We start from the raw sequence: 71465 nt of genomic DNA on the forward strand, positions 1-71465 counted from the left end.
GGAATCCACGCCTACATGTTTTACTTTTGAACAGTTTTGTATTTCTGAAACTAATTTTTAAAACTCCATTCATTGTTTTTATCTACAGTTTATGAAGAAAGAACCCCCTCCCCATCCCCCTCCCTTTTTTTTTGCAAGGCCTAATTAAAGAACTGCTATTCAGTATGTGGGAGCGGCAGAAATTGGACTCCAGGGCACCTTTGTGGGTCAGCTACTTCGTGGTGGGGGCGCCCAGTCAGGGATGGAGTGTGAATGAGGGGCTGCCTCTCCTTCCACCTACCGGGGGATGTACCAGGGGTGTACCTGACCAGGCCCCTCCAAGTCAGTTCCCTGAGAAGCTGAATGTTTTACTTGAGCTTATTTCCGGAGACTCAGAGCAATGACCTTGGTTGGACTCCTTTCTTCCCTTTGTAATGAGGAAAGGGACTCTCTAGAGCTCTGGCTGGAAGCTGCTTAGAAATGCAAAGGTTCAGCTACTTGAAGGGAAAGCATTTGAGGGAAGTCTCCCCTGTGCCTTCAAAGAGGAACAGAGCTTTTTCAGAAACCTGGTGTAAAGACGGAGAGTTCAGAGGCTCTGGTCCCTGGGCCCAGAGGAGGTTTCTTCCCAGGCAGTGTTATGCAAATCTCACTTAATACAAGAGTAGACCAACTCTTTATTCCCAGCAAAGAACAACAGGGAAGGAGAAATAATACCCTTCACATTTGGACTATAAATACCACAGTAAATAGGGCTTGAAGGGAAGGATTGAGGCCTTGGGGGAGCTTGTATCCACTGTGAGGCCTACAGCTGGTGCTTCAGCACTGGTTCTCACGGGAAGGACTGGAGGAGCTGGATTGAGGGGCTGGAACGGACACCGATTGGAACGACTGCCCCCAGGACACAGCCACCGCTGCCTGGTAGCCCCTCGGTCATCTAAGAACAGCAGATGGCTGAGAAGAAAACGCTCCCTGTTTGCTGACCATCGGGGATCAAAGGGGCCAGGACTGCTGTCAAAGATTAAAGCATTGAAATGAGAACTACCTTTGGGGGAGCAAAACGATGAAATGGTCACCAAACCAAGATGTGTGCTCAGCCAAAATGGGGTATTGTTTTCCCTCAGAAGGAAAGAGTGCAGACCCAAGGGTCACCTGACGCAAGGTAGAATCTCCCTGCCTGTAGCCCTAGACCTGCCTCCGTCACCTTCCCAAAGGACGGAGACCTCCTAAAGGCAGGGGTTCCATCAGGTCTCTATTTGTTTTCCAGCCTGGCTCAATAAAATGTTGCTGGGATTGAATCTGGTGGTGCTAACTGCCTCAGTTTCCTCATCATTAAAATGCAAGTTAAAATTATAACAAGAAGCTAGCACATGGTAAATACTCCATAAACATTAATATATGTCCTTTGTTCGTTGTGAAGTCATACTCTGCTGTAATTGTGTAGTAATCTCTTTTTTTTGTGGCCACTCTCTGTTGCAGACAGGATCTTAGTTCCCTGACCAGGGATCAAACCCATGCCCTCTTGCATTGGGAGCCTGGAGTTCTGACCACTGGATCACCAGGCAAGTCTTTGATAATTTCTTTTTCACAGCTACATAATCATAAGTCTGTTAAACTTTATAATCATAGTGGTAAAGAACCCGCCTGCCAATTCAGGAGAAATAAGAGACATGGGTTTGATCCCGGGGTCAGGAAGATCCCTTGGAGGAAGGCATAGCAACCCACTCCAGCATTCTTGCCTGGAGAATCCTCATGGACAAAGGAGCCTGGCGGGCTACAGTCCATGAGGTCACAAAGAGTCAGACATAACTGGAGCGACTTAGCATGCATGCACCCATTAACTCAGAAAACGGTGTATCAAGATACTAAAACTCAAGTTTTGACTGAGACACCAAAGCATAATACTTGGTGATATCTGCACATCACCAAGTGCAGACTTTATACGTTTTAAAGAACTGATTTCAAGGTAGCTGGACCTTTATCCAATTTGTGAATATAAAAGGGGCTTTTAGGCTTGGAGAAATGGGGAAAGCATTTGTAGAGCCAGTTCTTGGAGAAAAGAAACCTTGGTGTGGTGCTGAGTCCCCATCTCCACCAGGCTGCACGGAGGAATGCTGCCTCCTTTTCCTCAAGCCAACTGAAGAGAGGGCTGCCCTGGAGCCCCTTGAGGAAATAGTTGTGCTGGGCCAGGTCTGTGTGCCCCAGTGTCTCTGGGCAAGGGATGACTGAGATCTTCCTAAGGCTGGTGTGGGCTGGCCTGCCTCTGTCTAATAAGGCCGCCTAGAAAATCCTGGATGTACCAGCAAGAAATTGGAGGTGAGAGACAGTCTCCTGGGCCCCAGGAAAATTGCTTCCTGCAAATATATTTGCCCAGGTAGAGGGACATACAGATGGAGAGTTCCCTGGAGACATAACCTAGGAAAAAAGAATTCGCTTTAAATATTTGCCAGACCCTGCGCATCTGGGTCCTAACAGTTCTAGGTCAAGAGCCCATTCCTAACCCCTCATCAGTGCTTCAACCCTGAGCTCCATCCCTGGGAGGAGCCAGAAACTGGCCAGCCAACCTGGGGTGAAGGAAGGGAGAAGACAGCGAGGAGCAGTGTAGAAGAGATCCCCAGCTGTGCCTCCCAGCTGCCCGCTCTCAGCCTGACGCAGGCCTGTGCTGGTGTGCAGGGAGAAGACCTGAGCCAATGAAGCTTGGGGTTTCTAAGGAACAGGTTGACACTTAGAATGGCACAGGACTGTCTCTTACCTGAGAATCAGCGGAAAAGCCCCAGGCCTGCTGGAATTTTCACCCTGGGGCAAGGAAAGATGATCCTTGTTGGATATATTTCAAAGAGATCATGGGAGGTAACACGGTAAGCTGTATTTTAATTTAGCTTGAGTTGTGCGTTCACAATAGCCGCACCTTTCGGTCCATGGTACCTCTTAGCCTCACTGGATCTGCCAGCTGCTACGGTGGCAGCATATATGGCGATATGGTATCTGCGGCAGAGCAGCTGGTGCTGCAGCCTGGCCCTGCTGTAAGCACTTTCTTGTTCCAGGCACCATTCAAAACTAGCAGCTTTCTAAGCCACTGATAAATAGGTTAGAGCAGTCGGACACAACTGAAGTGACTTAGCAGTAGCAGTTAGCAGTAGTCCTAAGTGAGATGTACATATGTATTGCCTCCAAAATTCTGAAGCAGTCTACCAGGCCCTATGCTTCTTAGTGATGGAGTGCCAGGGGCAATTGTCTATCCTTAATTTTCAAGGTGAAAGTCCCTCAGTCGGGTCCGACTCTTTGTGACCCCATGGACTATACAGTCCATGGAATTCTCCAAGCCAGAATACTGGAGTGGGTAGCCGTTCCCTTTTCCAGGGGATCTTCCCAACCCAGGGATCGAACCCAGGTCTCCCACACTCAGTTCAGTTCAGTTCAGTCGCTCAGTCATGTCCGACTCTTTGCGACCCCATAAATCACAACACGCCAGGCCTCCCTGTCCATCACCAACTCCCAGAGTTCACTCAGAGTAGCATCCATCGAGTCAGTGATGCCATCCAGCCATCTCATCCTCTGTCATCCCCTTCTCCTCCTGCCCCCAATCCCTCCCATCAAAGTCTTCTCCAATGAGTCAATTCTTCGCATGAGGTGGCCAAAGTATTGGAGTTTCAGTTTTAGCATCATTCCTTCCAAAGAACACCCAGGGTTGATCTCCTTTAGAATGGACTGGTTGGATCTCCCTGCAGTCCAAGGGACTCTCAAGAGTCTTCTCCAACACCACAGTTCAAAAGCATCAATTCTTCAGCACTCTGCCTTCTTCACGGTCCAACTCTCACATCCATACATGACTACTGGAAAAACCATAGCCTTGACTAGATGGACCTTAGCCGGCAAAGTAATGTCTCTGCTTTTGAATATGTTATCTAGGTTGGTCATAACTTTTCTTCCAAGGAGTAAGCATCTTTTAATTTCATGGCTGCAATCACCATCTGCAGTGATTTTGGAGCCCCCCAAAATAAAGTCTGACACTGTTTCCACTGTTTCCCCATCTATTTGTCATGAAGTGATGGGACCGGATGCCATGATCTTAGTTTTCTGAATGTTTATCTTTAAGTCAACATTTTCACTCTCCTCTTTCACTTTCATCAAGAGGCTCTTTAGTTCTTCTTCACTTTCTGCCATAAGGGTGGTGTCATCTGCATATCTGAGGTTATTGATATTTCTCCTGGCAATCTTGATTCCAGCTTGTGTTTCTTCCAGTCCAGCATTTCTCATGATGTACTCTGCATAGAAGTTAAATAAGCTGGGTGACAATATACAGCCTTAACGTACTCCTTTTCCTATTTGGAACCAGTCTGTTGTTCCATGTCCAGTTCTAACTATTGCTTCCTGGCCTGCATACAGATTTCTCAAGAGGCAGGTTAGGTGGTCTGGTATTCCCATCTCTTGAAGAATTTTCCACAGTTTCTTGTGATCCACACACTCAAAGGCTTTGGCAGAGTCAATAAAGCAGAAATAGATGTTTTTCTGGAACTCTTGCTTTTTCCATGATCCAGCAGATGTTGGCAATTTGATCTCTGGTTCCTCTGCCTTTTCTAAAACCAGCTTGAACATCTGGAAGTTCACGGGTCACATATTGCTGAAGCCTGGCTTGGAGAATTTTGAGCGTTACTTTACTAGCATGTGAGATGAGTGCAATTGTGTGGTAGTTTGAGCATTCTTTGGCATTGCCTTTCTTTGGGATTGGAATGAAAAAGGACCTATTCCAGTCCTGTGGCCACTGCTGAGTTTTCCAAATTTGCTGGCATATTGAGTGCAGCACTTTCACAGCATCATCTTTCAGGATTTGAAATAGCTCCACTGGAATTCCATCACCTCCACTAGCTTTGTTCGTAGTGATGGTTTCTAAGGCCCACTTGACTTCACATTCCAGGATGTCTGGCTCTAGATTAGTGATCACACCATCGTGATTATCCAGGTCGTGAAGATCCTTTTTGTACAGTTCTGCTGTGTATTCTTGCCATCTCTTCTTAATATCTTCTGCTTCTGTTAGGTCTAGACCATTTCTGTCCTTTATCGAGCCCATCTTTGCATGAAATGTCCCCTTGGTATCTCTAATTTTCTTGAAGAGATCTCTAGTCTTTCCCATTCTGTTCTTTTGCTCTATTTCTTTGCACTGATCGCTGAAGAAGGCTTTCTTATCTCTTCTTGCTATTCTTTGAAACTCTGCATTCAGATGTTTATATCTTTCTTTTTCTCCTTGGCTTTTTGCCTCTCTTCTTTTCACAGCTATTTGTAAGGCTTCCCCAGACAGCCATTTTGCTTTTCTGACGTTCTTTTCCATGGGGATGGCCTTGATCCCTGTCTCCTGTACAATGTCACGAACCTCATTCCGTAGTTCATCAGGCACTCTATCTATCAGATCTAGGCCCTTAAATCTATTTCTCACTTCCGCTGTATAATCATAAGGGATTTGATTTAGGTCATACCTGAATGGTCTGGCGGTTTTCCCTGTTTCCTTCAATTTCAGTCTGAATTTGGTAATAAGGGGTTCATGATCTGAGCACTCAGGGGGATTCTTTACCAGCTGAGCCACCAAGGAATCTTGAAGGGGAACTTCCAAACACCTCTGACCACAGGACCACTAAAAACACCATCCCAAGGGACTCCCGTGGTGGTCCAGTGGTTAAGACTTCACCTTCCAATGCGGGGAGTGTGGGTTCGATCCCTGGTCAGGGAGCTAAGATCCTGCATGCCTTGTGGCCAAAAAAACAAAACATAAAAAGCAGAAACATTGTTGTAACAAGTTCAATAAAGACTTAAAAATGGTCCACATTAAAAAAAAGTCTTACAAACAAACAAACAAACACCACCAACATTCAGTACAGTTCAGTCACTCAGTCGTGTCTGACTCTTTGCGACCCCATGAATTGAAGCACGCCAGTCCTCCCTGTTCATCACCAACTCCCAGAGTCTACTCAAGCTCATGTCTATCAGGTCGGTGATGCCATCCAGCCATCTCATCCTCGGTTGTCCCCTTCTCCTCCTGCCCCCAATCCCTCCCAACATCAGAGTCTTTCCAATGAGTCAACTCTTCACATGAGGTGGCCAAAGTACTGGAGTTTCAGCTTTAGCATCATTCCTTCCAAAGAACACCCAGGGTTATCTCCTTCAGAATGGACTGGTTGGATCTCCCTGCAGTCCAAGGGACTCTCAAGAGTCTTCTCCAACACCACAGTTCAAAAACATCAATTCTTCTGCGCTCAGCCTTCTTCACGGTCCAACTCTCACATCCATACATGACTATTGGAAAAACCATAGCCTTGACTAGACAGACCTTTGTTGGCAAAGAAATGTCTCTGCTTTTGAATATGCTATCTAGGTTGGTCATAACTTTTCTTCCAATGAGTAAGTGTCTTTTAATTTCATGGCTTCAGTCACCATCTGCAGTGATTTTGGAGCCCCCCAAAACAAAGTCTGACACTGTTTCCACTGTTTCCCCATCTATTTCCCATGAAGTGATGGGACTGGATGCCATGATCTTCATTTTCTGAATGTTGAGCTTTAAGCCAGCTTTTTCGCTTTCCTCTTTCACTTTCATCAAGAGGCTTTTTAGTTCCTCTTCACTTTCTGCCATAAGGGTGATGTCATTTGCATATCTGAGGTTATTGATATTTCTCCCGGCAATCTTGATTCCAGCTTGTGCTCCTTCCAGCCCAGCGTTTGTCATGATGTACTCTGCATATAAGCTAAATAAGCAGCCACATGCAGATCCCTAAATCCTCGTGAATGGGACTCTCTCCCACCCTCCGGTGCTCATGCACGTTACAATGGCATCTAGGGGATTGTCTGCTCTGCAGGTCGCATGAGCACTGTGCCAACCATATAACGGGAGCAACTGGACTCTCTGGCAAGCCAAGGGGATCAAAGCGCCTGTGGATTAGACTCTGATGGGGGGCAAGAGAGTTAATACTGCCGTTGGGCTAGACAGTACATGGGCACTTCTGCCTTTCTCATGTATAAGTGAGCTGGTTTAATTGATTTTGCTTATTGATGGGAATTGAGTAGAATGCATTTATCAATTATTAGCTGCTTGGGGCTTCCCTGATAGTTCAGTTGGTAAAGAATCTGCCTGCAATGCAGAAGACCCAGTTCAACTCCTGGGTCGGGAAGATCCGCTGGAAAAGAGATAGGCTACCCACTCCAGTATTCTTGGGCTTCCCCTGGTGGCTCAGCTGGTAAAGAATCTGCCCACAGTGTTGGAGACCTGGGTTCGACCCCTGGGTTGGTAAGATCCCCTGGAGAAGGAGACAGCTACCCACTCCAGTATTCTGGCCTGAAGAATTCCATGGACCGTATAGTCCATGGGGTCACAAAGAGTGAGCGACTTTGCAATTGAGTGACTTTCACTTTCACTTACCAAAGACCAGGAGCAGTGTAACCTGTTCTAATCATGATAACACCCCAAGCATGCAGCTGTAGGAGGGAATTCCACTTGGTAAGGTTTACGCTGTTCCATCATCACCCACCACCATCCATCTGATTTCGCAGAGATCAAACAAGTGAGTCCTACAAGAATACGATATAAATCTCCACCACCCTTTGCATCCTTTAAGGCTTTGCTGGCGGTGCTGTTCCCTACAGTTGCACCTAGGATGTAGTGTCATTTCTGATTTTCTGTCTTGGCTGGGGATGCTATAGTTTCAAGCACTCCCATTCAGTTTTTCCTACCAAAACACTGTTTATCAGTCAGGAGCTGGGGAAAGAGCCATAAGAAGGCTCTGTGGGACCAAAAACCCACTGGAGGCAGACATGGGCCAGGACATTTCTTATCTCCTGTCCTCCATAAACCCATCTCCAGCCAGAAGAGCATGATAGCAGGAGGGCTGGCATCAGTGTCATCTCACAACCTTAGTTTTAATGCAGGTGCTGGGATTGATTCAATGGTCCTCAAGAGATGTGAGAATTCCCTTCCCTCCTGTATAGTTACTCTTTAAGGAAGGATTGGGAAAATGTTTATTGAATACATGTGATGGTAACATAGGGGTTTTCCTCAAGGGGACCCTGCCTATCCTTCAGTCAGTGGGCTCTGGGTCTGGGAACTGACTTAGATCTAGAAAGTATATGAGGCTCTTGCTGTCCATGGTACCAGTTAATTGCCTTCATCTGGCCTCTCAGTTCAGTTCAGTTCATTTCAGTTCAGTCGCTCAGTCATGTCTGACTCTGCGACCCCATGAATAGCAGCACGCCAGGCTTCCCTGTTCATCAGCAACTCCCACAGTTCACTCAAACTCATGTGCATTGAGTCAGTGATGCCATCCAGCCATCTCATCCTCTGTCGTCCCCTTCTACTCCTGCCCCCAATCCCTCCCAGCATCAGGGTCTTTTCCAATGAGTCAAATCTTTGCATGAGGTGGCCAAAGTATTGGAGTTTCAGCCTCAGCACCAGTCCTTCCAATGAACACCCAGACTAGTCTCCTTTAGGCCTCTACCACTCTGGAATTCCATAATCCCCACTGATACTAGGGAACTCCAGTTCTATGGCAACATCCCCTGTTGTCCTGCCTGGACTATAGAGGTGGCCAGTTCAGGGCTTCTCCAAGATGCCAGTGGCCCCCTCTCCAGTATGTCATCACCATCTTAGTGGCGTTCCAGCCCTCCTGAGAAGCATGGTCAGGTGATATCTCACATAACAAATCCATCTGACCACGGCTGAGCAGCTCATCTGACCATGGCCCCCTCCAGGACCTTAGGACCTTCCGACACTTCCTTAATTCTCTGCCAAGGCGAGCTGAGCACCTCCACCTCATTTACTGTAGGTTCATACCATCTATGGCCTCCCCAGGTGGCACTAGTGGTAAAGAACCTGCCAAAGAGGAGACATAAGAGACGCACATTCAACCCCTGGGTCAGGAAGATCCCCTGGAGGAGGACATGGCAACTCACTCCAGTATTCTTGCCTGGAGAATCCCATGGACAGAGGAGCCTGGCGGGCTACAGTCTATAGGGTTGCACAGAGTTGGACACGACTGAAGTGACTTAGCACGCATGCACCTATCTTGTAAAAGCCTTGAGGAGCCACACCAGTCATGTATTAACGTACATTCCAACATCAATGCCAGGGCATTGAACCTTGGTCACAGGTGAGTGTTTCCATATAAAAAAAATCATCCCCTTCCCAGATATATTCTGGGTCCCTCAAGACCTAATCATTCTTCTCTCTCTCTCTTTTTTAGTGAAATAAGTCCTTATTAGGAGGAAAAAAGAGTACAGTATGTACAGATAGACACAGGCAGTCTCAGAGAGAGAGAGGATGGCTGAGTCATGCCCTTGTGGCTGTATAAATCCCTTATAAAGACCCGATCATTCTTGTTTGTCTTTCCCTGATGCCTGATAATACAGATCAGCCATGTCCTGAAGTTCTTTCAACAGATAAGTGATGTCCTTCTGGAGCAGGGACTGTTTTCCCCTGCTCGCACTGAACTGAGAGGTGACCTTGTTTATCTGCCTGGCAGTAATGAGGGTAGCAGAGGTGGATCTTGAGGGTAAACATCACGCTGCTCTGACAGCGATCCTTCCATGGTCTCCAAGCAAGGGGAGGCTGATTTTAAGGGGCAGGGGACTGCTTCTGCCAGTCCAGAGGGCTCAAGGGATTCTAGAGTTTCAGAGTCTCATTTATCCAAAGGCCCTATTTCAGGTCTCAAGCTTCTATATTTTTCCCTATTAGCATCCTGACTTTGAGACTGAAAATTTCTCGAAGATGGACATTGCTGCTGCTGCTGCTGCTAAGTTGCTTCAGTCGTGTCCAACTCTGTGCAACCCCATAAACGGCAGCCCACCAAGCTCCTCCGTCCCTGGAATTCTCCAGGCAAGAATACTGGAGTGGGTTGCCATTTCCTTCTCCAATGCATGAAAGTGAAAAGTGAAAGTGAAGTCGCTCAGTTGTGTCTGACTCTGCGCAACTCCATTGATTGTAGCCTACCAGGCTCCTCCATCCATGGGATTTTCCAGGCAAGAGTACCAGAGGGGGTTGCCAGTTCCCGGATGGACATTGGTTCTACTTAATGGGTCTGCCATCCTTATAGTTAGATTCTGGGCCTGACTCTCAGCGCGGTGTCCCTGAGACAAGTGTCTCCTTAAATACTACCAAAAAATGCACTCTGATTTTCACAGCGCATCTTGAGTTTATAGTTGCCTAACTCAAGCTTGCTCCTTGGAAGGAAAGTTATGACCAATACAGACAGCATATTGAAAAGCAGATACAGTACTTTGTCAACAAAGGTCTATCTAGTCAAGGCTATGGTGTTTTCAGGAGTCATGTATGGATGTGAGAGTTGGACTATAAAGAAAGCTGAGTACCGAAGAATTGATGCTTTTGAACTGTGGTGTTGGAGAAGACTCTTGAGAGTCCCTTGGACTGCAAGGAGATCCAACCAGTCCACCCTAAAGGAGATCAGTCCTGAATATTCATTGGAAGGACTGATGTTGAAGCTGAAACTGCAATACTTTGGCCACCTGATGCAAAGAGCTGACTCATTTGAAAAGACCCCGATGCTGGGAAAGATAGAAGGCAGGAGGAGAAGGGGACGACAGAGGATGAGATGGTTAGATGGCAGTGGACATGAATTTGGGTAAACTCCAGGAGTTGGTGATGGACAGAGAGGCCTGGCGTGCTGCAATCCATGGGGTCGCAAAGAGTCGGACATGACTGAGCAACCGAACTGAACTGAACTGAACTGAACTCAAGCTTTATATTTTCTTTTTCATTTTGAGGCTTTCAAAATGGTTAACAAAAGGCAACAGACTCAAACTTTCTAAGTTATCCCCATGCCATCCAGCTGCCCCAGAGATCACTTGCCTTTCTACCCATATCACATATGACATCTCGATCCACACAGAAGAGTCTGAGGAACTGCAATAGGTCAGGGATTCTCGCCACCCCACTGACTGTCACTGCAAATAGACTCAGGTCTGAATATCCCATCCTAAATGTCCCCAAGGGTCTGATTTCTAGGACTGCTTCTAGGTGCCAGGCGCTGGGGTTGCCTGTGTAGAGACGCCATCCTCATGGCACTTACACAGAAAGCAGACTCTCTCTGCCAGGGTAGGAGGAGGGCTGGCTTTTAGAATCTCCACCTCTTAGATTCCTATTGTAATACGCAGAATAATGCCTTCCAAATGCGGAACCTTTGAATATGTTATGTCACATGGCAAGGGGAATGTAAGGTTGCAGATGAAATTTAAAGTTGACCTTAAAATAAGAGTATCCTGCATTACCCAGGTGGGCCCAATATAATCACAAGCATCTTTAAAAGATGGAAGGGAGAAGGAGGAAATGTCAGTGTCAGAGTGATTGACAGGAGAAAGACTCAACCAGCCAGTGATGGCTTTTAAGATGAAGGGGTCACGAGCTCATGGAAGGTGGGCAGCCTCTATCAACTGGAAAAAGCTAGAAAATGGATTACCCCAGAGCCTGCAAAAAGGACGCAGCCTGCTGGCACCTTGCTTTTAACCAGGCGAGACCCATTTTGGACTTCTGCCATTCAGAGCTCTAAGATACTAAGATTTGTGTTAAATCTGTGGCACTTTGTTACAGCAGCAACAGGAATCCAATACCCTGTGACCACTGGGTCTTTAAAAGGCTCCCCCTTTGCTTTAAAGCTGCCCTTGAAGGTGGAGGTGCATTTTACACAGGGATTGGGTTGAAAATCCAGGATGTAACAAGAAAAGTTAGAGTCTGAATTAACCTTGAACATGCCTTCCATGGCTCATTATGTAGAGAATAGGTGCCAGGGCCCACTGAAGTGGTGCAGATCAACTGTCCCCAAGGTGCCCTCACCACGGGGCACCCTCATCACCAGGCACACCGCTTGTTAACTAGAAGGGCCAGCTAAACAAATCACACGCTTTGTATCAACTTTCTCTTCCTCAAGGCATGCAATTAAAATTTGCATAAATTCAAAGAGCATATGCTGCGACGACTTTGTAATTTCAGATATTTTTATTTCCTGAGCTTGCCAAGGAAAGGATGGGAAAACAAAACCTTCTATTGGTGTTGTTTGTGGCTTGTTTTTTTTTTTTTTTCCACTAGGAAATACACCAAGCATACAGAGAAGTGTGGAAAAGATAACCCACATGTGTGTGCCCAGCACCCATCTCTGACAAATGCAAACATTATTCTACATTTGATTCAGATTTTTAAAAGTTAATGAAATGTTACACGTACAATTGAAACCCAGTGTCCTCTATAGCCTTGCAGATACCATCCCAAAATGCTTCCTCCCCTTCTCCAGGAGTAATTCCCTGTTACTGATTTTGATATTAATAACATTCCTATGCACGCTTTTACGCCTCTGTCACCCAGATCTACGTGTACCCATAAACAATAAAGGATCAATTTCCATGTTTGGGAACTTTGCATAAATGGCACACCACATATATTCTTCTGCAACTTGCTTCCCATCCTCCAGTTCAATAGTGTGTTTCTGAGGTTTATCCACACTGATGCTTGTAGTTCTGATACATCCTTTTTAGCTACCTGCAGAATAATACTCAACTTTATGAAAACACAGTTTATCTGCTCTTCTGTTCATCAGTGTTTAGGTTGTTTCCAACTTCTCTTAAATAAAGATGAAGCTTCAGTGAACGTGCTTGTACTTTTCCTTGGGCCCCTATGCTGGAGTTCTTCCAAAAATGTGTACTTAGAAGGGAAATTGCTAGGTCAAAGGATGGGTTTAGCTTTAGTGCCACCGGTTATTGCCAAATTGCTTTGCACAGTCGCATCAATTTCCCACTGGCAGCACAGGTTAGTTCCCTTTAATCTGAATCCTGACCAGCACTACTGCTTACTGCCCATCTGCTAATGGGTCTTATCCTTCTCAGGCTGCCCAGTTGATTCTCATAGCAACCCTGGGCAGAGGTGGTACACATCTCATTTATGGCCACTTGGCAGGAAGGCACAAAAAAGCCCAGGGAGAGGATAATGAATCCAGTATAGCTGGCTGTGACTGTTCAGGAGCCGAGCAAACTCTCGTATCCCAGTGTCCATTGCTATGGGAACTGGATACATGGCCAGAACACTAATGCTGCAGCCACCTTTAGGAAATAAAAGATATTCAAGTGATTTGTACTGTGTGGTAATTAACAACTGTTCATGCTAACAGAGGGCAAGAGACTTACCACTTTGTGGAGCTTTGTGTTTCTGAAAACACTTTTACATGCATTCTGTATTTGACCACGACAACAACCCTATTAAAGAAAAAAAGACTTAGATTGTTCCTGCTCCCACTTTACAGATAAGAAAATTGAGGCTAGTGGCTAGTCAGTAGAAGACTGGATCGTGAACCTAGTAGCCTTTAAAGTGGGTCTTCTGTACTTGCACTTGGAGATGGGTGTCTGAGAGCTGGGAATCCTCAACCCATGCCATTTCCCCTGGCCTCTGCACACAAAACTGAGGTCACAGCACAAACACAGAGCGTCTCCCACAGAGGGAAGTCCCATCCAGCTTTTTACACCTGGAGTCAGATTATAAGAACATTCTGGCTCTGCCACTCAAACCACTGTGAACTCTGGCAAGTTCCTTCTTCTCTGTGCCTTAGTTTTCTCATCTGCAACATGGAGACGATGGTACCTACCTCCTGACAAGGTCATACAAACTGGCCACAGTAGCCCATCTAACACGCCAGGTGCACAGGAAACCCAAGCACATTAGCTTTTATGAGACAGACGACTGCAACTTCTGGCTTCCCGCAGCAGGGAGCAGGGGTCCTGCTGAGGAAGGGTGCATCTCGGCACAGCGTGTGCCACTGATTCTGGGAGACAGCCGGTCCTCAGAGGCGAAGGATGATACAGGCTGGTAGGTACAGGCTGGCAGCTCCCAGGACAAGACCAGAGGAACCACAGCCAGGGGTGGGCGGTGGTCCTGCCGGAAGGGCACCAGCTCTTGAGAGGGGCCTGCAAGTCCACATCTTTGCTTCTCTCAAGGCTTGGCGACTATCAGAGGATTACAGCCTGGGGGGTTGCTGTGTGCCACCACATCTGCCAGGGAGCTGACAGGCCCTGCTTCTAAGGTGAAGCCTGGAGTGGGTCGCCAGGTGGGTAGGGGTGGCACACCAAGTGGGTTGGGTAGAGGGACCTGAGACAAGGAAGTAAGGGACCAAAGGTATTTTAACGACCTTTTCTTGGCTCCTGTCCATCCTGGAAGTCCTCATTCAAGACGTGAGAAGCAACCCAAGCTCACTACTGTCCTTGACATGAAGCCTGACCAGCAGCAACTAGTTATCTAGCCCCGGTGATGGAGGAGAGAGAACACACCAGTAGACAGTAGAAGAGGAGGCTTCAGCTCCTGGTTCTACCTGTTTCCAGCTGTGTAAACATTATTTTGGGTTTTTTTTTGGCTACACCATGCAGGATATGGGACCTCAGTTCCCTGGCCAGGGATCTAACCCACATCCCCTACGTTGGAAGCACAGAGTCTTAACCACTGGACCTCCAGGGAAGTCAAACATTAATTTTTGTAAGCCTCAGCTTGCACAGCTAGTACAATGGAACTGAAACCCTATCCCATCTACCTCCTGGAGCTGGAATATCAGATGAGCAACACACATAAAAGTGCCTTTTGAGCCATCATGTGCCATGTGAATGGCAGCTCTTGCCTATGGCATTGAGTCCTTCTTGCTCTCAGGGTGGGTGTTCAACTGTGAAGGTGAGGGCGTGACTGAAACAGCCACACCACTTGCTCACATCACTGGTCCACTCCACGATCGTGGCACAGCCTGGAACTCCATCCAGCCCTCCCAGAAACTGGCCCTGTAACCATGGCCTCCTTGGCCTCCTGTTCTAATCAGGTGGGATGTTCCCTCACGGGGGCAATCACACAATTAGCTGGCCGCAGCAGGAGAGTCACGGGCCTTGGGAAGCCAAGTTCGAGCATCAGCTCTGCTCTTCACTAGCTAGGTGACCTCGGATGAGTCACACACCTTCTCTGAGCCTCAGTTATTTACAAAATGACGGGCAATGATGCCTATTTCATGTTTTGAGAGAAGTGAATGAGATTATATATGCTAGCCACTCTGTTAAGTCCTCAGCAGGGCAAGTTTTAAACTCCCTGGGCCTCGAATTCCTCATCTACAAATTGGGACCATTGCTGCTCCCTGTCAAGGCTGTTGTGAAAATGAACGGTGTATGGAGCACATACAAGATCTAGCTCATGACTGTCAGCTCCATACGTGCAGGGCCCAGCGACTACTCAGCACCTTGTGAGAGTCCCTGGCGCTCCCGGTTGGCACTTAGGAAACGTGTGTCGAGTGAATAAATGAAGTACTGTGTGTATATATATATATAATAACTTCTCTGAGCCTCGACTTCCTCATCTGTAAAATGGGCATATAAAGACTTACCTGGGAAGGGTTGTTGTGAAAACCAAGGGCCCACGATAGATGCTCCAAACATTCTCTGACACCGCATACCACGGGTGACCAAGTGTGCCCTGTACCCCCATTCCCCAGGCAGACACTACAAGAGGTGGCTGGGTAAGTAAGAGTAACGTTTACTGAGTGATACAGAACTGAGTACTATGAAGGGTTTACCAGGATGGAAACACACCCCACCCCCTCCCGGCCACCCCCCAACACCCAGAGACTACAGTACTTAGAAGTTACACACAATGACCATAACTGCTGGATATTTGTTCGTAACAAACAAACCATAGCATATTTATACTGTATCACATCGAGTGATTATAGAAATCCATATATATATTGCTTGTATAAAATCTTTTTTTTTGTAAAAAATATTAAAAAAAAAAAAAAGAAAGTATAAAAAACATGTGCAGTTGAAAGCCCTGCCAGGACAGCCAGTCTGTAAACATTCAGTGAGTATGTGCTTTGGAAGGGCGCCTGCGCCTCGTGCCCACGGCAAACTCCAGCAGGGCCGGCCAGGGTGCACCCAGCTGCCACTCTCCAGCAGAGCCCCGCTGGGCCCCGCATCGCGACCCTCTCTCTCCAGCCTTGCATCAGGGTCGGCAGGCAGATGGCAGTGTCACTCAGTTCGATCCTCAGCCGTGCGTTTGGTTGCCACTCATGGCTTTTCCTGACTGCTCGGAGGTCCCTGGGGGTGGGTACCCTGGCAGAGAGCCCAGAGAAGTGCCTGAGGCTGCTTTCCGGCCCCGGGTGCCTCTGTCCTGTCTCCCTGGAGCTGGGCCCCAGCGGGACAGCCCCACCCTCGAGTCTACTTTGGTCTCAGCGCTTGGTCCTTCTGGGTTTCATCAGCCGGCTCTTCCCCTTGTGTGGCTGATCTGAGTTTCACAAAAAAAAAAAAAAAAAAGAAAAAGCCCGGCCAATTACTGGCTGTGCTGAGCCTCCGGTGTAAAGTTTTTCGCACACCACGGAAGAGCCCTCTGGTGCCCTCCTCTTCTTCCTCCCTCTTGCCATCTCCTACGCCTCGTTCTTCCTTTGTCCTCCTCCTCCCAGCCCACGGTCACTTCTTCTCAAGCTGCTCCAGCAGAGGGTTGCCTTCTGACTCGGGTGTCTTGACGCTGTCGGTCCGAACGATACAGGTGGGACGATGCCGGTTCAACATCAAGATGAGCTGCTGTCGCTCCTGCTTTAGCTCCTCGATCTGGGTCTTCAGCTCAGCGTTCATGAGTTCTAGCCGCTCAGATTCCTGCATGCAAAAACAGAGACGAGGCTTTAAGCTTTCAGTGGGGACCAGCTCCAGGGAGAAGTTCTCCACCTAGATAGTCACAGGGCACTCCAGGCTGGTCTTTGTCTATTTTCTGTCAGTTTCCCCCCAGGAGAAGCACAGAATCTGCTACGGGGTCCCTGGGAGTAACTGACTTTGTTCAGGTCCTGCCCGTCATACCAGACACTGGCCCGTGTTACTAGTGGGGTGAATCCAGGGTATACCCTGGGGCCAGCCTGGTTCGTGTGCCCCTCTCTTCCCCTACTCAATCCACTCTAGCCACACTGGCTTCCTTTGTGTGTTGTTCTTGTTTAGTTCAGTCCTATCTGACTCTCTGCAACCCCATGGACTGTAGCCTGCCCGGCTCCTCTGTCCATAGAATTCTCCAGGCAAGAATACTGGAGTGGGTTGCCATTTCTTTCTCCAGGAGATCTTCCTGACCCAGGGACTGAACCCATCTCCTGCATTGGCAGGTGGATTCTTTACCACTGAGCCACTGGGAAAGCCCAGTGGCTTCCTTGTTGTTGCTCAAATATGCCAAACACTCTCCTGCCTCAGGACCTTTGTACAAGAAACAAAGGGTGGGAGAAGAATGGAGGCCAAGTGGATCCAGAGCAGATGCATGGAGGGTCCACAGAGGGGTTAGAGGTGGCCCATAATGGCAGTGCCACAGAAAGCGCTTTATGTGTGATAAATGCATGTTGGGGATATATTGGCCTGTGGCATCCACAAGCCCAGTGTGGTCATGTAATTCCCCAAACATGTGCTTCCTGGTTATCGGTCTATAATTATTTAAGCAGTCTCTTCCTTATCCCCTGTTAGCTAGAATATTTGCCCACTGGGAGGCAATCAACAGTCTTCCTTCTGGATCCAAAATGTGGTTTTAAACAATCCCAAGTGAGATTTCCAGAGAACTTCCAGTTCAGTTGGAGAGGCTCCAGGGTGAGGAAGGGATGTTGATTTGATTTATGGGGAGTTTTCTTGTTCATGGGGCTTCCCTGAGAGCTCAGTTGGTAAAGAATCTATCTGCCTGCAATGCAGGAGACCCTGGTTCGATTCCTGGGTTGGGAAGATCCGCTGAAGAAGGGATAGGCTACCCACTCCAGTATTCTTTGGCTTCCCTTGTGCCTCAACTGGTAAAGAATCTGCCTGCAATGCAGAAGACCTGGGTTCTATCCCTGGGTTGGGAAGATCCCCTGGAGAAGGGAAAGGCTACCCACTCCAGTACTCTGGCCTGGAGAATTCCATGGACTATACAGTCCATGGGGTCGCAAAGAGTCAGACATGACTGTGCAACTTTCACTTACTTACAAGTTCGTGATGTAGAGAGGTGATGGGCACACCAGTTCAATGCTTGGGAGTCAACACAGTAAAATACAGAAGCGCCTGAATTGGTATTTCCTGGACTCTATCTAAAAACATATAACCAGTGTGGAGGTTGGAATTCACCCAAAGGCTGGCAAAGGTTGAGACCAGTCATTCCCAACTAGAAGCGATTTTGCCTCCCAGAGACATTTGACAGTATCTGGAGACATTTCATGTTGTCACAACTGGGGAGGGTGGGTGCCCTTGGAATTCAGAGGGTAGGATCAGGGATGCTCCTAGGCATCCTTTAGCGCACAAGAAGCATCGGGTCCATTGCCGAGCCCAGGCAACCCGCATCCAACAAAGAACGGGCTGTGGTTGTGATGGGCTGAGTGGCCCCTCCCTGCCGGGGCTCAGAGATCCCTCTGGGGCCTCTGGCCTCAGGGCTGCTGTCTTGCCCACATCAGCCAGGCTGACTGAGCTGTTCCTTGTACGCATACCTTGGAGCAGCACAGTGCCTGGGGACTCAACTGCTGAGACGTGCAGTCCTCGGGACCAGACACTGAGGGAGAAAAGCCTCAAAGAAGGAAAAAATGCTCAGGGGGGGAAAATACCAAAAGCCAGCTAGGGTGGTTTGGGATTCAGCGGGACGAGGAGCGACAGGGAGGCCAGGCTGGTCCACTGTTCCCCTAATACCCCAAGCAGAGAGCCTCTGAGGGCAGGAGAGACCCCACGTGGAACCATGAGTCTGGGGCAGGTAGGGGCTAGGCTTAGCTGCCTGCTCACTGGGTCTACAAGCTGGTGACCATGGGAATGTCTCTGACCCCCCAGACACAATTTGAGCTCCAACTTCAAATCCTCTGAGCTGCTGCCTCTAGGAGTCTCGGTTCAATCCACCCACCCAGGAACAAGGGCTGAGAATCTGCTTTGTGCAGTGAACCCTCTAAGGGGCCCTGAGGTCCATGAGCCCCTAACACGGATTGTGTGCAGCTTCCACTCAAGGGGGAGAAGGATCCAGACAGCCAGGCAGAGTTTATCAAGTGCCATCAGCCCTCCGGGGTCTAGAAGACCTTCTGAGAGTGGGCTGAATGACTGGGTCTGATCTTGGGTTTGGAGAAATGGGTTGACTCTGGTTAAGAAGAGACAGTCAGTGGGAGAATGGGAAGATGTTTCAAGAAGCGAGCTCTGAGTGAACCAGGATGCGGACATGGGAGAGTGTCAGATGCGTTTAAGAGATTAAAAATCCTCCCAGATGACCACATGTCACTTTTGGACCTATTAGGGTACCAAGCTGGGAAGGTGGGTTTAGAGCCAAACCCGGGGTTTGGAAATCAGAGTCAAGAGCAAGTTTCTTAACTTCCCTGAACCCCAGTTATCTCCTCCGTAAAAAACATGATGATCGTGGGGGATTAAATGACTTCACGTGGGAAAGGTACTTTGTAAACCAAGGGTTAGGGAGGCTTAAGGAATTTTTGCTTTAAGCCACGAGCAAGGGGGGAATGAAGAAGCCAAGGAAGAGACGCAGAGGAGGAGGCCGTTTCCAAGAAAACTTGGCAGGTCTGGGAGACTGCCTGCGTCTGCAGAGTGGGCGGTGGGTAGACAGCAGCCTGTGAGCATGGGGGAGGGTCCAAGGAAGCGGGGAGGTGGCAGCTGTTCTGCAGGGCGGTGGGCAGGACGAGAAAGGCTGGGTTGTGCTGGAAATGGAAGTTAGAATGGGACATGCAAGGGGCAGGGTCCGGCAGGCCTGCGCACACATCCTCGCCCTTGAAAAGACATCACACCCACCTCACATCTGTATCACACAAAAAGACCAAGTGGGAGTGAGCAACTGGCTTCCCCGTGCATTTATCACAGCAATGGCATGACATTCTGTTGGTTTGAAAATGTACAGGTACATCATGGAATAGCCTCAGCTTTGACAGTCTGACTGTCAGGCTGTAACTAGCTGCTCTGTTGTTGATTTTCTTCTGTTTTATTTATCGATGCTACATACTTATTTACTGGGTAAGTATAAACTGAGTTTCGAAAAATCTTTTTTTAGCCATGACTGTAGAAGTGGTTTGTGGTTTTAGAACAACAATTACCTAATCTGTTTTTCTAATTAATTCAACCAACATGGGCTAGGATCTTCACACCTTAATTAGGAACTGAACAACTCTGCTCGCGTTTTTGTTTATCGTTTTGCCTCTGGTAGATATTTACTGCCCTAGAGAAAATGAAACCATTTGTCATTTCAGAATGGAATTAATGCACGTGAAGGAGGTTCTGTCTCCTCTGTGGCAGTCAGGGAAGGCAGTAGAGAAAACACAGGAAGAGGGCTGAGATGTCCCGGCCATGTGCCCTTGGCCAAGTCATTTCCCTTCTCTGGGCCTCAGCGCCCCCCACCCCCACAGAAAATATGATTGGCCCAGGGGACTTCCAGCATGAAGATTCTCTGACTCTTATTTTTCAGAGTTACCCTAATGCACTTAAAATACAGCCCCACTTCCCAACAAATAGCCTGATGCAGACTTCTGAGCCCCAAATCCCTGTCTGAATTAAAATCTTGACTCTGCCGCTTGCCAGCTAGGCTGCTGTGAACAAGATCCCCCGGGGGAGGGTGAGTAGACAGCCAGGCAGTAGAGGAAGCTCTGGGTCCCCATCCTGACTCAGCCACTGTGTGAATCTCTCCGAGTCTCAGAATCTGAGCCAGTGGATGTGGCTGCCTTGCCTCCTCCCAGAGTCACTGTGGCCGTCAAGGAGAGAGTGGCCTTGAAGAGCAACGCACAGCAGCGGAGCGTGTGATGGTGTTAACTGCTGCCCACTCCCAGGGAACTGTGTCCGGCCCAGTGGGGTTGCAGAGGCGGCCCCACAGCAGCCACTGTTCCTGCCCGTGGACAGCAGAGGGGCTCAGGTGGCCCTGGGGCCTGCAGGGCAAGGGATCTGACCCAAAGACCTGCCTCTTGCCTCCTTCAGGGCCTTGCCTGGTGGAGGCAGATGACATCTGAGATGCCACAGAAATCGCCTAGCCTGGATATGAGTCCCCAGGGGTCAAGGAGGGTGACTTTTTATACTGTACATATACGTGTGTATGCGTGCACGTGTGCTCATTCACTTCAGTCGTGTTCAAGTCTGTGCGATGCTATGGACTGCAGTCCACCAGGCTCCTCTGTCCATGGGATTCTCCAGGCAAGAATACTGGAGTGGGTTGCCGTGTCCTCCTCCAGGGGATCTTCCTGACCCAGGGGCCAAACCTGCGTCTCTTACTTCTCCTGCATCGGCAGGCGGGTTCTTCATCACCAGTGCTACCTCAGAAGCCCATATGTGTGTATGCATGTGTGTGTGTGCGTGTGTGTACACACACATACATATACCTTTGTACCTCTGAGCCTTGTATATATTTGACATATTAAAAAATAAACGACAAGAGAGTCCCTTATGTCATCAGGCACGGACTGTCCATACAGCCTCCACCTTTGGGCCCGAACCCTTACTCGTGGCCTCAGCCTCCATGGTCAGAGGGGAGGAGGGGAGCAGCGTGAGGGGCTGGGTGTGGGCCCCGACAGAACTGCCCAGGCCCCCCTTCCAGACCCCAAGGCCATGCACTTCTCTTGGTCAACAGCAGCCTTCTCCTCCCCTGGGGATAACACAGAGACCTAACCGATCTTCCCACTCGGGCCCTGGGGGGGTCCCCCAGTCCACGCCCCTCGCTGTAACCACAGCAACAGAGTGTGTCCCTCTCCTCCCGAAACCCTCCCATGGCCCTCTGGCACTGCACACTTCTTCATCCTAATGAGGACATGGCATGAGAGTGAAAGAAGGTGCTGTTAATAACCAGGCCAGGACAACAGGCTTAGTTAAAGCGGGATTGCCCCGGACAACCGGCACAGGGACCACCCCACACATGAGGGCTCTGGGCCCCTTTCTCTCCGTGGACCCTGCACTCTAGCCACCCCGGCATTCTTTCCGATCCCATCACCGCATCCTTAAACGTCACCTCGGCCTCTGGCCTGTGCTTTGGCTGTTCGTGGTGACCCCTCCAGCTCTGTCCCTCCCCAAGTGGGCTCGCACCCCGGTCTGTGTGTCCATCAGGAGTCGTTCTGCAGTCTCGACTCGGACAGCTGCCCCTCCCCGCCCCCATCTGTGCTCACAGCCCCCTCCCCCGGGCTTGCCCAACCTCATGCTCAGCACACATCCCATCCCCGTTTTCTGCCTGTCACCCCCGCAGCCACGGCCTGCGGGCCCACTGTGCGGTGGGCGCTCACTCGGCACTGAGGATGGATGGATGGGTCAGCAAACGGATGGATGAACCCTGACTCCACTGCACGCTGGCAGTGGTAACCTCGGGCAAGGAACTTGACCTCTCTGTGCTACAGGTATGTGTCTAAAAGGGGGATCAGCAGGGTGCTCAGTGGAATGAGAATAAATGGGACCCAGGAAATGCCTGGCACACAGTAGGTGCTCAGACCATGTCATTGGAATGCACAGAGCAGCTTGCCCGCTCATCTGGCACTGACCATTGGTGACACTAGTGTGTCACTGGTGTGCATTCACTTGGCACAGCTTGCCTGCTGGCTGTTTGACAGGCCCTGGAAGGCGGGGGTCAAATATGAGTGCTCCCTCTGTGCCCCGCCCAGCTCTGCAGGCTCTCAGGGCTGGAAATGAGGTGTGTGACACTCCATCCATCTTAAAAGCTTATGTGAGACCCTTGTCTTAGAAATTTCTTGAAACTTCCCTCTTGGTGTCAGTCCACCATCCTTTCCGAGGGGCTTCCAGCTCCAGAGTCTAAGTCCCGCCTATACTGACCGTTCCCCTGCTGAAACGCTCACAGCCGGAGGTGCACACACAGCCCCAAGGCAGTGACATCCGTGACCTCTGATTTGTTCTCTGTTGCAAGAATGAGAAGAGACCCATAGATCTCCAGAGAAAACCCAGGCCAACCTGGCCTCGTCCCTCCAGCCCCCATAGGAGGGACCACGACTAGTCCTTCCTAGGTGAGGTGTCCCTAGCACACCGAGCACAGGGCCAGGCACTCAGTATATGCTTGACACTGCTTGTCCACAAATCAACAAACAAGCAAAAGAATGAATTAACAAAGGCACGAACAAACCCAGGAATGAAGGAATGAATGGGAGCCAGGAGAGCAGAGTGCTGAAGACAGACACTCTGACGTTAGCCTCAGGCCAAATCTCAGCTCTCCCAGGTCACTGCTGAGTGACCGGGGCCGGTTACTTAGCCCCCGTGCCTTCCTTAGTGTCCCCATCAGCAGACTGAGAATAACGCAGGCCCCTACCTCATACAGCTATGACGCCAATAAAACACACACTGTGCCTTGCCCAGGGCCGCCCTTCACAAACGTCAGCAGCTGCTGTCCACTGCTGCTCACTGTAGAAGGTAGCCTGACCTGGGACATTACTGTTCTGTAGTGTCACTATTGTTATTTAGAAACCAACCACAGATTGGGAGTGGGGAGGCTGGAGACCACTGGCTAGGACCAATTAGCGTTTTGGTCATGTCCCTTCAAAGTCATCAACCATTTCTGAAAAACAAAAACAGGAGGGAAATCCTAAGGGACAGAAGAAGGAACAAACGCCTGTTTGACACATTCCAAATGAAAGGCCAGGGGCGCGCTCTGAGGGCCATGAGGCAAGGCAGCCTTCCACTTGCCTCGGCGTGCAGAGCTGACCTCTGTGGTCCTGGAGGCAGCAGCCAAGAGCTGGGGGTGAGTCAGGGGATGTCAGCTTCCATGGGACAGAGTCCAGGCTGATGGGAGTCAGGACCAGAAGAGCCTCCTGCACTCGATGGGGGGCGGTTTTCTCCCCCATGGCTGCATGCACTACCCCTGTGCACGGAACTATCACGAACTTCATCTGTACCCACGCCAAACAAGTTTGGGAGCCCTCAGTGCACCAGCAATGGGGAGTACCTGTCCTGGGCCACCTGGGCCCCTCAGCGCCCAGGATCTAAACCTCAGCTGGAGGCGGGGAACTTGGCTCCTCCCATCGGCTCTGGCCTTCCTGCAATCAGGCTGCCCCCTGGGTCGTCTCAGTTCAGGGAGGGGGCACTGGATAGGAGGGGGGGGTAGGAACCGAGAGGTCATGGCCGCCTGGGCTGATGCCAGTGAGCATGCATTGATTCTGCAGGCCCGGGATGCTGTCTCCCGGGTTACCAGCACACAAGCTTCTAAAGGACAAGGCCAGGGCCCACCCTGGCCACTGCCCGCCTCACCCGCTGCAGAAATTCCGTCCGCTCCTTCTTCTTGTTCCGGCATCGGGCCGCCGCGACTTTGTTCTTCTCTCGACGCCGTTTCCTCCGCTCCTCTTCCTCGTCTAGCTGTGGGGGCAAAGAGCCACGGATGAGACACCAAGGCAAGCCTGGCAGCCGGCTGCCCTCCCAAGACTCAGATAGACGGACAGACGGATGACATAACCCACATCCCGCCATGAGTGAGCGGCCCTGCCAGCCCACTGGCCTCTCGGCAGGTGGGATGCAGCAGTTCCCAGCTGGCCCCCAGGATGCTCGAGGAGCAGGTGGGCATCCTGGGGAGGAGTCAGCACCCAGGAGGGCAGGGCCACGTGGGTTCTGTCAGAGTTCAGGAGGCCTGGAGCCTGGCGATCACCTCACTCAGAGGTGACACCCAACAGGCGGTCTGTTCTCTGGCCTGGCCCGAGGCCTCTGGGCACTGTTTTCCAGGCCAGCAGCTCCCAGGCATTTCCTTTCAAAACACCTTGAGCATGAGTGTTGATTTTACCTTCTGCTCCACCCATTTTCATTCCCTGTCCTCCCTTTCAGGTCCTTTCGAACCCTCAGCTCTCTCCTGATGATGAAGCAGTCTTCCCACCCCTCACCAGGTTCGTCCTTCCCTCTGCCAACGCACTGGGGAAGGAAATGGCAACCCACTCCAATATTCCTGCCTGGAAAATTCCATGGACCGAGGAGCCCGGTGGTCTACAGTCTCTGGGGTGACAAAGAGTCAGACACGGCTGAGCAACTGATCACACATGCATGCTGCCTCTGCATTTTCTTTCTCCAGGATACCCACTTGCACCCCAAGATCCCAGGGGCTCCCCAAAGTGCCCTCCTCAGGACCTAGGCAGAGGAGGCTTCTGAATCTCTAGACTTACGTCCCTGGTGGCTCAGTTGGTAAAGAATCCGCCTGCAATGCAGGAGACCTGGGTTTGATCCCTGGGTTGGGAAGATCCCCTGGAGAAGGGAATGGCTACCAACTCCAGTATTCTGGCCTGGTGAACTCCACAAACAGAGGAGCCTGGGTACAGTCCATGGGGTCACAAACAGTCGGACATGACTAAGTGACTTTCACACACACACACACACACACACACACACACACACACGGAATCTTATTCTGAGTGAAACAGGGCCTACTGAATGGGAAAGAAGAGGCTCACTGCCTGCCAATATGGACTTCAGAGCTGTGGCTATTACTGTTTAATATCATTAATAATAACAAGAGCTGCCATCTGTTGCCCTCTTTGTTCAATGCTTTCAACATAGGAACATAGGTCCTATAATTCTCACACTCACAGTCTGATGAGGAAGTTCTCTGACTGCCCCGTTTCACAGACGGTGAGACTAAGGTTCACCCGCACAGTTTGCCCAAGGCCCTCCAGCAAGGAGATGAGAGAGTCAGGCTTCCCACTCCGATTTCTCTGACTTCACCCGCCCTGATCTTGACCACAGCCCCAGCCCATCAGGATCATTTGGACATGAAGCCTCTCACGGTCCACTGCCTGCTAGGGGATTCTGGAGGACACACAGGATCGGCCGGGCTGGACACGACCCAGAGTCCAAGGCCACTGGAGGAGTCGTCGGGCAGCCCTAGGCCTGCCAACCCTCTCACTTCTGGAGCTAGTGGGGGTGCTTCTGGCAGCCTGAGGCCTGGAACAAGGTCTCGGCCCAAAAGGGCTGCAGGCCAGGAAAATAAACAGCCTCTCTGCCTGCATTCCCGGCATGCTCCGGGAGCTCAGGACCAACGGGTGAGCCGGAGACCAGCACCCACGGCCCCCGGCACAGGCCCTGGCAGGGGCCGCCCCGTCTCCTGGTCCACCACCTTGGAGCTTCTCCCTGACCCACGCCCTCCCGGCCTGGGAGGCTGGCTGGAGAGGTGCCCTGTCAACACGGCCGCACCCAAGCACCTCCCAGCCCCTTGGCCTCCTTTGAAACCGAACCAGAAGTGACAGCTCCTCTGGCTGACCCGCATCTGGGGAAATAGAAACCCGGACAAAGTTGATTCTACCCAACCTCTACCTCACCCCCAACAAGGTCGAGGTAACCGTGACGACAGGCAGAGGGAAGGAACTGGAGGAAGTGGCTGGCAGTGCAACCTCCCCTCGGCCGAGAGGGTTTGCCCACAAACTGCCAAGGTGATGTGTGCAACCTGGGCCCTGCCAGGCACACAGGGCCTCCGGCCCCTCTCCCAAAGCAACCCCTGGGTTCTGGCAGAGCTTGGGAGATACAGCCTCTGTCCCCGAAGAGCCAGCTCCCTCCCCCACCCCTGTGCAGGGCCTCATCCTACATAAAGTTGGAAGCTAATGGAAGCGTGCTAGCAGCAGATGCAAAAAGGCTCAGTGCTGGAAGTTTAAGAGATCAGTTGAGCCAGGATGACACCCAGATGGGGGGGCTGCTCCTCCTGCCCTCTGCAGCCACATCGGTCCCCTCCTACCCTCACTCTAGGCTCCAAATGTCTCACCTTCTCCAAGTCTGCCAGGCCTCCTGAGATAACCTTCCTTTTCTATTGGTTAACTCTTACAACCCTCAGGAGCAAATGCCACCTCCTCCAGGAAGACACCCTTGACTCCCCAGATTGAATGGACTGCTTTTCCCACTGTTTATGATAGCCAAGACATGCTGTGCTGTGCTCTGTTGCTTCAGTCATATCCAATTCTTTGCAACCCTAGGGATGGTAGCCTACCAGGCTCTGTCCACGGGATTCTCTAGGCAAGAATACTGGAGTGGGTTGCCACACCCTCCTCCAGGGAGCCAAGACGTGTAAGCAACCTAAATGTCCATCGACAGAAGACTGGATAAAGGAGATGTGGTACATTTATACCATGGAATATTACTCAGCCAGTAAAAGGAATGGGATAATGCCATTAGCCACATGGATGGACACAGAGAGTGTCACACTGAGCGCAGAAAGTCAGACAGAGAAGGAGAAATATCATATGCCATCCCTTATATGGGGAATCTAAAAAGAAATTGTACAAATGAACTTACTTACAAAACAGAAAGGCTCACAGACTTCGAAAACGAACTTATGGTACTCAGCGGGTAAAGGTAGTTAGTGACTTTGGGATGGTCATGCGTACCCTGATACATGTAAAATGGATAACCAATAAACCTATTGTGTAGCACATAGTACCCTGCTCAACGATATGTGCCAGCCTGGATGGGATGGGAATTTCGGGGAGAATGGATACAAGCATATGTATGGCTGAGTCCCTCTGCTGTTTACCTGAGACCACCACAACATTGTTAATCACCTACACCCCAGCACAAAATAAAAAGTCTAAAGTTTGGTTAAAAAAAAAAAAAAGAAAGAAAAAGAATTAACTGCCTTTTCAGTGCTACAGCCCTTTGAGTTCCCCGCTGGAAGAACCTCCATCACACCCCACCATAATTCTCAGCTTCTGTAGGCAGCTGCCTTCCCTGCTAGTCTGGAGGATGGGGGACCCGGGTAACCCCAGCACCTGGCACAGAACGTGGCACTTAGGAGGGGCGCAGCGAATGTTAGTCAAATGAATGAAAGGAATGAAAGATTCAGAGAAAGATGCCACAGGCTTAAATCTATAATTACAAAAGTGATTTATTGCCTGTATCTGTATAACCTTTGCTCCAGGGCTTCTAAGGAGCCTTCTCCACCAGGGATGACCTCATCTTTCTGTCTGCAGGAGGCCAGCAAAGCTTGGGAATTGGGTCCTGCCTTCCCCAGAAACACACTGGCCTGAAGACGGAGTCAGGATGTGGGGTGCAGGCCACCTATGGCTGTGAAAGTGAAAGAAAGTGAAAGTTGCTCAGTTGTGTCCGACTCTGCAACCCCACGGACAGTCCATGAAATTCTCCAGGCCAGAATACTGGAGTGGGTAGCTGTTCCCTTCTCCAGAGGATCTTTCCAACCCAGGGATCAAACCCAGGTCTCCCACATTGCAGGGGGATTCTTTACCAGCTGAGCCACAACAGAAGCCCAAGAATACTGGAGTGGGTAGCCTATCCCTTCTCCAGCAGATCTTCCTGACTCAGGAATCAAAACGGGGTCTCCTGCATTGCAAGCAGATTCTTTACCACTGAGCTATCAGGGAAGCTCCCTATGGCTGTGGCGAGTGCACGAACCCCAGGCAGGACCTGAAAGCATCAGGCTGTGTGTACTTAAGCCCTAAAACCCCAGCACCCATAGCACCGCTGGCTTCCAAGCCCATGGCTGGGCCTTTCCCATGCCTGAGTCCTGCCTTGGCTCACACGACCCAATAAAGCAAGAAATGGCTGCACAGCCCCTTCACCACACTTTCCCCTTTGAAACTGTGCTTCATCTCCCCCTAGTCCTCCTGCGGCTCTTTAAGAGCCCCCCAGAGGGCTCGGAGAAAAGAGAGTTCCTGCCTGAAGGAAGACAAGGGTTGGGCAGTGCTCTCGGGCCCCACATCCCCACGGGCTCATTCTGGCTCCTTTCGCAGGGCCTGCATGGGCTGCGCCCTCTGCCTGGAGCTGTTTGGGGACTGGCTCAGCCCTCCACCAGGCTTGAGGCCGCTGCCTTCTCCTAGAGGCTCCCTGGATCCTCTAGGCATCTGGTCCCGCGTGGATGAGAGACAGCGCCGTGTTTTCACCGCACACGGCTCCAACATCTAAAATCGGAACCCTGAATGGGAGATGATGACTTTTTCTGCAGACACAGCTGGAGGATCCAGCATGTTTGAGGAGGAGGCAGCTTGAGCTTCAAGACTTTGAAAAACCATAGTCGGGGTGGGGGTGAGTGGGGGCAGGCAGGTGGAGCAAGCAGATCATTTCCTGTCCTCCAACTGGGTTCTGGTTCTGGATTTCTTCAATTCCCAGGACGGCCCAAGGACAAAGCTGTCTGTTCTGGCAGTGACGGGGGGGCCCTTACACCATCCTCCACCTTGGAGGGCCAGACCTGGGGGTCCGGATCACGGCCAAGGAGGCCCTCACTGTTGAGCAGTCCCTCCTCAGACAGCCTGTTCTCAAGCCCCCTGAGGAGGCCCAGGGCAACCCTGGCCCCTGCTCTAGTTGACTGTATGGTATGAGTGGCTGACCCGACCTGGGCTGTATTAGCCAACAGGATATCTGAAACTAAACTGCTGGGCCGGGGGGTATGCAGGCTGGACAATCAATTTCAACCCAGAGAAGCAGAAGGATCAGGCTGCTGATGTGTTGAGACGAGCAGAAATCACCCGGCAAGAGAGAAACAGACACTCGGCTATAGGAGCGAGTCGGACAAAGAGAGGGAATGGGTGAGAGAGTGAGAGAAGCACAGCCTGGACAGGGTGTGGTGAGCAAAGGGCCCGGGGCACAGATTTAAGGAGGTGCTCAACTCTGGAGCTTGTGCCAGGGCAGGGTCAGCACCCGAGGGTGGGTGTCTCCTTAAATGTCACACGCTGGGCATCTGGCTTGCCCCATCCTGTCCAAACCCCGAGAGACAGAGAGAGCTCCAGACAGAGAAAGGCAGAGACACAGACAGGGAAGACAGACAGAACACAGAGAGACAAGATGGGTGGAGAGAGAGACAGAGAGCATGGGGCAGAGCTGCAAAGAGAGAAACACAGAGACATGGCCACAGGTCGATGGTACAGACAGACGTAGGGACAGACAGCACACAGATAGGAACGTTGATTCCACCCCTGCAGAGGCCTGACTGTGCTTCGTCTCCTAGGGATCCGTGATGGACACGTCTGAATCTACCCTGGAAATTCCTCCATTGGCCTGCAGGGAGCTGGAGGAGGTTTCTGCCTTTTGCCACTGAAAGAAATGTGTGACACCAGGGTCCTGCTCTTGTGAAGTCAGATGATGCCAGGTATGCAGAGGGTGGTCCCCAGGAATCCAGGAGAGAAAGTCTACCCAGGAGCAATGCTTCTAGAAGAGCTGGGAAAGCGGCAGAGCCTGGATGCAGAAGAGCTCTTGAGCAAACAGAGGTGGGTCACCTCAGCAGGAAGGAAACCCCGGGGATTCAGGGCCCTGGGGGTTAAATGGTCTCAGGAAACCGAGCAGGACAGGCCTACTATCTTCCTCACTTTCACGGATGCGCAAACTCATGATATCAAGCTTGATATCAAGGCTGCCCAAAGGGCAGTGACAACTTCGAATCCAGGCCTTTGGGGTGCAGGGCCTGAGCACCTTCTGCTCTTTGAAGGGCGGGTGGTCTGGGTAACAAGACCCTGACTGACCCTTTCAGCTCCATGCCCAGGGATGGAACTATTAAGCATCTAACTGTGAGGACAATGACCGTTTTATTTTTTCCTGCCTGGGTATTTCTCTCTCTTTTTTTAATTGGAGGATAATTGCTTTAACTGGAGGATAATATTGTGTTGGCCTCTGCTATACAACAGCATGGATCAGCCACAGGTATACGTGTATCCCTTCCCCGCCCCGAATTCCTATCCTGTCTCCTTCTCCATGCCACCCCTTCCAGGTTGTCACAGGGCACTGGGCTGAGCTCCCTGGGTCACACAGCAAATTCCCATTGGCTATTTATTTCATATATCTGCCTGGGTATTTTTAAGTAAAGCATATTTGTTGCATAATTAACACGAGAGTGTAGCACGAAAGCAGCGTAGTTTACAGGAGGGGGATCCACCCGGCTCCAGTCATGACTCTCAGGCCCCGTCTGCCAGCCACGTGGCTCTCACACGGTGGCAAGTCACCCAGATGTGATTTTTGAATCCTGACATTTCATAAGCATTTCCAAATATGTATCTTCAGTTCAGTTCAGTCACTCAGTCGTGTCCGACTCTTTGCGACCCCATGAATCACAGCACACCAGGCCTCCCTGCCCATCACCAACTCCCAGAGTTCACTCAGATTCACATCCATCGAGTTAGTGATGCCATCCAGCCATCTCATCCTCGGTCGTCCCCTTCTCCTCCTGCCCCCAATCCCTCCCAGCATCAGGGTATTTCCTTACAGACCCGCAAAGAATCAGGATGAGAAAGAGCAATGACACTTGGTAACCCCAGGCACAGCAAACACAGGAACTCTCCCATGGGAACTCTCAAAAGGACAGTGAAGCAGGTGCCCAGCCGAAACCAAGGGGGAAAAATCAAGTCAAACCCGCAGTGCTAAGCAGAGTAGTGAAGGGCTGAAAGACTTATCTCAGACTGAAAACTGTCTCCCAGGCAGAGAGAAGCGGGCTTATCTGAGACTTGGGGCATCAAGGTTGTCAGCATGAACTTTGGAGTCTGAGAGGCCTGGGTCCACCCTGGTAGCTCTGTACACCAACTCTTCCTGCATATTGCCTTTTTTTTGCTGGAAAATGTTATATGTTGAATAAAATTTTCTATAAAAAAAAATTTTTAAGTGCTCCGGGGCAAGTCCCTCAGCCTCTCTGAGCATCACTTGTACAAGGAGGACACTGAGCCATGCTGCACAGGGTTGCCATGATGACTTAAGTCTCATCCCAGAGCTGGGGACACAGGAAGGGCTCTGAAAATTCCAGCTGCCCTGTCTTTCTAGGCGATGCCAATGCTGCCCCAGGCCCACCTCCCATACAGAGAGAACCTGGCATAAAAGGAGCCCAGGGGGCTGACTGCAGGGTGGGGGTGCTTCAGGGCACACGAGTTGTCAGCGGACAGGCCTGAGTGACCACCCTCATGCCTCCAAGTCGAGCCCTGGCCGTGCCTGCTGGGACCCTCCCCCTTCCGTGGAGGAGCCACATTTCAACACCAGGGACCCATGAGGACCCTGGGAAGTAAACACCCAGATACCAAACATACCAGACATCCTCCCACATAAACACAGCTGCTGGGAGCCAGGGGCTGCGGGCCCTGCCCACTCCCCTGCCCAGGACCCTCTATATGCACTGAGTGGTTTCAGCCACCACCTCTTCTCAAGTGCCAACCAAGTCTTTATTTTCAGGGCAAAACGTCCACTATCTGCTGGATGCTCGATCCAGACTGTCCTCAACTGGCGGTTTTATCTCTCTTCTCCACCCTAGCTGGCACCATTGCCCACCCGGTTACAGGCCTCGCCCACTAAACCTGTCCGTCCCCGTGTCTCCAGTTTGACCAGACAAGCCATTCAATTCTACATCCTATATCATCCCAACACTTGCTCTCCACTCTCTACCCACCTGCCGTTTTCCAGGTTTTCTCTCTTCTCTCATCTCTGTTTCTCTGTCTCTCCATCTCTCTCTCTTCTGCTCCACCTCCTGGGAGGCCTCCTGACCGTGTACAACCATCCTCTACTCCAGCCATTGGAGGGAAGTTTCTAAAATGCAAACCTGATCCAGTTACTGACCTTCAGGGGCTCTTCGTTATGCTCAGGATAAAGCCCAAGCTCCTTAATACACCCAACAAGGCACCCGGTGACTTGGCCCCACCTGCCCTGGTCTCACCCTCATCTATCCCTATCCTACACACCCTAGTCCTGCAACACTGAGCCTCTCCTATACCTCACACTTCCCTGGCCTCATGCCTTTGTCTCTGCTGTCCCCTTGGTTTACTTTCATTGCTGTTCATTCAGCTCAAGCGTGACCTCCTACAGGAAGTCCTCCCTGATTCTCATCCCCTCCAAGCTGGGGAGGTGTTCCTCCGCTCTGGGCTTTCATAGACCTTTGAGTTTATCCTGGCCTCTAATGTGCTATATTCTAGCCCCAGTTTCTGCCTCCACTAAAATGGGAGTTCCGTGAGGGCAAAGTCTGTATTTTGTTGACTTTCTGTGTGCCCCACACCTTGTAGAGTTTATGGCCATCAGTAGCACTCAATAAATGTTTGCTTAAGGGAAGCCTGATCCCCAGAGCTGGGGACCTGGACAAGAACCCAGGACGCCTGACTCCCAATCCAGTGCCCTTTCCAACTGCCCCCAGTGTCAGGCTGTAATCCAACACTTTCACCTATAAGCAAACCCACACATCTGGATGCCATGCTCACTCAAAGCTCCAGCCCAGCCAACCACCAGGTGAAGGCTCTGAACAGAAGCTGGCAGAGGCAATGGCTGCACCTGCCAATTCGCTACACTCAGCTCTCCTGGCTGGGGGCGAGTGCAGGTGGAGAGGTGACTGCTCAGGGCACTGGGCCTCTGCGGGGAAGCGCGGGAAACAGCAAGGCAGAAAGCTACTCTCCATCCTTAGGTTCTGGAACTAAGAAGACCTAGAGATCCTTGATTTCTGCCACATCCAAAGGCCTGGAAACTCAAGTTCAGGGAAGCGGAGTGAGTCCACGCAGGTCTCTGGGTCAGACAGTGGTGAGACCACCCAGAACCCCACTGCTTTCTGGAAAGAAGCAGGGAATACTTCCTTTAGGATGAAAGCCCGCTCCTATTCTTCTTGTTGCATTAGAGCCATAGGGAATCCAATCAAACAGACTTCTCTGAGGTCTTGCATCTCAGTAAGAGGAAGCATCTCCTGACCCCTGCCTCATTGGCCTCAGTCAAAACCTTCTCCAGGGTTAGAGAACCTCTAAAAAAAATAGGCCACCCAAGGCCTGAGGCTGGTTTATATGCACAGAATAGGAAAGGGCCATTCTCTCAAAAGCAGTGGAGAACAGCCTGTTTCTACCACTAAGAAAAGGCTGCATTGTGTTTGGAACAAAGCCTGAAATAGCTGGCTGGGCAGGGTGGCACCCATCTGTGGATGGCCCTGCTGAGCGAAGGGCAAACTCTGTTACTGTGAAAGTGAGGGGGAGGCTGGGAGATAGAGGCAAAAATCACCTTGCTCAGGCAGAGGAAGAGAAAAGGGACAAAGTTTGCCAGGAAATCCTTTTGCGGACAAGAGCTATTTGAAGAATGATGGCTCTTTTTTGTTGTTGTTGAAATCTGTCTATTCCAGGGCCTGTTTCATATTTATGGTTTAGGGAGGTTTGGTTTCCCACTAGGCAATCAATCAATTTTCTTGCCCAATTGACATTCACTTCAAAAAGATGAGAAAAGGACAGAAATAGTGGCCTCCACATATGAGATTCTCCCCACTCCCAACAGAATGATCAGAAGCAGAATATACCTGACAGGGGAAAATCCATTTTCTTCACAAAAAGAGTTAATCATACAATAGAAACTGGGTCTTTAACAATAGCAATAACAATGAGCTGTGTAATATACCTTGATTGCACAGGGCAAAAAAAAAAGAGACAAGAGCCCCTGACTGAATGACAGTCTATAATTAAATGAAAATGCAGCTGTTGCAAAGAATATTTATGAACAGGTCTGTTCTGAAAGTCCCGAGTTGGCCAAAGTAGAAGAACATTTCAAGTGCCATCATCCTATTAAAGCGTTGGAAATCATTCGTCTTTCATCATGAAGGTGAAAAACAAGGTCCTTGGCTTAATTATTCTCCACCAACGCAGTTCTGTTTAATCTGTACGCAGGGTGTGTAGCTGAAATACAGATTTCAGCCAATTTCTTTCAGACACGAGGCACAGATAACAAATCACTGAGTGAAACGGAGACCTCTACTTTGAGGGAACAGAAAACCAGCTAATAAAAATCCCATCCAAAAAAAAAAAAAAAATCCCATCCAGATGACAGTGGTCAAAGGAACTGACAGCCAGGGATGCCTGGCCTGGAGCATGGAAGGGTGATTTCACCATGCATGACTTATACAGCTAAATGGTTGCAGTTCAAGTTCACAGCGGGCGAAGCCGGGGCTTTGTAGCATCTAGGCAGATGATGGGGGCTGAGACCCTCCCCCTCCCCAGTTCTCAGACCAGAGCTGCTGAGAACTCTGGGCCAGATACAGCAAGTGAATGCTCCTTTGGCATCAGAACAGTGTATCTGATTCTCTCCCTTCTACAACAATGAAGGAGCTGCTCTATTGACAAGTTCAGCAGCTTAATTAATTGGGAAGTCCCTTTGGGTGTGAATGCTGGCAGCAGGAGCATCTCAAGACCTGAAAATAACTGCTTTGGAAATGCTAAGGTGTTTGCAGACTCAGAGAACAACCCTGCCTTATGCAGACTCAGATACCACATGATGGCATGCAGGTTCCTCCAGGAAACTTGAGATAGGTTTGGAGAAAAATGTGGCTTCAAGCCCTTGTAGCCATTCTCCAAGAGAACCATCACCAGTCAGAGCTGGAAGCGATGTTCAGTTCTGAGAACATCAGAACTTACTGGAGGGCTTCTGATATCACAGATTTAAGGGCTCCACCCTCTAGACAGTGCTTTAGTAGGTTTAGGGTGAGACTCAGGAGTCTGTGCTTCTCACACACTCCCAGATGCCACTGGGTCCACGCCTGACTTTGAATAGTGCTGACTCATTGGAAAAGACCCTGATGCTGGGAAAGATTGAAGGCAAGAGGAGAAGCATACAACAGAGGATGAGAAAGCTGGATGGCATCACTGACTCAATGGACATGACTTTGAGCAAACCCCGGGAGATCATGAAGGACAGGGAAGCCATGGGGTCACAAAGAGTTGAACAAGACTTAGTAACTGAACAACAACAACAATATACTAAATTGATAAAGGTGGTATTTTATTAAGGGGCTCAAATTGTATCATATACTTATTAGAGTCATTCAATAAGAATATAAAGATGAGTTCCGCTTGATGCAAAATCTTTAACTCAGAGGTTATGGGGGAAAGTTGGAGGTTTCTGATAGCTTCAGGATCCAAATTTTTCCTGTCTTATGTTTCCCCTGCACACACAAATCGGTAGTTGCAAACAGGTGTGTATGTGTTATATAGATACACACACCCATACATACGTAAATAATGGTTTTCCAGCTTGCCCTGCACTCTCAAGGCTCAGCAGTAAAGAGAAGTAGCAGAAAGAGCTTTGTTCTGAACAAAACAGACCCACCTGGCACCAGATGTCACCTTGGCAGTGCTCTCCAAAGTGTCAGATTTGATCATTAACAGGTATGAGCATGGGTGTAGAACTTGCTTTTTAAAAAAAAAAAAAGATTAGATAAAATTATGCCTTAAAAATGAAACTCTGGCAAGTTAATCTCTCTGAGCTGCTGGTTCCCTAACAACTAGTGGTACTAAAAAAAACACATCTACCTCATAAGGTTTTTTAAGAGATCAAAGGAGATAATCTATGTAAAGCAGATTTCAAACCATAAAATCCACTGCTCATGTGATCCTTCTGTCCTAAAGGCAAATGTCCTTACTGCTTCAAAGACCTGGGCCGGTTTATAAGGTAACGTGGGTTTCAACCAATGGCTACAGATTAGAACCACCTGCCAGCCCCACCCAGACCAACTGAGCTAGAATCACTGGGATGAATTCCAGTATTTTTTTTTTAAACACTCTCCAGGGGATGCTAATGAATAAGCAGGATTATGCCATATTTCCTCCCAAGTTCCATACAAAACCCTGCCAGGCTGCTCCCACTGCTTCTGCAGGGCGGCTAGCAACAAGAGAGAGAGGAGAAAGTATCCCTAACAAGACCCTGGCTTTTTCACCACTATTGGCCTGAAAGGGGCAGTGGTGGGGGTATTAATCATCATAGCTACTAATTCTGGAGCGTTGATACACGCTGTGTGGCATCACGGCTGTGGCATCACTGCATCACACATGCTATATGATTAACATACAGTATCCCTTTTAATTCTCCCTGTACCCAAGTGAGGTATATATTACGCTTGCCCATTTTTACAATAGCTTTGAGATAAAATTCACACATACCATACAATTCAGTCCACTTAAACTGCACAGTTCAATTGCTTTGAGTAGATTCGCAAAGTTGTGCCGCCAATCACAATTAACTTTACAGCATTCTCATCACCCCCAAAAGAAACGCCATACCTTTGAGCCGTCACTGCAACTTCTCCCATCTCCCCCGACCTTAGGCACCAGGGAACCAGGTCTCCTTCTTGTCTCTATAGATTTGCCTCTTCTAGACATCTCGTAACAATGGACCCACGCAACTTGCGGTCTCCTGAGACAGGCTTCTTTCATGTAATGTTTGCAAGGTCCATCCACGTTATGGTACGTACTTTATCCCTTTTTATGGCCAAATAATATTCCATGATATGGATATGGAATGCTTTCTTTATCCATTCATCAGCTAATGGACATTTGGGCTGTTTCCACTTTTGAGATATTGTGAACACTCCTGTATAAGTTTCTGTCTTAATTTCTCTCGATCACATATACCTAGGAGTGGGATTGCTGGGTCATAGAGAGAAGAAAATGGCAACCCACTCCAGTATTCTAGTCTGGAGAATCCCATGGACAGAGGAGAGTGGCTACAGACCATTGGGTTGCAAAGAGTCGGACACGACTGAGGGACTAACACCCTTTCATTTCATGGTAACACTATGTTTAGCCTTTTGAGGAACTGCCAGATTGTTTTCCAAAGCATCTGCACCATTTTACATTCCCAATAGCAGTGTATGAGGATTACAACTTCTCCACATCCTTACTAATACTTGTCATTATCTGTCCTTTTTATTACAGTTATCCTAGTGGGTGTGAAGTGGTACCTCACTGTGGTTTTGATTTGCATTTCTGTGATGGCTAATGATGTTGAGCATCTTTCCATGTGCTTATTAACTATTCATATATCTTCTTTGGTGAAATGTGTATTGAGATACTTTGTCCATTTTTTAAATTAGGCTATTTGTCTTTTAATTAGAATTTTAATCATTCTTTATATATTCTGGATACAAATCCTTTATCAGGTCTATAATTCGCAAAAGTTCTCATTCTGTGGATGGTCTTTTCACTTTTTGTCCTTTGAAGCACGACAGTTTTTAATTTTGATGATGTCCAAGTTACTTTTCATTGCTTGTGCTTTTGGAGTTATATCTAATCCAAGGTCACATAGATTTGTGGCTTTTTCTTCCAAGAGTTTTGTGGTTTTAGCTCTTACAATAGGTCTTTGATCCAATTTGAGTTAATTTTTGTATCTGTTGTGTGACAGGGAGGAAGCTAAAGCTCAATGTCTAGTAACCTCTCTAGAGCCAGACTGTTCCAATCAGCAGTCCTGCTTGGCTACCTGGCTTCCAAAGAGCCAAGGTTCTGTATTGGGGTTGGTCTGGGGGAGAGACAGGGAGCAGGGGCATGGAGGCAAGCCAAAAAGGAAGTTGTCACCCAGGACATGCATGTGCACCGTACTTGGTAAAGGGGGACACTGCAGTCAAACAGCAAAGCACAGCCAATGAGCCCCCCAGAGGCCAGCATGTGCACAGGTACTCAGCCCATCAACCTCATTCCAAGTATCTCTGCAGCCAGCCTGAATCTGCTCCAATGTCTCTCTAGGTCTCTGAGCTCAAGCTCTCCTGAAGTTGTCTTGTATCTTTGGGGCACAGTAGAGGGGAAAGAGATCTGGCTGGCTTCAGAGTTGACTTCCCTGGTGGCTGAGGTGGTAAAGAATCTGCAGGAGAACCAGATTCAATCCCTGGGTCAGGAAGATCCCCTGGAGAAGGGAATGGCAGCCCACTTCAGAAATCTTGTCTGGAGAATTCCATGGACAGAGGAGCCTGGCAGGCTACAGTCCATGGGGTCACAAAGAGTCAGAGATGACCGAGCAACTAACACTTTCACTTTTACAGTTTCAGAATTGTTCAGTCAGAGGAGGACCCGTGAGGGGACTCAGTTTCCCAACTCTGAGTCCATATTGCCAGCAGGTCTGGGGACACCAACATAAGATGACCAGCATTGACAGGGCTGCTAAAAATACCAAGGATTCTTGGGAAACTAGCAATGCCCTTAACACCACAGGAAATGAGATAAGAGGTCACTCAGGGCAACTTAGTGGAGACCTGAGGGTTGAAGGGCCTTTTCATTCACAGTTTGTGATGGTAACTAAAACTCTGGCTGCGTTTAAACAATACAAACAACCAGAAACAGGAAGGTCAGCTTGCCTCTCTGAAACCCTGGTCATGGATACAACACATTGGAAAGACCCCTGCTGTCAGAAACTCTAGCGCGATTCACGGCAAGTAGACTCAATCCCTAGTAAAGGTGACGTAAGGGTGTGATGACTATAGTCAGGCTATCTTTACACACAGTACCTCGCTTTAAGTTCACCATGAAATTTCAAGAGTTTTAGTTTCCTCCTTTTGCAGACAAGAAAACTACACTCAAAAAAATCAGCTGACTTGTCCAAAGCTGTCCAGGGAGTAGGCGATGGAGCCAATTCTGAAGCCAGAAGCTTGAACCCAAGCCCAAAGCTCTTTCTAGGCCTGAGAAGCAGCCCGTTTGCTTAGGCAGCCAGGTTGCTGCCCTACTTCCCTGACACCTGGACACCTCCAAACACTCAGGCCACTCACCACTTCCAAGGGTAAAATACCACAAGCAAATGAAAGTCCAAGAATCAAGTTTTGAATCAATGATAAACACTAACTTGCCTTATTGACTCATTTGAAAAGTCGTTGTAGTCATGTCTTACATTTGTTGTGTATCTTCTTGAGTGCCAGGCATTATATGAAGCCCTTCTTTACCTGCACTAGTTCACTTAATTATACCGCAACACTAGAAGGTAGGAGCTATTATTATCCCCATCTCAAGGCAGAGATCTAAGAAGGCGGCATGGGCCTCCTTGAACTCTTCAGAAGTGTCTGACTTCTGCTAAGAACATACAGATCCAGCCATGTCCCCACCACCACCTCTCGAAGGGGCCTGGTGCTAGGATAACATTCTTTTGACGTTAAAAAAGAAGTTTGGAATCAAAACTGCAATGAGATATCACCTCACACCAATCAGAATGGCTATCATCAAAAAACGCACAAACCACAAATGCTGGAAAGGGTGTGAAGAGAAGGGAACACTACTATACTGCTAGTCAGAATGAAATTGGTACGGCCACTATGGAGAACTGGAGACGGCAATGGCACCCCACGCCAATATTCTTGCCTGGAAAATCCCATGGACGGAGGAGCCGTCAGTCCATGGGGTCACTAAGAGTCAGACGCGACTAGGCAATTTTCACATACATATATTTGTAAGCCATTTGAGTTCGTTTTGTGGTTCAGCTGGTAAAGAATCTGCCTGCAATGCAAGAGACCTGGGTTTGATTTCTGGGTTGGGAAGATCCCCTGGAGAAGGGAAAGGCTACCCACTCCAGTATCCTGGCCTGGAGAATTCCATAGACTGTATAGTCCATGGGGTTGCAAAGAGTCAGACAAAACTGAGTGACTTTCACTTTCACTATGGAGAACAGTATGGAGGTGCCTTAAAAAACTAAAAATAGACCTACCACATGACCCTGCAATCTCACTCCCGGGCATATATTCAGAGAAAAACACGATCTGAAAGGATACACGCACCCAGTGTGCTCTGCAGCACTGTTTACAATAGCCAAGATACGGAAGCAGCCTAAATGTCCATCGACAGAGGAATGAATAAAGATGCATACATATATACAATGGAATATTACCCAGCCATTGGAAAGAATGAAATAATACCATCTGCAGCAACACGGATGGACTTTGAGAGTGTCATACTGAGTGAAGTAAGTCAGACAGAGGAGAAACATCATATGACATCCGTTATATGTGGAATCTAAAAAGAAATGATACAAATGTACTTACAAAACAGAAAGAGACTCACAGACTTAGAAATGAATTTATGGTTGCTTTGGGAAAGGGATAGTTAGGGAGTTTGGGAAGCTATATTCAAAATGGATAACCAACAAGCACATGGAACTCTGCTCAGAGTTATGTGCCTGCCTGGAGGGGAAGGGGATTTGCAGGAGAAGGGATATATATATATCCATATATATATGGCTGAGTCCCTTCGCTGTTCACCTGAAACTACCACAACATTATTAGTTGGCTATACCCCAATAGTAAATTAAAAGTTTAAAGTTTGAAAAAAAAAGTTTGGAACCTTGTGAATGCTCAGGTTATGGTATGAAATAAGAGTAAATACCACAGGGGCCAAAGTTAAACACAGGCATGGCTATCTTTAGCTATCACTCATTTGCCCTCAAATTCAATGATTAAAGTCGGTGGGGCGGGGGGGAAGCTAACAGCTTTGGAAAATGTGCTAACAAAGAGTGACAGAACGAAAGTGGAAACTTAGGATTTCAAAGATGAGTTGGGAGATTCTATTCCAAGAAGGGACAGATTGGATCTCTCTGCCAAGCAAGTATGAGACAGAAAAAGCATCTGAGTCAGAGGGAATAAGGCCAACGCTATTCCAAAGAGCCACAGATTAAAAACCAATTATGCAAGGCTTGCGAAAAAATGTCAGTGGGCTGCCTTTATGTTTTAAATCACTAAAAACACAAGCATGCTTAGGCCAACATTTACCCAGCACATCAGCTGGTTTGGGGCAATTTTTTGCTCAGGCTAAACATGGATGAACATTTTGGTTTTTTTGGTGAGGAAGCTCTTAAGAGTGAGCACACCTTCCAAGATCTCACAATAGTTCATTAATTGAAAGTCCCACTTCTTCCAAAGGGGAAAACCTTCTAAATGTTCTCAAGGGTCCCCTAGAGAAGTTGGGAAGCGACCAATGTGAAATCCATAAACAGGTAAGTCTCTTCTCCTGCTTTCAAGATGGTGAGGATAAGGATCTAGTCACCACATGGATTCTGCTGGAAAGGCAGACCATGATGGAATGAAGACACTGATTCCTAGGGAATCAGAAGAGTACAAGAAGTACAAACACAAAGTCAGGTTCCCAAATGTAGCCAAGTACTCCCTGGGCCCTCTAAATACACAGATTCCCTGGACCCTCAGAGATTCTGAGTACCTGGGCCTAAGGTTGGGTCTGGGAACCTGGATTCATAAGAAGCTTTCCAAGTGGTTTTGATGATCAACCAAGTTTGGGAATGGCTGGTTTGATTTTCATTGTGTCCTCTTGCCTGTAGCCTGAAGTCCCTTATGCTCACAAACAGGAAAAAAAAAATGGACAAATGCCTGGAGGTGAGAACTGGGAGATATAGAAACTAAGGGACGGAACGTTTAAGTGACTTGCCAAGTCGACACAGCTAGTTAATGTTCAAACCACCAAGCATGTCTTAACATACAATCTATAGACCAGGCAGGCTTCCCTTGTAGCTCAGATGGTAAAGAATCTGCCTGCAGTGACGCAGAAGACCCAAGTTCAACCCCTAGGTTGGGAAGATCCCCTGGAGAAGGGAATGGCTACCCACTCCAGCATTCTTGGCTGGAGAATTCCATGGACAGAGAAGCCTGGCAGGCTACAGTCCATGGGGTCACAACTAGTTGGATATGACGGAGCAACTAACACTTTCACAGGCCAGGCACCGTCCACTGTCTGGTGGAAATAAAAAGGAAGGAATGAAAGGTGTAGTCCCCGTCCTTGGAATCTAAACACAGGACAGAAGCTCAAAAGCAGGCTGGTGACAGGGTGTGAAACGGGCTGAGTAGAAGGCAATAGGGGGCAGTGGGGACTGTGGAGAACTGAGGCCCACGTGCCAACACAGTGAGCGTCTGCTACTCAGTTCCAGCTTCCTGGTGCATATAAGGCTGTTGGCCTAGAGGGGCCAAAAATTCTGGGTTTTTTAAAGAAGCCAAAAAGTCCACATTTCCTGGCTTTTAAATATAGCAACTCTTTCAATTAAAAAAAAAAGAAAGAAAGAAAAAAACCCACATGGTGAAGGCCAAACAATTCATCTGTAGGCTGACTCCTGCCCATGGAATGACAGTTTGCAATCTCTTTCTTAAAAGGTCATCCAGGCTAACCTCCCATGAACTTGAGTCCCTACTAGAGCACCCCAGAGTGGCACAGAGGGTGAGGGCTTCTATCCAGCAGGTTGTTAGAGCAGTGCTTGGCGGGTTTGGGGCAGGGGGGGCGGTTGCAAGGACAGGGCTTCTCGTCTCCTCCCCCACTACTGGAAATGCATTCCAGGCCCAGAGGCAGGGTGTGGCCACCACAACCAGAGCAGCCCACTCAGAGATGACCCAGCTGGGAAAGGCGGAGACCTCCAGGACAATAGAGAGTGCTTGGTGGAGGAGTCCAGCTTTAAGAGGCTACAGAACAAAAAAATGGAAGAAGGAAGGAAAGCTCTGGAGAAAGCCAGGGAGCAAAGCTGCCTTGCAAAGGAGTATTGGAAAGGAAAGAACAAAGAGGCAAGAGAGAAGCATCAGCTCTAAAAATGCCATAAGTCACAATATAACATGTCCACACGCCCTAGCCAACACGCAGTCTGGCCACTGGCCATCCATGTGGTCTACTGAATTTATCTTCATGACACTGGCCACTACCTGGCCTTTTATATTGTAGGTGAATTTGCTTATTCTCGGATGTCCCCACTCTAAATACATAGTCCAAGAGAAGGTGGGTTTTGTCTACTTGGCTTACGGTTCAGTATCCAGTGTCTGGCCCAGTGGTTGGCACACGGTGGGTGCTTTGCAAGTATCCCTGGATAAATGGACTGCAGGAAAGCAGCTGGCATGAAAACAGTTTCACATGATGTGTCAACCATATAATAATAACATCAGCACGAAGCGCTTTATCATTACAAAACCTGTCCTTTAACTTAATTCCTCCGATTTTCTCTTACGCAACTGCTTTGGGTATTTGGACATGGCCCAAGAGGCTGCTGGCCTCCACAAGGCGGACAGCCCAAGAGCCAGCTGGGACGGAGCTGCCTGCACAGCGGCTTGGCCTGTCCGCTCTCTGGGGGCCTGGGAGATGAGACGGCTGCAGAACTGCCGGGCTTAGCGCTAATCGGGCCACGTCATCAAAATGATGGAACATTCTGGGATCAGGTTCATCTGCCTCCCCAGTCTGCTAGAGCACTGATTAGAAGCCTGGAAGGCAGGCAGTGAGCACAAAGGGCAGCGGAGCATGAGGTTAAAGCTTTGGCTGAAAAGCCAGACTGCCTAGGCCTGCTTCCCAGCTGTGCGACCTTGGATGTCCCCAAGACTTGTTGATGGCATCCATACTGTGGGCATAACAATAACAATAGTAATAATATGACTTCAAGAGGGTTCTCAAGAGGGTTTGGTGAGACGCTTCGCAGAGCATGCCCAGCATTGTGCCAGGTGCACCCCGCCAGTTACAGCAGCAGCATCTTCCCCGGGCAGCTCCCAGCTCTGCCATCCTCCAGCTGTGCAATCCTGCATGACTTGACTTCCTCCTCCCTGGATCTCAACTAACTACCTCTTCTTTTATTTTTTTATTTTTAAATTAAAAAAAAAATTTATTTTGGCCACACCTCTTGGGCTAAGGGATCTAAGTTCCCCAACTAGAGATTGAACCGTGGCCCTCCGCAGCAGAAGCATGGAGTCCTGATCACTGGACTGCCAGAGAAGTCCCATATTCCTCTTCTTTAAACTGGAAGAGAATCCGATCACCAGGACCAGGTAAGGAACAAAAGAGATCATAAGTGTTAAGCCCTTAGCAAAAGGCCTACTACGTATTAAATACTCCATAGACATAAATTCGTATCTTATGGTTATTGAAGAAACTTTTACAAGTGCAAAGTGCCACTGTGAAAATTCACCAAAGGCAGTGTGCCATATGCAAATGACTCATCAGGATGTAAGGTTCCCAGTGGCAAGGTTCTCTCTCAACCCCCTTTATTTTTCAGTTGCTCTCAGAAGGGACCCCCCACCCACCTTGGGTCTGGCTCAGCGCATTGCAGGTCAGCTCCCAGTGCAGGGCTGACCTTACTCCTCGCCAGCGCCTCTGTGCTCCTCCATCTGGCCTCATCACCCCCGCAACACTGCAGTCTGACAGCGGGGGAGAGGACATGCAAATACACCCTAAAAAAAGGCTTGTTATTTTCACAGCCTGGATGGTGCACATTGTGGGTGCCTGCGAGGACAGCACGTCACTGTCAGGTACAGGGCATATGCCACCAATTGGGGGAGGCTGTGAAATGCAAAAATATGCAATCCAAATAAAGGCATTTTCCAAAAAAGAAAGCTTCTCTGGCACCTTTTGTGGAGGGAAGAGGTGGTAACTCAGCCCCTGCCCCCCACCCCACCCAGGGCAGATCCCAGAGACCAAGGCATCTGGCTCTTCATCAAGCCCAACAGCCTCAGTGCCCCCTGCTCAGCCACTGGTTTTAAATGGTTTTTAATACTGTGGAATGACCCAGAAATGGATACTTTCAAGTTCTGGGCCTGGGGAAGTGAAATAGCAAAAAAAAAAAAAAAACAAAACAACCCAAGACAAGTCTCTCCACGAAGAATGCAGAGCACGGACTAAGCTGGGAAGTGTGTTCCACAGCACACGGACAAAGTCAGTTTAGAAGAATATCATTACCATCCGCTCTTATCTTGTCATCAACAGTCCCTAGGGAGCCGCTACAGGCCACCTAACCCAGGTGTCTCCAGTACAAACGTCTACAGCAGGGGCCACGTAGCCCAGGGTAGATGAGAGCTGCAGGCAGCAGTGAAAGGCAGACCGTCGAGAGTTAACAGGGAGGCTCAGGGGCCCGTGGGAGATGGGAGAGGAAAGTAAAGAGGGTCCCTTCAGGGAGCTGTGGCCACGCCAGCACCGGGCCCACTGTGGCCAGATCGCCCCATTTTGTAATCAAAGGTTAAAATCCAAGTTTTCAAGTGAAAGGTTGGTTCCAGCTTCTTTTAAAACCCGGTGCAGGCCAAACCAAACACGCCTGAGAGCCGTGGCCAGCCCCGCCAACGGCCAGCATGCTGCCCCGCCAGCGGGGCTCCCAGCAGACCTTCTGTGCAGGTTTATGGTGCTTTTGGGGGAAACAGAGGGCACAGCGGAAGCACCATGAAATACCTAACTCCCCCCCCAACCGACAGTACCCGGACAGCTTTCTCCATCTAGAGACCCCCTCTCTGGGAGGTCCAGCCCTGTGAGCTCCATCCTACAGGATGGGCCCCCATCCCGGAGCACGTTTCTGAATGCTCCCTCCCCAAGAGTGGCCCAGCATTTGAGACTCAGCTCCCCCACCCGAGCCTGCTATCTGACACCTCTCTAGCTTCCCAGGTGGTGCTAGTGGTAAAGAACCCATCTGTCAACGCAGGAGACACAAGAGATGTAGATTTGATCCCTGGGTCGGGAAGATCCCCTGGACAAGGAAATGGCAACCCACTCCGATATTCTTGCCTGGAGAGTCCCATGGACAGAGGAGCCTGGCGGGCTACAGTCCACGGGGTCACCAAACAGTCAGACACGACAGAAGCGACTTCAGCATGTTTAACGTGGCTCCCACCACCAGCTCCTTCTTCCTTCCAGGTGGGCAGCTACTCAGTCTGGCCTCTAAAAACATGGCCCTGATGGGGCCCTCACAAGGGCAGGCCTTTGGACAAATTGCCAGCCTTGGGGCAGTGACGCAGGGCGTGCCCAGCACTGATGATCACCCACCCTGGGGACTTCTGCTTCTCACTAGCCCCCAGGGAAATGTTGCTGTTCCACAAGGAAGGCTCATGAGCGCTGCAGCTGCAAGGGACCTGAGGAAGGCATGCTGCATGGTGGGTCCTCTGCGAATACCAGCTAAAGCGGGCGACGCTGGGTGACTGAGGCCAGGCCCAGCTCTGGCAGCACTTTGGGAAGGGAGCCCACGCCCTCCTCCAAGTTCCTGCTTTCAGCTCCAGCCTGGAGCCAAGAGCAATAAAGACAATGATGTGACCAATGATAACATTTTTTTAAAACTAACCCAATATTGGCTTTGCCTTATATACTTTTCAAAGCATGTGTACATTTCCATTGTCTCCGCTGACCACCGCCCCCCTCAACACTCCAGAGTGATGGTCAAATGTCAAATGGTCAATGCTTTCATGATTAATCACTCTTCCCGTGCCCCTTGAAGAGCCAGAGACAGGTTTAGCACACTGACCTAGCCCAGTGCTTCTCAAACATTAATGTGGCCATGAATACCCTAGTGTGTGTATGGGAGGGGCCAGTTTGTTAAAAATACAGGTCCTGATTCAGAAGATCTGGGATGGGGCCTGAGATTCTGCATTTCTAACAACCCCAGGGTGACATGGATGCTACTGGTCCTCAGACCCCACATTAAACAGCAAAGCTTAGGTCACATGGCAAGTTTAGGGCTAGACCTGGGATGCTAGTTCAGTTGGTAAAGAATCCACCTGCAATGCAGGAGACCCTGGTTCAGTTCCTGAGTTGGGAAGATCCCCTGGAGAAGGGAAAGGCTACCCACTCCAGTATCCTGGCCTGGAGAATTCCATGAACTGTAGTCCATGGGGGTCACAAAGAGTCAGACACGACTGAGCAACTTTTCACTTTCACTTTGGGATGCTAACCCAGGCATCTTACCCTCCCCAAGATCCTGCCTGGGGGAACAAGGCTCGCTCACCTCACTCTTCACAGGCTGGGGCCTCTTGCCCAGTTTCACCTCCAGGAAGTGCAAAGGGGCGATCATGGCCCCAATGTTGCGGATGTCGGCGTATTTCAGCTCCTCTGCAGTCAGAGCCGAGCTGGGGAGTCCGGTCAGGGGGCCGAGCCCTGGCAGAGAGCCCGCAGTCACGGAAGGGTCTGGGATCTGCCCAGGCATCATAGCAGGAGGAGTGGCAGTCCAGCCTGGAGTGGACAGAAGAGCAGGACAGGCACTGTCAGCTGGGTGAGAGCTTCTGTGAGGGGCTTAAGTCCCAAGTCTTGCCGGGACCCCGCCCTTTCTTTCACCAGCGTCCCCCTAAACCCCTTCTCCACCCTAAGTTGCTCTTCCTGCCCTTACATCCATTCTGTTATCGAGAGAAACTTGATCAATCAATTCACACCAAGGTTATCACTGGCACCTAGGCAATGCTTAACCCAATCACAGGACACATGGATTCAACATTTGCTCTGAGCTAAGCACTGTGGTCATCCTTCCACCAGCCCCAAAAGACTAGGTCAGAGCCCAAGACATGGAGGAAGAAGGAAAGCTTAGAAAGAGAACTCACTCCAGACTGAACACTTTAAAACTGGTAGAGCTGGATTTAGACTGCAGCTCGCTGCCTCCAAAGGGAATGGATCAGAATGGAGGCACATCGAGCACCTTTGCACATATTTAAGAGGGAGCTATTTTGAGGCTGGCATGGTGCCTCCCCTCCAATCACACATCCCATTCTGCCTACTTGTTAAGACACCCTGAATAAGAGATGAAGCAAAGTGAAGTTAACAGTGTGTGTGTGTGTGAGTTCTTGCACCTGGCATCTATGAGGAAGAGACGGAGGCAAAGGAGATGGAATTAATTAGCATGTGCTTTCCCCGTGGAGCCCAGGACAAGAAAAGTCTTCCACGGGCTCTTCACTCTCAAAGCAAACACATATTCTAGCTCCTCCAGACTCAGAAAGTGTGCAAAGCAAGACAGATTCAGGCATGAAAGAAAGACATAAATTAGACAGGTCAGCACCCAGGGAATTCTTATTTCTTCCTTCCTTTCACTGGGGGAAGCTCATGGATAAGAAACAATCACTTCAAGGCACAGATGGCAGGAAGAAACCTTGTCTGCCAGTAACGCCAGACTTTCCGGTCACTTATGGGGCTCCTATCCATCCATTCAACCATCCATCCATCCATCCAATTGTCAACTACCTGCTATGAGCTGAGAGGCACTGAGAATAGTATGGAGATCAGTTGTACACATTCTTGGCTTCTAGGCAGCCTTGTAAGCAGTATTTTAGTACAAAACTACTTCTAGATTCTAATTCTATAAAGAGAATCATTTCTCTGCCCACCCCACCCCCCCAACCTCTTCCTGCATCTCTGCACAGGGCTATCAAATCAACACTTCATCTGTCTTGGAAATCCTGGGGGAGAAGCTCTGGCCCATCTCTCTACCTTCCCTCTCTTCCCACAGAGAGAGGTGTATTTAGCGAGACAGGGAAGACGGGACGTCCATCTGACCTCAAGCCTCTGCTGGGCAGTAACTCCTGTGACCACGCTGTCTGGGTCTCAGGCTCTCACGTCTAGATTTCAAGGAGAGCAGCATATTAGCGAGGCCATTCGGGTCATGAGCCCAAGTCACCTTCTCCATCTCCATTTCACTTCTAAAGGTGAAATTTGGTTCCCTATCCAACCCTGTGTTTCTTTCTCAGTTGGTTCTGCACTTTGTGGGGAGAAACATATTGGTGATTTGCACCCTGAGACCACCAACACTTCCACTGGACATCAACTTTCTTGGAAGAAAGGCACTTTTGAGCAGACAGCGGACCTGCCATTTCATCCTCAGCACCAGCCGCATCTGCCATGAAGCCTTCTTCTACACAGCGCCCCACCTCGCACCCCAGCTTACACTTGGGCCCCAGGCTCTTTCCTCTGTGCTCTGCCTACTCTGCCCCCCACACCTGGCCTCTCAGCAATCCCCTTCCCCACCCCCCATCCTTTCTCCCCTTCCTCAGCACCCCGTGTCCCCTGGGCCATTCTCAGAAAAGGATCTCAGGCTCATTCACATCAAGTTATAGCTTTAGAGCTGGAGGAGGCCCTGTGCTCATCTAAACCACATCCTCATTTTGTACAGGAGGAAACAAGCTCAGAGGTTCAATGACCTCCCCAAGGTCACACAGCTATAGAGGGACAGAGCTGGACTCCTGGGCCCTGGATTTGAGAACCAAAGCTTTCTCACCCCACCCTTTTTATTTCCCCTCCAGTGGTCCAAGAAACGTTAGTGAGGAAGGAATGACCTTCTAATGGTGGATTTCCAGACATCAGCCCACAGTGGAGGATCATTCTCTTGCACAGAGGACCCTCTACTCTGCTTTCCATGGAGATCCGGGTTCGAGAAGTTCCCCGAAGAACTACATGACAGGCTAGGCAGAAGTCCAGACATAGAAGAAACAGACCCTGGGACCTCTTATATGTGGTTGGTCAACGTGCTGTGACCCTCCGAAGGCCTGAGCTGGACTGGAATCCAGGTTTGGTGATAAAGTCCCTCCCTCCACCCTCTGGGGCTTCCCTGGTGGCTCAGACGGTAAAGAATCTACCTGCAATGTGGGAGACCCAGGTTCCATCCCTGGGTCAGGAAGATCCCCTGGAGAAGGGAATGGCAGCCCACTTCAGAAATCTTGTCTGGAGAATCCCATGGACAGCAGACCTGGCAAGCTACAGTCCATAGGGTCGCAAAGAGTCAAACACGACTGAGCAACTAACACTTTCACTTTCCACCCTCTGGAGCCAGGCCTGCAGTGCAGAGGGGGCAACAGGCTGCCAGGCCCAAAGGCTGCTCCAGGGCACAGTGGGTGAGTCACATGTCTTCTGGGGACTCCTCCAGGGAGAATAAGAAAGGGCCAGTATAAGGACTCACTCCTGTCTGGATAAACCATACCTAGGATCTTCCCGACCCAGGGATCGAACCCATGTCTCTGAGGTCTCCTGCACTGGCAGGCCTGTTCTTTATCACTAGCGCCGCCTGGGAAGCCCAATTTCAGGCTACCTGAGCCAAACTGACAAAGGAAACTTGTATCTTCTTCTCAGAAAAGAAAAAAACCCTACAACGGCCCACCCCCACCCCCAGCACCCCTTCTAGACCTGAACTGATGCTACAAAGAGTCAGCAATCCCAGGAGGGATGTTTAACTGAGCAGGTCAAAGTGGACAGGAGATGGGAAACTTGAAAATGTTCTATACCTGGTGCTTCAGCTGAACACCAACCCCTAACCGGGGAGGGAGTCACCACACCTCAGGTGTGGAGCAAAGCAAAATAGAGTGCAAGGTCCTCTCCTTGGCCCGAAGCCCCAGAGCCTCCCTGGAGTGTAAGGACCCATGCATGTGGCAAAATGTGCCTTGCGGCCACTTAGCCAGTGGAGGGTGAGCAACAGGCATGCCTGTTGTTGCCCCATGAGACCCCATGCCTGCATCATTTATGGCACAGAAAGGATAAGCCACAAATACTTGAATGAACGAGGTATACGTTCATGGGGGAGCCAAATTCAGTGAGTCGGTTGAGGATCTGTCTCTGGAGGTTTAGATGCTCGTCATCCACCTCCAGACCATTCGCTCCCACAGTAGCCCCCAAGAAAAATCCACCAGAGGCTTCTGGATGTTTCCTCGCCTAAGCCATCTCAGGAGATGGAAGCCAGACGCCTCTGTGTTCCGGGAACGATAGGCTCAGCTTGCAGTTTCTGTTTATTTTCATACAGATGGTATAAATGAGACACTAACAAATGATCCCAAAGTATAATGAATTCTCTGCTACCGTGAGAACCCCACCCCTGCCAGAGGGAGCACCCCCTGGGAGCAGCAGCCCCATGAATTCTTGCCATTCCTGCTCCCCTATGAACCCACCCCAAGGACAAGCCTCACTCAGGGGGATTAGGCACCAGGCTTTCCTTTGCAGAAGTGGAAAAAAAAAATCTCCCTCTCCTGCCCTTCCCCTCAAGGGTGCCCCTAAATGCTCAGATACAAACCACAAAGTCCTTAACACATGCCATTCCAAGAAGACAACCACAACAGCTGACATCCACCAGCAAGAAGTCATCCTACATGGCTCCAGAGGCGGGGGCGGGGGGGTGGGGTGGGGTGGGCAGGGCAGAGACGGAGGAGCTGGAGCAGCTGCCTCTCATAATTGGATCCCCATTAACTGGAAAGAGCTGGCTGACAAGCCCTGGCTGAAAGGCAACTTGGGCGATTTGAAAACGAAAACAATTTGCAGTGATTTAGGGATCAACTAGAAGGTGTGTGTGTGGGAGGGGGAGCGGGGTGACAGGGAACCCACAACAGTCAGGAGGAATTACAGACGGAAGATGACAAGAGGCAAACTCATCTCCCAGACTGGTTGTTCCATAAACAATTTGGTGGGAAAAGGAGAACTACGCAGCAGGAGATTTAGGGGAAGAACTGAGTGTTGCCCTTTGGGCCCAGGGGTCCATATGGAAGATAAAGATCCTCCACGCCTTCCATGACATGGAGGAGACCCTCCATGTCTCATTAGCAACTGGGTTGCATAAAGAAAAAGCAAACCCTATATGCTGGCAGAAGACCCATATTGGCAAATAGCTCTTGAGCCTCAAAAGACAGGCCTAGAATCCAAAAAGACTTTGGCAATTTGGGACACTGACCAGGAACGACCTGGAAACTAGCCAGTGGGGAAAAACTGGGTACTGCGTAGATCCAAGAGGAGACAGACAAGACACAAATGAGACAGAAAACATTTGGAGGTCACAGTGGATCCTAAGCTGTTGTTGAGCCTAAGATTTGGGACGGTCTGATGCAGCTCCCTAAAAGCCAGCTTGAAAGAAACAGGGACCAGTTGGATCCAAGGGGGAAAGAACCTAAAGAAAAGATCTGATATGTCTTTGTCCTGACTTCCTCAGGGACTTGTAGGCACATGGTTTGGGGGCGCTGCCTTATACAAGTAGAAGAAAAAACACAAAACACCTCAAGTTCCAAAAATGGGCCCTAATGGGAGACATTAAGATGAAGAGTCATTCCAGCCAAAAGAAGGAAGTGTAGAAGTGAGTTTTTCCCTCTTATTTTCTTCTCTTGTTTACTGTATGTAAACCTGTAAGATATATTTTTTAATGGGGGTATCTATAAGTAAACAACAGTCCCAACTTCTGAAAGGCTAGTCTTATTAGAAAGTGCCCAATAATGGGCATCTCGATCTAAAATGGCAAAGACAGATTTTTTTTTCCCAAAAAGACAGGTTAAGAAAAGGTTATGATCTGCCTCATGAACTTTCTGCCCATAAAAACAAAAGTTTAAGGACGGCTCTAAAATCCCTGGGGGTTAGCTCCCTTCTAAGCAAATAGCTGACCTGGGCGAGCATCGGGAGCCAGAAATAGGGGTGCAAATGAGTGCCACTGGCCCAAGGCTTCAAGGCTTGGTGCAGAAAGTGGAGGTGAGTGAGAGCAGGTCAAGAAGCAACGGAGTTCATAGGGTCAGACCCCAGGAGCACTGGTGGGTTTGGAAGTTAAAAGCAAGCAGCTGGCAATTGAAATCAACAAGAGCGACCTGGAGGTCTTAGGAGCTGGAGCCTCGGAAGATTCCCAGGAAGAAGCTGTGGAAGGCGGAAGTCCGTGGCAGCAAGTAGGGGGCAGAGAGGCCAGAAAGGTGCCAGGCCAGACATCACAGAGTATAGCACTAACGATCATGAATCTTGAAGAATTAAACACCAAATCTGTCCCTAAAGCTAAGGAGTTATCTGGGATGACCTCTCTCCTGGAATCTGAAATGATGCAGGCCAACCAGCTTCCAAAAGACAAGGAGATCCAGGAGGCAAGAAGGAAAAGGTGGAGAAAGCTCCGAGATGGAGCACAAGGGCAAGCAGCAGAAGACCATCTCCGAAGGCTGGCTCAGCTCTGCAGGCAGGAGAGTGAGGCAGGTTAAAAGTGGAAACTCCAGAGCCAGATCATCTGAGTATGAATCCTAGCTCTGCCCCTACTAGCTGTGTGACCTTGGGCAAGTTCCCTAACCTCTCTGTGCCTCCCTTTCCTCTGCTGCACAGTGGGACTAATCACCTTACTTTCCCTGTAAGGCTAAGAAGATTTAATTAGTTAACACTTGGAAAGCACCTGGAATAGCACCTGTGAGCATGACGTCAGTGTGGCTTTGAGCGCCTACCTTCCTGGAGCAACACTAGTGCTGCATGAGCCCTCGAGGTTCCTTCTGCACTGTATCCTACGGCCAAGAAGAGGATCCACGCCACCATCAACCCCCGGCCCAGCCCAGAGGATTCTCTGCTCTTCTACTTCCCAACTTGAAACCTCAAGAGGGCAGGACCATCCTGCATCCAGGCAGTCACTGCAGAAGAGAAACAACAGGTGGCAGATCGGGGTTGGGTACAAAAGTGCAGAAATGAGACCCAGCACCTGCCCTTTGCCTCAGTTTCTCCTAAGTGCTTCTCCATCTCGCAGGCCAGGACAACAGCTACATAGATCACTGGCAACAGGGTGCCCCCATGGCTGGGCTTCCAGGCCCACCTCCAGAAGAAGAGGGCCAGCATTTGCTGTGTCTTTCAACTCACTGTACCCCTGCATTGCTTAGAAGGGGTCACTCTTCAGATCTTCATAAGAAAAAATGAGGGGTGGTAGGTGTCAGAAGAAGCCCTTGACATTGTGTGAGCTCTGCGTAACTAACCCAGCCATGAAAGAAACTAGAATGTCTCTCCAAGAGAGGTTCTTCCCCAGAGACCAGGGAAATGCTTTAGACAAGCCCTGCCCATGAGCACAGCTTTCTCTCCTGCCTCATGTAGGTGCTCAGTAAATACACTGTAAGTCATTTCTGCCTGGATCTTTATTTTGAACAGTGAGAAGCAGCTGAGAAGGAATTGTCTCTGGGCCTCCTAGACTCTCTTGCCTCCTCACCCTGTCTTGTTCCTCAGCACCAGGAGTTCATACTATGATACACAGCACAGACACACACACAGCCTGTGACCGATCCTTTGGCTCTTTTTTTTAAAAAATATGCCATCGGCCAGTTAAAGCTTTAGAAATTGAGCTCCACAAATGGAATCCCATGAGTAGGAGCAAGAAAACAGACTAAAAAAAAGAGAGAGAGAAAAAAAAAACCAGAATGGTGGGCTCTGGCCGGGCCTCCCACAGCCAGCAATGAGTGTAAAGAAACACAGGCCGAAAATTCCAACCCTGGGTCGCTAAGGCATTTGTCTCTGCTGAGTTTCGAGAGGCCAAACCACACACATGCACAAGAGCGAGTACACACACACACACACACACACACACACATATATGTGTGCACACACACACACAGGCATACAGAGCTTGGCAGCCTGTAAGTTCCAGAGCTGGTAACACAAGCCACGGAACCTACTGCCAAGACAAGCAACAGAATGAGCCAGGCTCAGTTTCATTGGCCACCATACGCTGCATATGGCCCGGGACGCAGCCAAAACAGTGTTCTCACCCTCCTCAAAGGCATAGGAGACCCTCTGTTTTCAAACACACCTCCACAGAGCCTTAATTAAAGGAAAATGGAAAAATAATGTGCCCGCTGCTTTCCCCTTGCCTATATAGGTATGCACACACACATACCCATACACACTCTAGTTTTCTCTTCCTATTTCGGTTTCCAACATAATTCATTCACATGGAAAAAAAGCAAACTGCATCCTGCGCAGAAAAGCAGAAAAGAATGTAGCTTGCCCTCAGCCCTGGCTCTGACTCCTCAAGTTGAGCTGGGCCTGAATGAATACAGAGCAGGCCAACCTAGAGTCTGCACTGGCCCCTTCTTTCCAGAGCAGAACTGGAAACAGAGACACTTGTGTCAGAGACAGCCCCGTTGCAACACCAGCAACCCCACGACAAACAAGGCCTAGAAAGCCTAGCCCATCTCAGGGTTCTGCCAAGGGTCTGGCAGGTTGGAAAAGATGCCTAAACATCCTGCAAACAGGTGGGAGAGGCAATGAAGATGCTGGTGGCTGCAAAAGCTAGGCAGCAAGTGAATGGAGAGATTCTTGTCCAAGTTCTTCCTTGGGGAACACTGTCACCAGTTATCAACACATCTCCTTTGAGGTGGCTGCAACCAACCCAGGAGAAAAGTCAGAAGCCTCTACATCCATGCCTTCTGAGTGAAAGTGAAAGTGTTAGCTGCTCAGTGGTGTCCGACTCTTTGCAAACTCATGGACTGTAGCCCGCCAGGCTCCTCTGTCCATGGAATTCTCCAGGCAAGAATACTGGAGTGGGTAGCCATTCCCTTCTCCAGGGGGTCTTCCCGACCCAGGGATCAAACCTGGGTCTCCTGCATTGCAGGCAGGTTCTTTACCATCTCAACCAATTCATGCCTTCTAGCTGCCCTTCAAATCTCACAGCACCCAGCTCTTCAAGAAGATTCTGGGGCTACCTACAGCTCTGAACCAAAGCCAGAGTAGAAGGGGAACAGGAGAGTCTTTGAGAAATCAGTTCTCCATGTTTTAAACAAGGAGAAATCTTAACCAGCCCGAGGCACGAGAACAGGTCGTGCTTCTCTTCCCTGGTCGTCAGGTTTATATAAAATCAGAGCCATGCTCACACCTGATACTTGGCTAAACTCTCCCCTAGAAACCTGTGAAGGAAGATAAGGCATCCATCCAAACTGCAGCCAGATTGGCAGGGAAGATGAAAGCAATGGGAGGTGTTTTTAAAAACCCTGGGGGAAGGCAGATGACAGTTGAACACAGTTTTCTGCAAGGTCTTAAAGGACAAGCGGGCTCCCAAGCATAGTTTCAAGCTCCAGTTTCTCATGTTCCCCAAACCAAGACCCTGAGGACAGTCCACTGAGATTTAAACCTGGGAACACACACCGGCCTGCAAACTCTTTTTTGAGAAGCTGACCTGAACCCAGCTGCTGTGAGCACGTGTGGTCAGGCCACAGCCCAGTGTCCTAGATGTCAGTCCTAGATGCCATGCACAGTGGGCAAGGGTCAAGCGACCTTGCCCTCCTGGCTGACCCAAGGGATCAGTCGAGTTCTTCCACCAGCCTCTCCATCTTCAGCTGCAGGGGCAGCCCATCCTCCCTGCCGAAGAGCAGAGGGCCTCCCTGTCCACCCCCGACCCCACCACTCACCCAGGCAAAACTTGGGACTGCAACCCCGGGATCAGGGGTCCAGGCCGTGTTAAGTCCTAACCTTTCAGGCTCTTTCGTGGGGCGAGGCAGGAGAGAACCGTCTAAACTGGGCTGGGCCGGAGAGGAAGGGCTGGTTACCTAGCGCAGCCGGCTTGACTCCTTATGTAACCTGGCTTGGCAGTTGGGGGAGCCCAAAGGGGACCTGGCCGCCCCTAGACACACCCCCACCCCCCTCTCCGAGAGGGGGAGTCCCGGAGCAATGGCCCTGAGGAAAACCCTCTTCATTGTATGGAGAGCCAGCCCTTGTCAGCGCCCTCTTCCAGGTCCTCAGGGAGCCGCGCTTCCTCCCTGCGAAGGGGAGGGGCGGGCACGACTTGCCAGCAGGTCCCTGTCATCCCTCCACCACCAGCACCCTTGCACCTCCCGGGCCTTCAACCCTCCATCTCCACCCCAGGGCAGTCTTCTCCCCACTCACCCGCCTTCCCCGCCGCGCGAGAGCACCTCCCTGCAAAACGGACGGGGGAGGAGAGCGCGGGAGGGAGGCAGAGAGAGCGCCTCGGCCGTCCCGGGAGCGGACGGAGCCTCCCGTCCCAGGGCGGGAACCAAAGAGAAAGCCACCCGCTCGCGGGCGCTTAGCGGGAGCGGGTCCGGGCTGCAGAGCGCCCCCCTCGCCGGGGCCGCGCGGGCTCCCAAAGCTGCGGGAGCCTCCCCGAGGGGCTCGGGTTCCGGGGGCTCCGGCGCGCCTCGCCGGCGCTGGGAGGTGTGGAGTGTGCGGCCGTCCCAGGTGCCCGCGCCCGGCGCGCCCCACCCCGCCCTCCCGCCAGGCTCCCCCCGGCGCGCGCGCGCCCTCGCACCCACCGTGCAGAAGCCGCGGGCGGAGGCGGCGCCCCCGGGGCCAGGGCCCTGCTGCAGGCGCCGTGCCCGCTCAGCGCCGCTGCCGCCCGGCCGCCGAGCTCCGCCCGGTGCCCAGGCCCGTCCCGGCCCGGGAGCCGCCGCGGCGCCAGCCCAGCCGCCGCCGCCGCCGCCGCCGCTGCAGCGCCCCCCCTCCGTCGCGGCCGCCGAGCGTCCCTCCCGCAGGCTGTGGCGGGCGGCGGGACGGGTTGCATCAGCCCCGGCTATATAGCGGCCCCTGGGCGGCGGGGAGGGGTCGGGAATGCGGAACCGGCCGGGCTGCCAGCTCCAGACGTCAGAGGGGGACGGAGAGGAAGGGAAGGAGGGGACAGGGGAGGACCGGGGGGGGGGGGGGGGGCGGTGTGCATCGGGCGCTTCACACCCACTGACCTTCACCTCCCCCGCCGCCTCTCGCGCCCTCCTCCCGCAGCTCCGCACGTTCATCTCCCCCCGCGGGGGCGGCTTCGGCCCCGCAGCGCCTGCCCCGGCTCCATCGCGTCCCCCCCCCGCCCCGCCTCCCCCCAGGCTGTCCAAGCCCGCGCGGTGTAGGAGCGCGCGCGAGGAAGCAGGACGCGGCCGGGCGATTATGTAAGAGCATCCCCCGCGCACCGCCGCCCGGCTTCCACCGCGAGACATGAGCTCTGGCCGGGAGAACTGAGAAGGCGGCGGCAGGACAAGTCCAGAGCCCCTTGGAGAGCAGACGCAGCATGTGTTGAACCATCTTCCTCAATCCTTAGCTCTTTTTTTCCCCCCAAACCGAGAGAGAGAGAGAATTTCAACACATTTTCATCCTTGGACACTTCAGCACTGAGTGAGGAAATATCTCGCAAGCCTGTTTCATTTTCTTATAGAAGGATGGGCAGAGGACCAAGGCGTTTGTTGGGTGCTTCTCCCCCCGACCCACTAGCCCACTTGGCCACTTCAGCTGTCCTTAAGCCCCAGGGTGGTGGTTCACTTCGAGAGACCGGCCTTCCTTGGGCAGCAACCTGAGCCCCTTTCCCTTTCCCAGTGGCTCATACAGTTTGCCCCCTAGTCTTTTCCACCCAGGGACACTCCTGTGAGCAGCCCAGACCTCAGCCCACCCCACATGGCCTTCTTCCCCCTGACAACTTCCATTGCCAACTGGACTCCTACCTTCAGCCTCCTAGAGTGGCAGATGGTTAAGGGCAACTCCAGAGGAAATGTGTCCTCCCCGGTGCCTTCAGTGTATAAAGGCACAGAGACCCTGAGCCCTCAAGCACGCATGTGGCGCCCAAGACCTTGGCTTCGTGGTTTCTGTCCCCTTCCTCCAGACCTCTGGGCGCTCACTCAACCCTCTGCCTTTCTGCCTCAGCCAGAGAGGAGTGACAGTGTTTATATTCGGCGACCTTCAGCCTCTTTCTCAGGGTGATGTCAGATCATCACCCGCAGAAGAAAGGAAGTGAAAGAAAAAGTTCATGCCTTCTTGGAGTGCAGATGCTCAGAGTGAAAGAAACAACAAGCCTTGAGACAGATGGGAGCAAGCGAGCAGAGCCCAGCGAGCAGCTCCTTCACAGGAGGACAGTGAGGTCCTGTTCTCCTTATGGCCCCAGTGCAGGAAAGTATTTCTGGAGTAGAGCCCTGGTGTTATGGCAGGAAAGACAGAGCAAATCCCCATGATACTGACCATTTTCACCTTCACTGACAGCTCTCTCCCTCAAAGCACTGAAGTTAGCAAGTAAAAAGAAAGTAAGGCCCTGAAAGAAGGTACAATGGAAAATGAGTGGTAATTTGATAGTCTTGTGAAAGAACATGACTCTCAGCTCCAGAAAGGTCAACTACACCTTTTCTATAGCATAAAGATCAAAGCTGGGTACTGTGAAACCAGCTTACGTTGTTTCCCCGAGACTGAAGTCTGGAGTTATATGGAAGAAAACACTGAACAGGGAGAATGTTACTCTGTGCGTCTTCATCTGAGACTTTGGAAAAACAAACTGATCTATGCGTTGTTCAGTCGCTCAGTTATGTCCGACTCTCTGCAGCCCCGTGGACTGTAGCATGCATGCCAGGCTTCCCTGTCCTTCCCTATCTCCGGGAGATTGCTCAAACTCATGTCCATTCAGTCGATGATGCTGATCTATGTGTGGGACTAATAATTAGTGTGTGTGGTTAGAGCAGTCCTCTCCAGGGTTGACTGGGCCACTGGCAGGCCAACTGGGCCTTTGCTTCATTCACAAATAAAATGCACTACAGGGGTGGCACCAAGCGGTAACTTGGAGGTCTTTAGCTCCTTCCATCTCCCTATAATATCCATTAGATCTCCTCCATTGTTTGATATGGATGTTTTTAAATTTTAAGACCTCCACCCACATGGTCCCCTACTAGGCTCTTCTACATAGTCAATGCCTCTGGAAGTCTCTGGAGGGAGAGACGATAAATTGGCCCATTTATGTTCCTGTTGGTCCGCTTCTCCTTGCCTTGCTGTTGGAACTGATCTACCACTGGCTCTTGGGGATGGACAAGTGACCCAGCCTAAAGCAGTTTAAATGTAGGCTTCCTATTCCTTGCAACTAAAAAAGTCCTGGTTAATACATCCAGCCCTGGTCAATGCATTGCCTCAGAGCCTGCCATGTATCCCAGGTGTGCCTGATGAGACTAGCAATTTTGTGGACCTGCTGGGAAGAGAAGCTACCAAAAGTTGGACCTGAGTCTGCCAGAAGCTACCATGTAAGAGAATCTACTGAGAGTGAAGCTAATGCAAAGAAGAGTAGAGAGGAGAATAACAAAGCCATGGAGGTCAAGACAAATCAAGTTCAGACGGCATTGTCAGAGTTCTTCAATGCAGCCAGGCCTGACATTATTCCTGCCTCTGGCATTTTTAGTTGTAGAAAGCTGTACATTATATCTTACCTAAGGCAGTTTGAATTTAGGTTTCCTATTCCTTGCAGCTAGAAAAGTCCTGATTGATATACTCTGTTTTGCTTTTCTGACTTATTTAGGTATTGTGTTTTAAAGCTTAAAGGACACTGATGAATCTCAGCCTGTGTGTGCTTAGTTGCTCAGTCATGTCCGACTCTTTGCGACCCCAAGGACAGTAGCCTGCCAGGCTCCTATGTTCATGGAATTCTCCAGGCAAGAATACTGAAGTGGATAGCACTCCTGTCGCCAGGGGATCTTCCTGACCCAGGGATCGAACCCTGGGTATCCTGCATTGAGGGCAGATTCTTTACTGTCTGAGCCACCAGGGAAGCTCTGATGAATCCCAACCTCTTTGCAAACAGGAAAAAGTGAACCGGCAAGGTAAAATAATTAATTGCCCACACCTGTTCCTCCACTGTTAGTGAAGGAAGTGGTAATTCAGAGTAAACAACCAATTAAACTAGTCTTCATGCTGAGAATTTATTGAAATTATATTTTGTGCCTGTGAGTTACACAAAGTTTAAGACATGATTCCTCACCTGTCCCTACCTCCCCTCTAGTTAGGAAGGATGACATGAACACTAATAAACTGCTAGACTGAGAGTAACTAAAACCTACTGAGTGACACTGACTATAAGCAACGTAGGAGTTCAGAGAGGATGGTTGCACAATAGAAAAATCATTCATTCGTTGTTCCATTCTCTACTCAACCTGTACAGACCAAAAATTGCAAACTAGCAGCTGCCAGGGTGAATTTGGCTTTGCTGGCTCAACCATAAACTCCTTTTTTTTTTTTTTAACTTATTGAAGATTTCAAAAATCTCGATTTCTGTGCTTTTGAAAAAAAAATCAAAGGTAACATATAATAATCAGCTTAAGAAATATACCTGGGCTTCCTTGGTGGCTCAGCAGTAAAGAATCCACCTGCCAATGCAGGAGAAACGGGTCCAATCCCTGGTCGGGGAGGATCACACATGCTGTGGAGCAACTGAGCCCGTGTACCACACTACTGAGCCTGTGCTCCAAAGCCCGGGAATCACAACTCCTGAGCCCACAGGCTGCAGCTACTGGATCCTGCATGTCCTGGAGCCCGAGAGCCACAGCAAGAGAAGTCGCTGCAATGGGAAGCCTACGCACCACAACAAAAAGTAGCCCCACTCACCACAACTAGCGAAAAGTTGCGTAGCAACAAAGACCCAACACAGCCAAAAATAGATAAATAAAATTTTATATGTATATAAAAAGAAACAGACTCACAGACTTAGAGAACAAACATGGTTGGGGGTGCATAGCGGGGAGGGATAGTTGGGGAATTTGGAATTGATGTCTACACATTGCTATATTATAAGTGAATAACCAGAGGGACCTACTATATATCTCAACATTATATAACAACCTAAATGGGAAAAGAATTTGAAAAAGAATAGATACATGTATAATTGAACTACTTTGCTGTATACCTGCAACTAATACAACATTATTAATCAACTGTTCTCCAACAGAAAATAAAAAGTTATTTCCCAGGAAAAAAAATCCAAAAACAGAAATATAGGTTAGGACAGGTTATGCTGCAGTAGTAAACATCCTCCAAAACTCAGTGGCTTAACATGAGAAGAGTTGATTCTTACTGCACAAGACTGCTGTGGATTGAGGTGACAATCAGGGCAGCTGTTCTGCAGGTGATGGCTCAGTATGGCACCTCCATATCAGCAAATGTGTCCCTGGTCAAGACGGCATGGAAAGAGAGAGAGGTGGAGAGGGCCGTGCAGCAGCAGTTAAATATGGAGTAACATACCTCGCTTTAGTTTATATCTCTTTGGCCAAAACAAGACACATGGCCATTCTTAATTTCAAAGAGGTGGAGAAATTCAGTCCTCCTATGTACCAGGAGAAGAAGAGAACTATGTCCTAGTGAACGGTTAATATATATCCCATCATGAACTGTCTAATGGCAACAGTGGGCTGCAGCCTACTTGAAGCTGCCCCCTTGGATGGGACTTAAACACCCCAGTTTGCCAGTTTCTACCCAAGCTGCTGGGGCATTTACATGGCTTGCCTGGCCTCTGGAAGCATTTGATTTTGCAGCTCCTGGTATAAATAAAACCAATCTCAATATCAGTCTTTCAGTGGCCTAGTGATCCATGGGGTTATCACAAATTCTTCAAAAACGAGGTTTTAAAAAATTAGCTAAACTTTAAAAATGCCACAGAGAGTTCTTAGGTGAAGGGCAGGATGGTATCATAAAATCAAACAAGAAGTTGAGACTGGCTGTTATATAGTCTACAAAATACAGAGACCTGTTTAAGACAGTTTCTTCCTCCTACCTTCCCCTGGCTCAATGAAATATCTACAGGAGAGACCAGGAGAAGTGAGCCTTCCACTCTCTCCCTTAGGGTAGGAGGAGACGTCTACATGGTAGTGATTTGGGGTGGGGTGTGTCTGGCTTAAAGCTTTAAAAATGCCCCATATATATGTATGTATATATATTCATGGCTGAAGTATTTAAGAAGAAAATTTGAGTTGCCACTCAACTATCTGAGACCAAATCCAGAACTACACTGAGCTGCCTTATTACAGTTCCGAGTTCAGTTAGTCATTTAAATAATTTAGACACCTTTGTTTGAATGTTTGCTATGAGGGATACACTATATGCCACTCTATTTGAGGGGGCAAAGCAAAAAGAAGATATCATCCTTGCCCATAAAAACGACAGAATAGAGAACCAGGAAGATGGATGATATTCATTAAAATGGGGAAATGAGGACTTGAGTGATCTAGGGAGGAGCTGATGCATTCTGCTCCCAGAATATTCTGTTTCAGCATATGTCTTGAAAACACCTGGGAGATGAAAGGTCCATGTGGGGATGTTATTGTGTAAGTCATGCATATATAGGTGCTCCCTGAAGTCGACACCAGGATTGTAGGTAGAATCACCAGACTCCTTTAAAGATGATCTTTAGAAATATTGAATTTCAGATAGTAGGTGATTAACAAATTTTGAGTTAATGAATGAGTAAGCAGAAGCTGGCCTAGGACTGAGTCTTAGGAGATGATGATAATTAACAAACTGGGGCTATAAGAGGAGGCAAAGAAGTTAGCAGACAAAGAGTACCCCCAGAAGCACAGAACCTCAAGTTTCCGCAGATCTCATCTCCCTTGACACAGGAGTGAGTTCCCCACTGCCATGGAAGCCAAAATGGTTTGTCAGTATGGTCATGCGTAACACAGAGAAGATCTGAGATGAGTCCTCTGTACTTATTCAGATATAGGGATATACACTCTAGAGGCCTCAAGTCATTTTTAAAAGGAGTTTAATCTGAAAGCGTTGACATTATGCTATGAAAATGTTTCCACTCAGCACCCAAGGAATGCTGCTTCTAGAGAGATGGAGGACCCTTCACGTTTTCCTTTCTTCTTAACCCCTGTCCCTTCATACCTACAAAGTGTTACTATGGATTGGTCAAATTCCTCCATAAAATCTTTGGACCTCAGTTTCCCTGTCTGCTAAATGGGGACAATAATAGTGCCTACTTTAGAAGGTTGATGTGAGGATTCAATGTGATACTTACTATCAATACCTTCCACATGCTGAGTTCAGTAAGTTTGCCTGTATTCGTCATTATCATCTTTACCTCCATTCTCATTACATTTTAGCCAACCCAAGCCCTATTGCTAAGTAACCTTCTTAGATTTGTCAAACCCAGAGAAATTTCTCCCTCTTTCAACCTTGAGTAGCATATCCCCACCCATCTATCAGTGAAAAAAAAAAGCAAAGTGAAGTCGCTCAGTCGTGTCCAACTCTTTGCGACCCCATGGACACTAGGCTCCTCCGTCCATGGGATTTTCTAGGCAAGAGTACTGGAGTGGGTTGCCATTTCCTTCTCCAGGGAACTTCCCGACCCAGGGATCGAACCCAGGTCTCCCACATTGTAGACAGACGCTTTCCGTCTGAGCCACCACTTGATCTTAGCCAAAAGGCCAAGAAGTAATCATATGCTGTTTTAAATTGTTCTCTCTTTAAAAAATTTTTTTGTTTATTTGGCTGCATTGGGCCTTAGTTGCATCATATCAGATTTTTTGTTGAGACACACAGACTCTCTGGTTGTGGCCTGCAGGCTCACTAGTTGCAGGATTAGTTGCCCTGCAGCATGTGGGATCCTAGATCCCTGACCAGGAATCGAACCCACATCCCCTGTATTGCAAGGTGGATTCTTAATCACTAGGCCACCAGGAAAGTCCCTAAAAGTGTTCTGTTTATTTCATATACACAGTGTCATTCCAGTGTGCTTGAGGTTACCTGAGATGCAGGGATATCTTACATTTCTAAAACTTCTATAGCACCTGTCATATACTGACTTTGAGGTTTGCATTTAACGGCCACTTAAATAAGTGGTAGGCAAGAGTCAGAATATCATTTCTTTGGTATCCCCAATAATGTCGAAAGCACTCTGGGCTCCCAGCACTTAAGGAATATTCATCAAACAGATGCTGAGCAGAATGTAAAAGATCAGTCACTCCTCATACAGCACACACTTGTAGAATATTTAAGTGAGGAAGGGGCTGTATTTTATAGATGAGGAAATTGAGGCCCACGCTGATGACATAGATCCAACTGAACAAAAGTTATGATGGGAATAATTCTCGGGACTCTTTTTATGCTCTGTGTTTTAAAACAACCACCAATAAAAAAGTTATTTCAGCAAATGTTTATCGAAGGGAAAAAAAAAAAAAAAAACGTCCCAGAGGTTTTCTGCGGGAGGTGGCGTTTCCTCTTACACTCAACAATTTTGGTGGTGTGGCAGGCCGAGGTGTGGGAAGGAGCCAAGGGGAGGGGGGCCCTATGACTGGGTTGTTGTGTGAGCCCCAGTGTGGGGGGAGGGATGGGATTTTTCACTTCTAGGAAAGCTCTTCCAGCTCCAGGTAATCCAGGCCAGGTTTTGCCACCTACTTTCCTAAGCACACCACCCTGAGTTGGCCCAAGGGTGCCTTCCAGAGAGCTCCATACCTGTCCCCAGGCCAAGCTCACAGAAATTCAACCCAGGAACCAGAAAAGTTCCCCCGTACTTGGAACCTGGCGGGGAGGATGCTGTCTCTGGGCAAAGAGGAGAAAACATTTACAGTCATTAAATAGAACTCACTGCTGTTAGGACACATCTGGGGCTGGCCACAGGATGAGGCTCTGAGGGGGGCCGCTCGCCCTGCAGCCGGAGGAGTCCTCCGGACAAGGAGCCTTTGGTAGCCCCGGCCAGGCTCACAGGCTCCCTTTCAGGTTTTATGCCCACATTTCCCTACCCTCGCCTCCCGCCAGTGTTTCCCTATCTCTTAAATATACCTCCCTAATCCCCCCCTTCCTCCTTTTTAAAGCCTGCCTTTCCTTTCAAATACTTCCTCAAATGCCAGCTTGTTATTTTTGTGTCCCCCCCCCACCCCCCCCCCGCCTTCAGGAGCCTTCCCCAGCTCTCTGACTGAAAGTATACTTCAGACCACAGGGCTGGATTTTCATTCATTCCTTCATTCATTCATTCACTCAAATATTTGATTCCATGTTCAGGATCGTGGCAATACGATCGTGAACAAGGCTGGCCCAGTTCTTTGGTGAATAAGACATTAGCTAATTAACTAAATAATTACAAACTGTGCAAAGGAGAATGAAGGGGTGTTATAGGATAGACAGAGAAACCAGCCTTTCTCTCCCTGGTCAGAGCCTCTTCTCCAAATCAGCTTGGTGCCCCAGGCCTCTTCCTCTCATCACAGGAGCAGGTGTCTTACCAAAAGCTTCCTAGGAACTTGTGCCCTTCTCCCACAGGTCACAGTTTCAGTGCTCCAGGGGGCCTCCTCAGACTCCACTGCCCAGCCCTAACTCTCCCAGACCTCTTATTCATCATGAGGTCTCAGGTTGTCACCGTGGCCAGCCATACACAAGGTTTTCATCTACTTATCTGATCTTCAAAGGTTAGCGCATCATGCAGGGCAGTAGAGCCCAGTGGCAAACAGCATAGACTCTGGAACCAGACTGTCCCTGTCTCTGATACATACTAACTGTGCGGCCTTGGGCAAGTTACTTAATGGCTCTGTGCTCGATTCCATCATCATTAAAATGGGGTGTGTGTGCGCGTGTGTGTGTGTGTGTGTGTGTGTATGTGTGTGTGTGATAATAGCCAACCCACAGGGGTATTGGGGACTTCTCTGGTGGTTCAAATGGTAAAGAATCTGCCTGCAATGTGGGAGACCTGGGTTCAGTCCCTGGGTCAGGAAGATCCCCTGGAGAAGGAACTGGCAACCCACTCCAGTATTCTTGTCTGGAGAATCTCATGGACAGTGGAGCCTGGCAGGCTAGAATCCATGGGTTCACAAAGAGTGGGACACAAATGAGCAACTAACACACAAACATAGGGGTATTATAAAGATTTAAATATATAAATATTCAAAGAGTTACTGCCTGCAAAGCACTTGGGACAGTCGTTAGCACAAGTAAGGGCTCAGCAAGGGAGTTCTTGGATGCTATATTTTGAATCTCCTCTGACAAGGTCTCCAACCTTGGTCTGAACCCAGCTTGGGTCAGAGGCTCAGGGTGCTGCTTGCATGGGAGAAGAGCTTGGACCTTTCTTAAAAAGACAAGATACCAGCAGCAATGAAGACTGCCTGGAAGTAAAATAGACAAGGGTGGTGAAGCCAGCTGTACGTGGGACATGAGGATCTCAGGGATCTCAACACCCTAAATCAGGGGCCATTCTGACTGTCTGTTGCTCGAGCAACAAGAAGGGAGCCCAGAGACCTGGTTTTGAGCAGAGCTCACCTACCTCCAGCTTCTTATGTGCTATGCACTGTGCTTAGTTGTTCAGTCATCACCGACTCTTTGCAACCCCATGGACTGTAGCCCGCCAGGCTCCTCTGTCCATGGAGATTCTCCAGGCAAGAATACTGGAGTGGGTTGCCATGCCCTCCTCCAGGGGTTCACAGAAGAATGAAGGAAGCAACAGAAGATTCACTCTGAAAACAGAAACACCATGTAATAATTCTATGCTGTTAATGTTACATATCCAGTTAAGATTTACTAAACCCATTTCAGAAGTTGCCCAAAGTACCAGGAACTAAGGGGTTAATATTCTTTTTTTTTTTTTGGCAGAGTCCCTTGGACTGCAAGAAGATCAATCAGTCCATCCTAAAGGAAATCAGTCCTGAATATTCACTGGAAGAACTGATGCTGAAGCTGAGACTCCAATACTTTGGCTACCTGATACAAAGAACTGACTCATTAAAAAAGACCCTGATTGAAGGCGGAAGGAGAAAGGGACGATAGAGGATGAGATGGTTGGATGGCATCACTGACTCAATGGACATGAGTTTGAGTAAGCTCTGGGAGTTGGAGATGGACAGGGAGGCCTGGCATGCTGCAGTCCATAGGGTCACAAAAAGTCGGACATGACTGAGGGACTGAACTGAACTGAATTGATGCTGCCTGTGTGATCTTAGTCTCTTCCCCCTGCCCCCTACATTGGGAGCACCGAGTCTTAGCCACTGGACTGCCAGGGAAGTCCCAGGGGGTTAATGTCTATGTGTAAAAGCTTAGTTTCTGGTTCTTGGAGGTTTCTCATTCGGGACTTGGCCTCTCAAAGAAGAAAAAGCTTTTCCAAGCCACAGGGCTTAGTAATCATGGTCTCCGAGAGAAAGCTCCCTTAAGGAGGCACCATTACTTGTCACTCCTCCCCCCACCACTGTTACTGAAGCATCAAAGTAAAGCACAGGTGTGGTCAGGGGGTTGGCTACCAGCCTCCTCTAAGAGCAACTGGTGGACCCGAGTCCACGTATGCTCCCATTTGGCCAGGCTCATCCAGCAGTGACAGCTGCACCCTCTCCCTGGGGGAAGGCTCCCTGCCTTGGGCTAGTGTGGAATAGTAGCCAGGTGCCATTACATCCCAGACTCAGTCTCTGTGTCAACAGAGATAAGCCAGGGCCCATAAGCCCAGTCAAAGGAAGTTAGATGCTCTTTAAAAGATATCAGGAGCAGTTTAACAGAAATCAAAATAAAATGGCGGAAAGACAGCGCTCTGCCCACCAATTGAAGAAGATGGTTTCTTCTGCACTCAATTTTTAAGGTCAGAAAAACCGCTTCCTAGACACCCCCTCCCCCCAGCATCTCATTCGCCAGATTTAGTCGCATGCCCATCTCTAGACCAATCCCTGGCTAGGGTGCTAGGTTGATTCGATCTGCCTCATTCCTTGGAGGCTGCATGATTACCGGAGCTAAGTAGAAGCTCTACCAGCCGAGAAGGCAGAGGTGGGGGGTTAGACATGCAGCTTCCAGCAAAGGGAGAAAGTGTTAAAGGATGGTGCATGGCTTTGAAGCCAAAGAACTGGGTCCAAATGGTGCCTCTTACCAAGTGAAAAAAGTTGAGTGGGATCCTTGGTCTCCGAGAGCCTCAGGTTTCTCTAACAAGGCTGTTGTGAGGGTCCAAGGAAATAATTTAATGTTCATGCAAGCCCCTGGCAGACTTTAACATCCCGTGAGACAGATGCCTCTATCACAATTACCACCACTAGTGAAATGATGATGCAGGTGGATCTTCATGGAAGGGGAAGGGGCGGGAATTGCCTATTAGGGGCACTCATTTGGTTTCTTTACAGGCTGCGGCTAAGTGACCCTTTTTGGATGAAGTCAACAACTGTATATATTACTTGATCTTCATTACATTAACACCTAGTTCATTCTCTATCTGAAAGCAATATATATCATTTAAAGTTCTTAGGTCCTTTAAAAAGCAATCCTAATTGCAGTGTAAATGCACATGTGTAAATTCCAAATTCAATTATGCTAATAGAGCTATTGGGGAGAATGTCCAACAAACATTAGATGCATGAAAAGTATGTGACAAAATGTCAAAGTTCATCAGCTGTTCTCAATTAATCTCTCAAAAGTCATGGTACTCAAGGGTGTTTGCGATGGTCAAAGATGATAAAATTACCACAAGCTTGAACACCAATCTTTGTTACTCCAACACAGAGCTTTCTTCCCCAGAGTGCTATCAGAGACGGAAGAGTATTTGGCTGGTGAAGGAAAGAATGGAGACAGGGGGATCTGCCAGGTCACTCAGGCAAATGAAATGTAGGTAATTGAAATCGAAGTTGAAAGTCGTTCAGTCGTGTCCGACTCTGCCATCCCATGGACTGTACAGCCCACGGAATTCTCCGCACCAGAATACTGGGGTGGGTAGCTGTTCCCTTCTCCAAGGGATGTTCCCAAACCAGGGACTGAATCCAGGTCTCCTGCATTGCAGGTGGTTTCTTTACCAGCTGAGCCACCAGAGAATCGGAAACGTAGGTTCCTTGCTGTTTTTCCCTGCCTGATCCGTTGGCTTGGGCCTATTAAGAAGCGTCTTCTCTGGGTCTCAGAGCATGTGTGGGCTTGAAAGCTCTGGCTCTGAAAAAGATCTACTATTCCAACATACAATAAAGAGAAGTTCCATTCTGTCAGACATCTAATTGTCTCTCCTGAGTACAAGGGATTGCTATGGTCAGTGTTGGCAACAGCCAAACAAATGAAATCAAATCTTAAAAAAGATTCACATTTTTAATAGTAGCTAATATTATTTGAGCAATGAATTAATTAACAATCACTGTGCTAAATGATTTAGTATTTATTAATTCTTCAAATCATCATACACACACACACAAATATGAAGCAGGCATATTATTATCCCCATGTTACAGATGAGGAAACAAAAGCACAGAATTGTTCAGCTAATTTGCTATAGATCACAGCTCGTTAGGGGGCAAAGCTACAACTCAAACACAGTCTGGCTCCAAGGCACATGCCCTTAACCATATACATTACGGTGTTTTATTTGTTTCTGCTTTTGAATAGACTTTATTTTCTAGAGCGTTTTTAGGTTTATAGCAAAACTGTGCAGAAAGTATAGAGATTTCCCATATCCTTCCTGTCCCCTGTGCAAGCACAGCCTTCAGCACTAACAACATCCTCACCAGAGTGGTACACTGTAATTGATGAACCCTCATTGACACATCTTTACCCAAAGTCCATCATTTACTTTAGGATTCAGTCTTAACGTTGTACATTCTATGGATCTAGACAAATGTATAATGGCATATATCCATCATTATAGCACCATACGGAGTAGTTTCACTGCCCTAAAAAGTCTCTGTGCTCCACCTATTCATTCCTTCCTCCCCACTAACCACCAGAAACCACTAATCTGCTAACTGCATCCATAATTTGGCTTCTTCTAGAATGTCATATAGTTGAATTACACTGTCTCTAGCCTTTTCAGACTGGCTTCTTTCCCTTAGTAATATGCATTTAAGTTTCCTTCATGTCATTTCATGACTTGATAGCTCATTTCTTTTGAATGCTGAATAACAGTCCAATGTCTGGATATACCACAGTTTATCCATTCACCTACTGAAGGACATCTTGGTTGCTTCCCAATTTTGACAATTAGGAATAAAGCTGCTGTAGTAGACATTTGCTTGCAGGCTTTTAAAGCATGTATTTATTTATTTATTTATTGGCTGTGCTGGGTCTTTGTTGCTGCACAGGCGTTTCTCGCGTTGGGTCAAGCAAGTGTTACTCTCTAGTTGCAGTGTGCGGGCTTCACGTTGCGGTGCCTTCTCTTACTGTGGAGCACGGGCTCTGGGGCAAGCAGGCTTCAGTAGTTGCAGCACGTGGGCTCAGTATTGTGGCTTCTGGCACGAGTTCAATAGTGGTGGTCCACGGGCTTCGTTGTTCCATAGCTTGTGGGATCTTCCCAGATTAGGGATCGAACTGTGTCTTCTGCATTGGCAGGCAGATTCTTTGCCACTAAGCCACCAGGGAAGCCCCTCCTTGCAGGATTTTATGCAGACATGTTTTCAACTCATTTGGGTAAATACCAAGGAGCACATCGCTGCATCATACAGTAAAAGTAGGTTTACCTTTGTAAGAAATCACCAAACTGTACCATTGTGATTTCCACCAGCCATGAATGGGAGTTCCTATTTCTCCATGTCCTCACCAGCATTTGAGTTCATCAGTATTTTGGATTTTGGCCATTCTAATAAGTGTGTCCTGGTGGCTCAGACAGTAATCAATCCACCTGCAATGCAGGAGACCTGTGTTTGATCCCTGGGTCAGGAAGATCCCCTGGAGAAGGGAATGGCCACCCACGCCAAGATTCTTGCCTGGAGATTTCCATGGACCGAGGAGCCTGGTGGACTACATACAGTTCAGGGGGTCACAAAGAGTCAGACACGACTGAGCGGCTAACACACACACAATAAATATGTAGTGTTATTTTGTTAATTGTGATATATTTTCTTTGGT

General features: G+C 49.3%; 1 protein-coding gene across 2 annotated transcripts; it reads right to left on the reverse strand.

Moving 5' to 3' along the window:
- Positions 1-15620: 15620 nt before the first annotated feature.
- Positions 15621-57317, reverse strand: JDP2 (Jun dimerization protein 2). Of its 2 annotated transcripts, none has more exons than XM_068964390.1 (4): positions 57239-57317; positions 47260-47483; positions 24151-24255; positions 15621-16620 (listed from the first exon to the last, which is right to left on the reverse strand). In XM_068964390.1, exons 2-4 carry the CDS (start codon positions 47458-47460, stop codon positions 16435-16437), a joined length of 492 nt encoding a protein of 163 aa, XP_068820491.1. In that variant the 5' UTR covers positions 47461-47483; positions 57239-57317; the 3' UTR covers positions 15621-16434. The 2 variants fall into 2 exon arrangements, with proteins under 2 accessions (XP_068820491.1, XP_068820490.1); XM_068964389.1 differs by lacking the exon at positions 57239-57317 and adding an exon at positions 53444-53564.
- Between the last annotated feature and the right edge of the window lie 14148 nt (positions 57318-71465).

The sequence above is a fragment of the Capricornis sumatraensis genome, chromosome 2 (assembly GCF_032405125.1).
Source record: "Capricornis sumatraensis isolate serow.1 chromosome 2, serow.2, whole genome shotgun sequence".
Lineage (NCBI taxonomy): Eukaryota > Metazoa > Chordata > Mammalia > Artiodactyla > Bovidae > Capricornis > Capricornis sumatraensis.

Coding starts and splice junctions, on each gene's coding strand:
- JDP2 (XM_068964389.1), bottom strand. CDS start 53,531: ATGGTGGCGTGGATCCTCTTCTTGGCCGTAGGATACAGTGCAGAAGGA. Junction 24,256..47,259: donor CCCAGCCTGTGAAGAGTGAG/GTGAGCGAGCCT, acceptor TTGCCCCCACAG/CTAGACGAGGAAGAGGAGCG. Junction 16,621..24,150: donor GGACGGAATTTCTGCAGCGG/GTGAGGCGGGCA, acceptor TTTTGCATGCAG/GAATCTGAGCGGCTAGAACT.